At 36.5% G+C, this 72,089-nt stretch overlaps 1 protein-coding gene and 1 pseudogene across 1 annotated transcript; both read right to left on the bottom strand.

Annotated features, from left to right (window-relative positions):
* Nucleotides 1–13,499: 13,499 nt before the first annotated feature.
* LOC124993583 (ras-related protein Rab-2B-like) lies at nt 13,500–59,242 on the bottom strand. Its single transcript, XM_047565454.1, is given in 5 exon segments — nt 13,500–13,946; nt 13,948–14,088; nt 22,143–22,172; nt 58,481–58,569; nt 59,069–59,242. Coding segments are annotated over 5 exon segments (819 nt in total). The 3' UTR covers nt 13,500–13,561.
* Nucleotides 59,243–62,305: 3,063 nt separating this feature from the next.
* Nucleotides 62,306–65,598, bottom strand: LOC124993582 (palmitoyltransferase ZDHHC19-like; annotated as a pseudogene).
* Between the last annotated feature and the right edge of the window lie 6,491 nt (nt 65,599–72,089).

The raw sequence follows: 72,089 nt of genomic DNA, 5'->3' as shown, positions 1-72,089 counted from the left end.
ATTATATATGTGTGGGCATGTACCACTTGTAACCCAGTAGGGCTACCCTCAAATGTCCATGTGGCATAGCATCTGGTCAGAGGATGGAAGTGTGGGTGTAGTCTCACCACCACATAATTTTCTGGTTGTGTCACATATAGCACCATCCAGGAGCAGCTGATCTCAGAGAGGCTGGAATAGTTTCAAGAGACACATCTAAAGCACTAGCTTGAGAGCAACACTCCAAAAGGGACAGGACAGGTGCTTTTCTTCAGTTTGTAGTACACAGATTTAGTAAGAAGCGTTTTGATTTTGAGCTGAATCCCAAAAGAACAAAATGTATGAGTTCAGGACTAAAATTCAGAAATGCAATGGACTCAACTTTAGTCATTCCAATGACCCGCAGACATATCCCCATACTTTTGGTTCTACAGAGTTGGATGTTCTGTTATTCAACGTGGATGCTCTCTTGCCGGGGTTACTGTAAGTGGTAGATAACCTACTTGGAACTCCTTGTAGTCAAGGACCTGCAAGAGAAAAGAAGAGTTAACATACACACAAGAGTAATTTTTCTTACTTTTATTGGTACCAGGGATTGAATTCAGGGGTACTTGGCCATAGAGCCAATTTTGTATTTTGTTTAGAAAGAGGGGTCTCACTGAGTTGCTTAGTACCTCGCTTTACTGAGGCTGGCTTTGAACTCAGGATCCTCCTGCTTCAGTTTCCAGAGCAGCTGGGATTACAGGCCTATGCCACCATATTCAGCAAGAGTAAATTTTTCTTGATTGACAGGAGACCATTGCATTCTGTAAAGTGGGGCAGGGAGGATGATATTGGAACAAAAGTGGTCTGCTTAGGTGCTTCCTCACAGTAAGTGTGAACTGACAATGGTAACCATCTGGGTCTAAGAAACAAATGATTATTGTGTTCAGAACCCTCAGGAATAGAAGTTTTATTCACATCATCTCACAAATTCCCGGGATTTGTCCAGATTATAGTTGAGGGTGTGTGAAAGTTAAAAACCACAATTTCTAATCCTTCTAGGTATAATCTGAGATTGTGTCAGTGGAGACTATAGTTCACCTCAATGACATGTCCTTTCAAAGGATTGCCTCAGCCTCAGGATCTGAAGCCCCTTATAAGAGTCGTTCCTTAACACAGAATGGGCAAAGAGGGTTGTTTATGGTAAATGTGAAATGTATGTCTCAGATGTTATGCTGCAACTTCCATGGTTAATGGACTGCTTTATGTCCTGCACTAGAATCCACCATATTAGTCAGTAGCCCTGCTTCCCATGGGCCACTTCAGGACTATGACCTGGAGGGTCAGGTAGGAAGGCAGGGATTGTGGAATTCTTTTAATGGGTTAGATTGTCTTGAGAATGTCTTTTCAAGGTCACTAAAACTTTCTTTCAACTTCCTTGCAGTTCCTACTCAATTTTCCTTCCCAACGTGTCCCCTTCAAAGGATTCAGTACTGATCGTCCCTCCTTCTCTGATTCCCTTCAGCATTTTTTCCTCTCAATAAGTCTCTTGAAACTCCAACAGTATCTTTTTGTTTGCTTTTTGGAGACCTTATACTAAGACAACATTTTTACAACTTCAGCAACATTTAACTTCTCAGAGGTAGTGGAATGATTTCTGCAAAGTTTTGATTACTAAATCATAAATGGTTAGTTACTCTCACTTCCAAAGTCATAGTCACACATATGCAAGAAAGATATATATAATTTCTCCAAAATAAATATATGAATTTCTTTTAATTTTTTATATCTATTTGTTCTAGTTAGTTATACATGAGAGTAGAATGACTTTTGACTCATTGTACACAAATGGAGTACAACTTTTCATTCCTATGGTTGTATAGGATGTAGAGTCACACCATTCCTGCAATCATACATATACCTAGGGTAATGATGTCTTTCTTATTCCACCATATTACCCCCCAATGTCCCCTTCCCTCTCCTCACTCCCCTCTGCCCAATCCAAAGTTCCTCCATTATTCCCTTGCCCAGCCCCCATTATGAATCAGCATCCACATATCAGAGAAAACATTTGACCTTTGCCTTTTGGGGTTTGGTTTATTTCACTTAGCATGATATTCTCCGACTCCATCCATTTAATTGCAAATGCCATAATTTTATTCTCCTTTAATGCGGAGTAATATTCCATTGTGTATATATACTATAGTTTCTTTATCCATTCATCAATTGAAGGGCATCTAGGTTGGTTCCACAGTTGAGCTATTGTGAATTGAGCTGCTATAAACATTGATGTGACTGCATCACCATAATATGCTGATTTTAAGTCCTTTAGGTATAGACTGAGGAGTGGTATAGCTGGGTCAAATAGTGGTTCCATTGAAAGTTTTCTAAGGAATCTCCATACTGCTTTCTATGGTGATTGTACCAATTTACAGTCCCACCAGCAAGGTATGAGTGTACCTTTTCCCCCACATCCTTGCCAATACTTATTGCTTGTATTCTTGATAATCGCCATTTTAACTGGAGTGAGATGAAATCTTAGTTTTGACTTGTGTTTTTCTAATTGCTAGAGATGATGAACAATTTTTCATATATTTGTTGATGGATTGCATTTCTTCTTCTGTGAAGTGTCTGTTCAGTTCCTTAGCTCATTTATTGTTTGGATTATTTGTTTTTTTTTATGTTAAGTTTCTTGAGTTTTTTATATGTCCTGGAGATTAGTGCTCTATTTGATATGTGTGTGTGGTAAAGATTTTCTCCCATTCTGTAGACTTTCTTTTCACATCATTGTTTCCTTTGCTGAGAAGAAACTTTTTAGTTTGAATCCATCCCATTTATTGATTCTTGATTTTATTTCTTGTGCTTTAGAAATCTTGCTAAGGAAGTCAGGTCCTAAAGTGACATGATGAAGTTTTTGCCTACTTTTTCTTCTTTAGGTTAAGGGTCTCTGGTCTAATTACTAAGTGCTTGATCCACTTTGAATTGAGTTTTGTGCAGAGTGAGAGAAGGGGGTTAATTTCATTTTGCTCCATATGGATTTCCAATTTTCTCAGCACCATTTGTTGAAAAGGCTGTCTTTTCTCCAATGTATGAATTTCATTGGGGGAAAAAATGACTATCATGCACTCAGGTAATTAATCCAAATAAAATGACAGAATTTAAAATTTTAATAAATTTTGAATGAATATAAATATAGAACTCAATTTAAAAACACCACAATTAACTATCATTAATATGTGTATAATATAAATCTTTTGCTGGGCTTGGTGGCACACACCTGTAATCCCAGCTGAGACTGGGGCAGGAGGATCACAATTTCAAAGCCAGACTCAGCAAAAGTGGGGAGCTAAGCAACTCAGTGAGACCCCATCTCTAAATAAATTACAAAATAGAGCTGGGATATGGCTCAGTGGTCAAGCACCCCTGAGTTCAAGCCCCAGGTACACCCCAGCAAAATATATATATATATATATATATATATATATATATATATATCTTATATATGTTAATATATATTGTGAACTTATTATAAAAATAATGTAATAAAAATAGGCCTAGAGAAAACATTTTTAAAAGAACCACCAAATGTATAAAATTACTGCAGAAATTTTGAAAGATATAGATTAATAACTTCAGAGAATTATCTTGAAAATATTGTTTGATTAAACAAAGACTATATATCATTTGTATGCTAAATATATGATGACACTGAAGATAATAAAATAATGATCATAATTAATGTGATTATACGTTCTTGAATGTGAGGCTAATTATTAATATTTTATATATCTTTTTAAAAAGTACTGGTATATGGTATATTCTAAGATCAATGTTTATATGAGAAATAAACTCACAAAACAATTTCCAAAATTTACTAAGTTCCAGGAAACGAAAAGCACCCATTTTATTAATCTAATAACTAATATCTGAAGATTTTGTCCATTGTATATCTACTTTATTAATCTGATTATAAACTAAGAGAAAAGTAGATGTTGCAGTGTTTATGATCATTACTTTGTATACAAAAAGACATTATTGATTTTATTATTGATTTTGAGTAAAAATTGATCCTAATACAACCCAAAGTAAATTTTTGAGCAGTTTTATGAACAAGACAAAATGTTTCACATTTATTTATGACAGAAGACAAAACATTTAGACTTGGGGAACCCTGTGGACACTCAATACTTGCTTTTAAAACAAAGGGCAGAACATAGATTATACTACACTTTAATTCTACTCACCCTTTAAATTAAGATATGAATATATACCTGAACAAGATGTGCACCTCTAAAACATATTATTGTAGTAAAAAGAAATGGAATGGATCCAGAATAGTAAGGAAAGTAACCACTTCATCCGATATGAAAGAATATATTATGGTTTGGATATGAGGCAGCCCCCCAAATCAGAGGTGAGATGATTAGATACCAATATATGAGCCATCTAACTTAATTTCTCTTTCATTTCTACTATTTTGGTATTTGTGTAATAAACTTTATTTTTCCATCATTTTAAAGAGCAATTTGCTTATGACGCTTGTCATGTAACATTGGTCATCACAGCTTTTATCTTTTTGCTAAAACCTCATTTTCCTAAAGGGATCTGGGAAGGATTGGGATTTGGGATAGAAGCAAAGAGGAAGTGAATGAAGGGATTCTATGACTGAAAATGACTATCTGATTTCATTGCTTAAATTCTAAATCATATTTTTCTTAGACATATTTAGCATATATATATCTATATATATCTAATGTATATATATATTATTTTTGTCATATATATATAACTGATGAGTAAACCAAGGCACAAAATTCTATAAAATCCTCTTAGAATTTTTCCAGTTTAAATAACTATCCAACATAAAATAAAAATTCACGTTTTCCTTTTTGATTTATTCATTTATTTCAAACGTTTTCCTTTTTTGGGTAACAAATTACTTGGAGATTTCTGAGAAAGCACATCAAGTAACAACAAAAACCATCATGAAACATACATTCTAACAAACAAAAAAATATATAAGGTAATCTCAAGTAACTGAAAGTTCCAATGAAGGAATAGAGTGATATTATGAAACAGTTTAACTTTATTAGGGTGTTTCTTAACAGAGAGTGACCATGGCAAATCACTTTGCACTTTAAAAAGTTTTTACATTTCAGCTAAGATCTAAATAATTACGAGTAACCATGAAGAATCTCATGCACTGGCTTATGAAATACTGTGTTTTCAATGAATTGTAGTTCTATAGGCCCATTCATGGTTCATAAAATGAATAGATTTTAAAACTTATTTATTTACTCATTTATTTATTATAATTTAAATATCGAATGACATCTACAAATGAGAAACTTTAAAATAATAGGATAAGGCTGAAGATATAGCTCAGCTCAAAAAGGAGGATAAAACATGGATTATTAAGAACTTTTTAATTTATTTATTTTTTTGTCATGCTGGAATTGAACCTAGGGTCTTGTGCATCCAGGGCAAGCACTCTACCAACTGAGCTGCATCTTAGTCCATGAAATGCTTGTCTAAAAAATGGCTTATAAATATTAGAGCTTTAAATATCACTTATTGCAAGGTGCAACATGAATATAAGGTGAAATTTATTGTTAACACTGGTGGTTATAAATCTTTACTCAAGAGAATTTCCATGGGGATTTCAGTACCTAGACTAAATGACCAGATTTAAATGCATCATTATTTTTTAACCTCATTTGTGTGCCTGAAGCAGTTGCTCTACACTCATAGCTAGTGTCTAGTCGCCATTTTCTTTTTGTTCACATATGATTGTATTTTTGATGTGTGAAATCTGTGATTTCTTTGAAGGAAACTCTTCTTACCTATATGCCTATTTCATGAGAGTTAGTGTAGTGAAAACTTAATGGTTTATTTTCCAAATCCACGTAAGTAGGCCAAGGTAACCTTCTGCAAATTACAATACAGGTGGAGAAGCTGCTGAGAGCACTGCTATCCAAGCACCCCTCCCTGAGAAGTTTGTCCTTCCTTGTTGGAACTGCATGCAAGTCACATGACCTACAAGGTCAGATATGGGCCAAGTGTCAGCCACAGGCAGAAAAACCTGTCTTAAATGTAAACAACGATATTTTTTAAAGTCTAGATAATAAAGTAGAAATATAATTTCTGTTATTTATTTACCTCCATGAATCATTTTGAACACTTCCTGAAGTGTGTATATATATACCTTAGAAAGCTCCAGTCTCTTGGTATTTCTACTGGACGTAGTTCAGGCAGCTCCAAGACAATTGATGTTTTACTTAAGAAAATATTTTGCCTCAAAATAGTTACATTTGTTATTGCATCTTTTATACAGATGAAACCCCCCAACTAGAAATGCTGTGACAATCCCTTGGTTGACCAGAATGTGTATAATAATGATAGATAAAGGAGCTGCTGAAAGAGAAAAAGATAATCGAAGTGTCTGTAGGTAGATAACATTCATTTTGATAAATATCAGTCGCACTGTAGCTTCTATCCACATAACTAAACGGTTAATTAGTACAACCCATATGGCAATTCTTTTTTCCAGAAGTAGACTTTTAGACGTGAGATTGAAATGAGAAAATTATTTCATATTAGCCTGCAGTAAAGCAAAAAATGATTTTAAAAAATCAGTAGGGTTTAAATGATCAAAGTTATATATATATATATATATTATATATATATATATGTGTGTGTATATATATTTATATACATATATATATGTATTTCCTTAGGAGAAACCTCTTCCTTTAGATGATGTTACTGTTACAACAGTGAAAGGACATTATATCCATATTGTGTTTATGCCACTTGTAACTGACAAAGGGGAAAGAAAGATACAAGAATCCCTTGGATGTAGTGCTAGTTCTGAATTAATAACATTACAGTAAATGAAGGAATCATTTAGGTTGCTGAACAGTATGCAGCAAATAATCATTTTTTAATGATCAGATACTAATTCCAAAGTAAATACACTCCATCTTGTAGTTGTTTCTCTCTTTTCTCAGAACAATTGAGTTTTCAACATTTTACCAAATTTAGTATTAGATTTTATCACGTCTTTTTATTTTATTTTAATTTTGTTTTGTGGGAGGAAAGATGAGGTAGAGGCTGCCAAACCAGTTATTGACAAGTTTTGCAACACAAAATACACAGTCAAATGGCCTATAAATCATGGCAGGAACAATTTGTCCATATTAATAAAATAAATAAGATCAAGATAAGTAAAAGGCAGAGAAATATAAAATAGAAATTAGAAAACACAGACATAAGCAAAATATATGTATATATAAGAAATTTAAGTTTTTCACATAGTTTTTCAAAATTTTGCATGTAATGCTATAAAATATAAATAATGTACTGGTCTCAGAGTTGAGTAATTACTAAGTTTCATGTCATTGTTTCATTGAGTTCAGTGAAAATGATTAATTTTAACCCCTTCTTTCTCTTGTACATAACACATCATTCTTGTTTATGTTGATCACTGTGCAAGTCCAAGCTATAAATCATGATAAGTAATACATAGCTCTACATTTTCATTCCAGGACTATTAATGCATGCTGTTCTCCTTCCATTGCATGGAGACCTCCAGGCATTTCACTGGTAACATATAATTTTGACTTTATATATATATATATATACATATATTCAAATATTTTGGCTTTTATTTTCTTATAAGACAAGTAAACAATCCAAAAAGACTAGTTTAATATTCCTATCCAGTTTTGCTTTATAAAGTGAGAGTATCATTTTTAAAACATTATTGTTTACCTAGTGATTTTTTCTCATCAATTTTAGCATTTAAGAAAAGTTTATTAAAGATTGAATAATTATCCCAACAATACTCTTACATGTACTCAAATAATCTTAAAGTTGATGGTTTGTTTTCTTTATTTCCATCCATGGTTCCATCTAGGTTGCCTTGAAGGATGCTGGGCAAAAGGAAATTGAGAAAGTCTTTGTCCTTAATATGTTTGAGTTGAGTAGTATAGTAGTATAGTAGTATAGTAGTATAGTAGTATAGTAGTATAGTAGTATAGTAGTGGTCACACTTTTATTAGGAAAGTTTTAAAAATATCATTATACAAGTCTCAATCATAGTTTATGTGTGTGTGAGAAAAAGTGTGTATGTGTGTGTATGCATGTGTATATGTTCATTAGGAAATAGTTTAGAATTAATATGGTTTCCAGATATTTAAAATTAAACCTCTTTGGAAGATACTTATTAATATAATCATTTTAATTGTAACAAATGTTTGAATAGTATTCTATTAAAAAGTGAAAGACTAGAGCAAGATGAAACATAAGAACAATCAGAGTAGTTAAGCTATGTTCTTTAAAAGGATTTTCCTGTTGGGAAAGATCTCTTCCCTTCTCTGCATATGGAAGTTGGACTTTCCTCAAACTGAGCTGGAGTTCTTTTTAAATATCATTGTGTTTGCCTCACAGTGCAAACTTTTCTGAGGAAAAGTATTGACTGGTATTTACGGTAAATTATGAATAATTTCCAATACCTATTTTGTTGTCCCAGGTGTTGATGCAGTTTCATAAAGAAATAAATGTAGAAAATGAAAATGCTCTTTAAAAAAAGACTTTGAGTGAAAAGTTGTATGCTGAACACATTTGCTCTAGCCCTAGTCTTGACACTGGTGCTGAGGGAAGTGAATGGACTGAAGGAAAATGAACTGTACAAAAGCCAGGCTGGGTTCATGCCAATGATAAACTCATTTCAATGAGATATTTAAATAATTTGCAAATTCAACAGGAAGAATAAATCAGATGGCTTCTCAGGGGAGGAGGAAGGGGAAATGATCAATTTTTTAAAAAATTCTCTGCTGCTTCTTTTGGTATTTTACAAGAATACTCTACTTTTGGACTCATTTTCCTATTGTTTCACAGATTTTTAGCACTCATTACTTGGGAGGTAAAATTCATTTTTTCATAATGATTGACAAGAGTAATGTGATATTTATTTCTGTTTTATTCATTTAATTTTATGTAATTGACAAGTTTTGTGGATAATGCTGGCTTATATTCTCCAGGCTCTCTGTATGTTTCTGTATATTTATGTGCAATACATCTGTTGCAGTGTGCAGCTCCTCTCAGAATCATTTTCTGGTTTCAGCTCAGCAAAAGGGTGAAAGGAAAACAACTTAGAAACCAGAAATGAAATCACTGGCAGGCTGCAACTCTGAATGAGACTTGGAGGCTCCTTCAGTTCTTTGAAGCAGCATGTGTCAAACTTGTGATGAATCAAAATTTTATATTCAGAATTTGAAACCTCTCAGCTGACACAGCTGAAGTCAAAGCCTAGAGGATACAGTGTAAGATTCCTATTTTGCATCGAATCACTGAATACTTCCATTGGAAATTCTTTTTCTCAAAATAATTGCTTCATTTTCAATTGAATGTTGGGGTACAGAAATTCATGAAACAGCATTCCTTTTTAGAATAGACAAGGAAAAATATGTGACATGACCTTTTTTCCTTCCACGAATTGCCTCTGAGAGCATATCTACCTGTCAGTTTGCCTACCCACCTTCCTGTGTCACCAGCCCTCACTGCTCAATCATTGAAGAAGGTGTAAAATCAAGAGCCATATATATCCATTTTGTTAAATAAAATAATCTCTTTGTCAAACTCTGTTTTGCCTTAGGAGATTAAATGGGAGATGTTCTTTCTGAAGGCTTACATCGAGAGGTATCTTCCCTATTTAGCAAAACATCATCTATCACATTTAGTGGCTTCTATGGTCAAACTTACCCTATGGTGTGGCAAGTGCGGCTGTGCTATGACCTGTCCATCTTCCTCTCAGATCCTTTTCCTTGGAATATTTTTTTCAAGTACATAATGAAATTGAAACTTCCATGTAAATTATAAAAAGACATATTTTTAAATATAGATTTATTAATCATGATTCTAATGTGCCCTAAAGTTCATAGTGATTTATATTTGTTGATTGTGATTGACAGATAAAATTCTGTTTTAAAACTACTATGGTCCTTGGCTATAGATTTAAAGAAATGACTGTACCTGGAAGTAAAATTTTATTTTGGATTAAAATTATACTTAACTCCAATATAAGTATATATAATAAATTATCTTGTTCAATGATAAATAGTAATATGTAAATAAATAATAATAAGGTGGTTAATCTCTCTCTCTCTCTCTCTCTCTCTTTCTCTCTCTCTCTCTCACACACACACACACACACACAGACACACAGACACACAGGAATGCATGAATCTTAATCTTAGTTGTTAGTTCCAAACAAATTAATAATTTACACTTAGAATTTTTATGGGATTTGCCTTTAAGAATGATTTGATCTATTTGCTAATCCAAATAATTAAAGGGAAAGAAGAGAGCATTTTATACTCTTAATGACAGTGAAACTGAACTCTACAGTGGTTACTGAACCTGCATTAAAAAATGTTAGTTTGTGGTAGATCAAGTGCTTCAAAACCTGGTATCTCTGTTTATAAAGTCAATAAACTACCTAAGGGATGAAATGAGCTCTCCTTGCTCTGAGTATTTATGAAAAAAACAAATAGTTTTAATAAATATGTTTACCTTAATTTCTTCCAACCGAATAATTTATCTTGGTATGTAACCAAAAAATTTGGTTGTAACCATGATATGAATATTGTTTCCCCCTAAAATTTACATGCTGGACCCATAACCTTTAATTTGATGGTGTTTGGATGCAGGTTTTTGGGCATAAGGTTTATAGGAATTCCTGAGAATGGAGCTCCAATGATAGAATTAGTGTCATAAGAAAAGGAAAAGACACTAGAACTCTCTCCCTCTCCAAGGTGTGGAGCTACAGAGAGAAAGTCTCCGCAAGCAAGACAGACACCTTCCCCAAGAATCAAACCTGCTGGCATTTCGATTGTGGATTTCCAGGCTTCACAGCAGTAAATATCTACTGTTTTAGCCCCTCACTCTGACCCTAGTCTAAGGCATTTTGTTAGAGGAGCCCAGTCTAACATATCTACCGATTTTACCACATCTACCTATTTTAAAGAATGTAACCTGTCTAGCGTGTGGCTTAATTTTTTTTTCAGTTTTAAATCTTATTTCTTAGTTAAAATCTTTTCTTTCTTTCCTTTTCTTCTTCTTCTTCTTCTTTCTTTTTTTCCCCTGTTCCTTTCCTCCATTTGACATCAGTGAAAGTCTTAAACATCATGAAAACTGATTTGGCTGTAAATGGAGAAACAGTAAAAAAACAAAGTGAAAAGAAAAACCCCAAGGATAAACAGAATACCCTAAACAAACCCTCAAGTTTGGCCTCTGGGGGTTCACATATCACAAGAACCTCAATGCTACCCCCTTGCAATGACTCTTCGGAGAAGTGCTGAACACACACCAACAGCACAGGAGACCACCAACAACACCTTTTGTTAACACAACAAATGCGACACTAGATAACTTTTTTTTTTTTTTAATTATAGTACATGGTACACAGGGTCTCCAAGATGGCCCTGTATAAACCCCCGTAAAGACTTGAGCCAAGTACTCTTTATAAAAATATTGTGTTGCTACAAAAGTATGAATTAATGCCATAGATATTAAGAAATATTGAACACATAAAACTTATAAAGATTAAGAAAAATATTCATTAATACCTATAGAAAACTCTGACCTAAAAAAGATATTTTTTGTGGTTTTTTTTTTGGTGTGTGTGTGTGTGTGTGTGTGTGTTTGTGCGTTTCTTTTCTTTTCTTTTCTTTTTTTTTTTTTCTTTCTTTCTTTAAGATGACTTGAGTTTCTTGCACTGAGAGAGACTCAGATGTTTCTATGGTGTTGCCTAGAACGCTGTCACTTTGAGAAGGGATGAAAGCACACGCACACAGTTACTGAGCAGGGCAAGAGGGCACCATGTCTTTCTCAAGATTACCAAGTTGGGGGGTTAAAAAAAAGGCAGGATCAGTAAACAACCGAAAATAATTTACAAAATATCTCTGCTCCAGGTGGTTGTACGAAATGTCTCCTGATGCTTGGGTTCTGAACCGCCTGGCTGCAGTGTTCCTGCTCTCTCCAGGTGCCCAGGCCTCAGAAAATATCTTTTTTTTTTTTTTTTTTTGGATGCATGTATATATTTAATAATGAAACAATTCATTAACAACAAAAAAATTATAAAAATTTATGAGACCTCAGTGCTGTGGAAGAAAGTGAGATATCAAGGAAAAAAGCAACTGAACCAGAAGGTAATATGATGAGCAAAAGCAAAGGCAAATATGACTAGGATAATATTATATGATCTGAAAAGGAGAAGGACTGGAGAAGCAACCAGTTATCTGGATGCTTGGTAGCAAGCAGCCTCACTGAATGCTGCACAGAATGGAGGCTATGAGCCAGAGAAAATCAGGAAAGGAAAAGAATATATAACCCAGGGTAAATAGATGGAAGAGAGTAGGAATTACAGAGGGATGACTCTAAGGCCTTTTGTTTCCTCTAAAGTCTAAAATAAGCCTTAAGTTTTTAAGTATGTCAGTCAAATTCTACAATCACATCATGAGTAGCACTAGGCACCTGTGAAGAAGTGGTGAGGGAAGTGGTTTATAAGAGTAAAGGAGTGACATGGATCCTGCTCTACAGAGCTTACAATCTACATGAGGAGACAAATTCTACACATAAAACTACTATAAAATATATTTACAAAATAACATACATACATATAAATATACATATGAATATCCAACATAGGAAGACTAAGGGGTACTATGTCAATAATTGCTTAGAAGTCCCTAGGAGAGTCATTGAAGGCTTCCTAAACGAAAAAATGTTGGACTTGTTTAAAGTATAGTGTTAGTAGAAAGTAGGGCATGTGCAAAGGTACAGAAATAGGAATAACTATACCATGTTCAGTAAGCAAATAAACTTGATTAGAGTCCAAATACATCTAGTTAAGAAGTGAGTGTGATGAAACAGTAGAGGTCCATTCAGTGAAAGACCCTGCAATGTTAGATCTGGTCTGTAAACAAAATGAATAGGGAATGAATGTTTTCTTTAGGTAAGGATAAGTGGCCACGGGTCCAAGACCAAATCCACTTCTCTCAAGTTTGGTAAGAGACAGAAACCAGCAATGGAATAGTAGAGAAGCACTCAGCTTCCTTGGAGAAGTACAAGGAATTGCCTTCTGCAAGGCAAAGTGGCAAGTGAACCCCCCAAAGCAAAGAAGTTAAAAAACAATGAAATTTCTATGTAGCAGATCTAATATCCTAAAGCCAGCTAGATACTGGTCATCTCAAGTGTTCAAGCAGAATATTCTTGGTGGGAAGCATATTATATATGCTTATAAAATGGTTTTATTTTTGAACTACAATGACAATCAACTTTGATCCTAACATTTTATACATTACAACAAGGATGAAAAGATTCCCAATCTATAGGGAATGTTCATGTCCCTAAAGAAGGACAGGTCAGTAAGGGCCAAATTCTCCCCTGTTCTTTAAGTGGAAAAGCAAAATATCACACCTTGAAAAGAGGCTGCTCTCAGCCAAAGCAAGTAAGACCTCTTTCTTTAAGCCTATTGATCTGAAGCTGTTCCACGAAGAAAAGGAAAAAAAAAACCCAAAGAGTTCAGGTCAGATGTTCAGCAGCAGCCAGAGTCCGACCCTATGTCACGACAGTTCTGCTGGGAAGTGCTGGGTCCCAGTGATGTTGAAATTGACTGTTGGGGCCCAATCTTGATGCCATTTGCCTCATTGTGGACATCAAATAAACCCTGCTGGATCTTCCTATATGTTTCTTTGGCTGTGTTAATGAAGGCCTCTTCAACATTGCAGACTGTTTTGACTGAAATGTCCATGAATATAAGTCCATGCTCCCGAGCAAAGTCCTCTCCTTCCTCTCTCTTCACATCCCCGTGGGACTCTAGGTCACTTTTATTCCCAATCAGCATGATAACCATGTTGGAGCTAGAGTGCTGGTGGGCATCCTCTAACCATGAGGTCAGGTGGTTGAAGGTTTCACGCCGTATCCCAGATTTGCAGTTTGATTTGTTTTCCATCAATGTTGACCATGCGGGCCCCAAACTCCACACCTATTGTGAGGTCGTGGACAGGCTGGAACCGCTTGTCTGTAAACTGCAGGAGGAGACATGACTTCCCCATACCTGAAAGAACAAGATGTACATTCCAGCAAGCAACTGCAGGAGGAGACATGACTTCCCCATACCTGAAAGAACAAGATGTACATTCCAGCAAGCACGTGGCTGGAGAACTTTACAGCCGCTAGACTCTGGGCATATGGGCTCAGAAAATATCTTAATGAAGAACTTCAACAAAACTTATTAAATACCTAGATGTTTGGGATTATTAAAGACAAATTTATTTGGGCCACTTAAAAATAGTGTGTAATAGGCATAGTTTTACAACTGTTAAGAAATTAAGTACACAGATTTGATTTTTCATTTGTTACTTCTTATTAGATTACAAAGCACAACTGACAAAACAATACTTTTTGACATTTATAAAACTTTGATCCCTACTATTATGTAAATATTATTCTAATTTAGATGTCAGAGAGAAACAGATGTATAAGACAGGCAAAATATATTATGACATAGAAAATTCTTGGGAAAAAATGTACAATGGAATGCAGCACATAGAGAAATATTTATCAATTACTACATGCAATAGAAATATGTAATGTTGATTTGTAATTATACTTTTTATCTGAACTTGAAAATATTTTGTAGCATTTTTGAGAAAGAATCTTTCTAAATTGAAAATGTTTTTAGAAGTCTGCCTATTCGTATATCTAATTGTGCAACTATTTTTCTTTATTAAAAAGGACTTTTTCAATCATATATAAGAAAATGTCTCTTCATAAAAAAGTCATATCTCATTTTTATTATCTTATAATCTAAACAAATAAACAAATGGATAATATATATTTAATTTAGTTTATATTTTCTCTAGTAATTCTTATATTACATAAAGGATTTATTCCTGTGAAAATAATTATATTAGAGGAAATCTAGCTAACATTTATGAAAGCAATAAACCAGTGGAGACCATCTCATTTATTTTATAAGAAAAATATTTTAATAAATCAATTTTCCTTTGAACTTTAAATAAGTCCATAGTGAGTAGTAATCTGTTAAAGAAATAATGGGCAAATAATTAAATGTCAAAATTTGGGACTTGATAATTAAATGCTATTTCTCCCCAAATGTTAAGAAGGCTCTTTACATGGAATTTTCACAAAAACAATTAATCTGGGGTTTTGTTTTTGTTTTGTTTTTAACATAAAAGAGTAAATGAAGTCCATTTCAATTTTGTGTTTTGTTAAAACACAAATTCTATATTGATTCAGATATTAATTTATGGAAATAATCAGAAAGATCTTTTTTCCATCTGGGAGCACTATTACCACATTATCAAAACACTGAAGAAACTAGTAATGAACTCTTAGCTTTTGTTCTTATTATAGTTCTATTGTGTGATTCCAGACACTGTTATAGACTTTGATTTCTTTATGAAAAATTTTAAAGATGAAAGCAGTGACCACCAACATTACTTTCCATGTCTTGAAATTTACTTCACTCATATATATTAAGATTACTCCCGTTGGCTACATTGAAGGATTCTTTTTATTTACTATACAGTAATGACAGGATTATAGCAAACTCATGAGAGGAAGGAAAAGTTATATGGAGCATAATAAAAATGACTTGGGAGTGGTCATTACAAAATAACACAGCAAAAATGGTAAATATGGTCATGCAAAGAAGAATAAAACAATTTCATGTATTTCAAAATTGCTTCTATCTTCTTTTTGTTAGCAATTTTCAGTTTTGTAATCCTTTAATAACAATATTTAGATACTATTAATAGTGAAAGTAGAAAACAAATTAATTTTGGAATTGAATTTTAGAAATATGGCAATAATGTAATTGCCTATATTAGATATTTATATCCTACAAAAAGAACAATAGAGCTGCTGATTTAAATTAGAATATTCTGAGACCTAGGAACTAATGTAAATCATATGCCATGTGTTACTACTACCTTAACAACTGTGGTCAGAACCCATGGAAATGGGAATTATCACAAGAGATCATAAATGGAATGAAGGAATTCCCAAACTGGATGCTTGACCGCCAATAACTTTTAATCCATTAAAATTTTTAACATTGATTGATTATAACCTAATATTAAATAATTTTACTTAAAATATATTACTAATTTAGAGCTTGTAATTCACCCATAGATATTTAAAATACTTATATCAAATTATTCATCATAATCTGAAATGATTTTATTTTTGTTTTTCAGACTTTTTGTTTACTGTTAACTCCATCTGAAAAAAATAAATTATATCATGCAGATTTCTTTTCATCACTATCCTTTTGAATCTCTAGCAACTTGTACAAATCCAGGCACATAATAGGTAGTCATATATTTTAATTGAATAATTAATAACTAAAATGATTCTGTAAAGTTTCCTTAGTATATTCTGGCTGAAAATAGAGAAAAATGGTTCAGCTCTGTATTTGTGTAAGAGAATAATTTTATCAGAATTTCAATATTCTACCTTCAATATAATCTGAACTTGAAATTTAGATATGGCAGATGACTTTGCAGATATCAGTTTATACATCTTGCCTTTATTTCTTCTTTTCAAGCAAGGCTTTGTTGTTTGTTTCTCATGTTAGGCAATTAACGTGTGATTCCTTATTTTGAGGTGGTTCATGGAAAGGTTTTCTGACTTTTTGTTTCTACAAAGCAAAGGCCAATGGAGGAAACTCATCCTGGGGTAGAGAGGAGAGAGTGAGGTGGAGAAAGAAGTTTATACCAAGATACTGAAGCAAGAGCTATCTACATAGTAGTGTAGATAGGTGATCCATTGGATAGGGGAGATCAAAACTGATATGGGTGCAGGAAGATGGAGGATGCCTCTGGGGGATTGAAATGCTAATACCTCCAGAGTCCTTCCTGGCCCCTCCTCCACACGTTACCAAGGTTACTTTCCTATAAGAAACTGTTCCTCCCAAAAGGCACTTATTGAAGCACCTCCTCGGTGGCCCTGACCCTGCGTGTTTGCTTCTCACCTTCTGGCTCATTCCCAGGGCCACTGGTCTTGTACACAGGACGGAGAGAGGAAAGAGACAAGATAAGGGGGAAAGAGGACAGAGAACAAAGAAAATCTAAAATGTATAAAAGGGACAGGATACTCCCACTTCTTTGGAAACCAACTCTGCGCCCCCTTCCTCCCAGAAGTCTGTTTCTATTCTTCAAATAAAACTTGCTTTCTATGCTCTCAAAGGTGTTTCTCCGTTGTTCAGTCTTCACCAATAACATTATCATGGATGCTGTGATGCTCACAGGTCCACTTCAGGAATGGGGGATTTATAATTTTTTTCTCCACTCTCAGAAACCTCCAGAAATTTTTTCAGCTAAAGTGAACAACCTGGCCCCAAGTTGCCATTCTTCTATACCATTTTCAAAGCTTCTTAAAGGATTTTATGGAGCTTTGGTTGAGATTGCTTAATTTGTGTCCATACCCATTTTTTCTTCCCTTCCCCTTCAGGGGAATTAATCCAAGCATATTTTTTACTAGACCTTTTGTATACTAAACTCCATTTTAGACTCTGTTTCCTGGAGAATGTGGAAATGTTAGTGTGAGACTCTTAAAAGACACATATCTTGAATTTTGAACTGGATGTGGAACATAACCGTCTCTTGACCACAGTAGCAGTGAAATGGTTAAAGCTTCTGTGTGTGATGAGCTGGGATGGTATAACTGGTGGGAATGCACAAACTGTAATATATCAGGCCTTGGAGGACTACAGTGGAAATAATAACATTAAGCACAGTAGAACTGCTAAACTTTATTGCTTTGAGAAAAGATAACGAAAAACTGAGAGGGATTATTGGCAACTAATGGTAACTGTAAGATTGAAAACTCAAAGGCCTCCTTGGTGTTATACAAAGGGATCTCATCTGCTATAATGAGAGGACAGAGAAGAATGAAGACCAGACCCAGTTCTGAATTTGAAAGAACAGCTGACCTTTAAACAAGGTTACAAGAGTCAATACCCAATAGGAGCACTGGAAATTGCAGAAATGTTGGTAGGAAGGATTCTGGAAGTGTGTAGAAGTAATGATCCACAGTGACTGTTATGCAGAATAATAGCTACCCCAAATCTCCTAATCCCCCCAAAATTCATGTCAGGTTGGGTGGAAAAGGGTAACAAAGGTAGCAGACATTATTACAATTGCTAACTTATTTACTTAAATTTAAGTTGGGAGGTTATTCTTAATTGTCCCAGAAGGAAAAATGTAAGTAGAAGATACCTTAAATTGGAGGAGGAAAGAACTAAATAGAGGGCAACGTGAGAACTTGGGCAAAGTCATTTCTGCCTTTGAGCATGAAGGAAATGGCCACAAGGAATGCAGGCAGACTCTCAAAGACAAAATAGACAAGAAAACAGATTTTCCTCTAGAGCTCTCAGGAGGAACACAACCTTACCAACTCTTAGACGATAGTTCATTCAGACTCCTTTCAGACTCCTGACTTCCAGAACTGTAAGATCATAAATTTACATTATTTTAAGTCACTAAATTTGTGGTCATTTTTTATAGAAGCAGGAGGAAACTAATATATTTACTGAGGTAGAAATGTCAAAGATGCTGTGGCAGATGGTAGAAGAAGGAATTAGAAGATTGAGAGCAATAATTTACTCACAGGGATATACTATGTAGGGTAAAAAGAAAAAAAACATGAAAATAGGCTTGATAGAGGGTTTAAAGGAAACACATTAGCCAAGTCAAAAAGGAATATGCTGATGAGGAACTGGCAATCTCAGTTAGAGTTAATTGCTTTTGTTAGGATTTCCTTTCCATCAACAAAAACAATGCCAAGAAAATACCAAGCTCCACAAGACCAAAGGTTAAGTGTCATTGCTCAGGAAAAAATTGAGGTTGCATGATTAGAAATCAAGTCGACTCAAATTTTGCAATGAGAAACAGCATCACAGTGGCAGCCATAGGACTCTAATTTGCAAAGTTACAGAGTTTGTTAAGGGAATAGAATCTTCCAAACGAAGATTTGGTGCGAGATAGGTGAGCAGGCAGTGATGTCCAGTTGCTCCTGATTATTGCCATACCCACCAAGTTGTAGGTCATTCAGGTCTAGCAACATTTTAACAATCCAATATAAAAATCAGTATATACCACTGTTAGGGCAGGTCTCAAAATGGCTGTAGTTAGGCTCCCTTGCCAATGCTTCCTGCTGACTCTCTTATATTTCTAGTTCGTAGCCATGCCTGGGAACCAACTATGTTATTAGTCAAGGCCAGAAACACTCTGATTCTGTGTATATACTCAAGGAAATACACATTAACTTGTGAGCATGCCCCAAGTCCTACCCTTTCACTTATGTAACCTGTTGGCAATGTGCCTTCTTTGTTTGACCTGCATATAAAAAGAGCCTATGGAAGAGACTCAGGGTGAAACGGGCTAATGGAGACCAAAATGGGGCCAAAATGAGGACTAATATCAAACTGGATAGGAGCTGAAGCTGAAGCTGGAGACTGGTTGTGGAAGCTGGAGAGGTTATGGCCACTGCTAAATAAAGCATGTTTACTATCCTAACTACATCTGACATCTTCTTCCACCTGCAGAACCTTTGCATCTATTTTCTGGATCAGAGCTCCTACATGACACCTGCATATTACCCAAACAGCACCAAAGATCATAAGAAAGATGCATGTGCAGGCGGCTCAGAATATACAAATCAATCACCAGGGTTGCACCTGCAAGTCAATAGTCGATTACTGTGGTCTGACATTTATGCCACATGGAGGTTCCCTGATAGGAACCTCCTATGTAGGGGAAAGAATTCAGAGCATAGCTTATGAAGGTGTTGGTTTGGTATAAGGGATTAGCTTGAGACACTGTGGTAAGAGAAAAATCTTCCCTGTGGAAAGAAACTTGAGTGTTGACTGGTCATCCACTACAAGGAAGAAGAATCTGAACTTACAGTATATGTGCAACCATAGTTGGTAGCGAATGTCTTGCCGACTGGTCAAGGCATAGAAGGAGAGTTTGTAAGATTGGAGACCAGGAAATATGGAGTAGAGACATATGGCCAGGTTTTTTTTTTTTTTTTTTTTTGTTTTTTTTTTTTTTTTTTTTTTTTTTATATGGCTAGGTTTTTATTTCTTGTTTAACAATAGCTCAGAATTTAATGAGGATGGACATCAGATGATATTTGAATTAAAATAAATTATGAATTATATTTGAGTTAATATAATAAAAGGAGGAAAATTTTAACTCTAATTTGGAGAAAGAGCAGTTGTTTGGAGGACAGAAGGCGTGCAAGATGGAAAACTCTTCATCTGTTTTTAGTTACTGTATCATGAGTATCTAGGTGGTCTAGCGTAGAATAGATTCTAGCACACACTTGCTAAAATCCTTGTTGACAAGTGTAAACACAGGAAATACATTTCCAAGGATAAGTAAGATTTTAAAGTTACTAAATAGCAGCAAAATTCAATTTCTTAATTTCTTTTAGAAAATTTGTTAGTGATGACATTTACCTCACAGATTGTTTGATGCAATTAAATTTTGATCTCATCTAAATGCATCTAAGCTTACTGGTGACTGTTTAGTAAGTGATCAATAAAAGCTATCTGTTTAGTTAACTTAGTGATTAAATTGTTGCAAACAATTTGTGATTCCTATAGGAAAAAAAAGGATTTGTGTCTCATTGTTTATTTTCTATATTTGCCAATACATAGCAATATACTTCCTCTCAGCAGGGAAAAAATGTAGCAAGTACCTGTCATTATTTAAAGATTCAGAGAAAAAGTTTTCCATGGATGAGCTATTCCCACAAAGTCAACATTGATTATTTTTTTCACTTTAAAAAATATTTATTGCTTATTGCCTCTGGCATACTTGGGTGTTAGATCTATTAATAATATGCACTGATTCAAGAGATGAAAGACAGATGAGAGTGACCTAAACAGAAGGGGAAAATCCAAACACTGACTCCTTTTGCTAATATATGCTTTTTCTTATGTAAATTCCTAGATGTGTTGGCTGGAATGAGGGTGGGATGATCTTCATTAATAACTGCCTCTGTCCTGGCAAAGCTAGATTTGAAATATCTTTTTTTTTTAATTTAGAAAAATAATGATGAATGTCATAATCGAAAGACTTTCATTTTGAAAGCCTCATTTGCATTTTTTGCCATTTTTTATCTTCCCTATTAAATACACATATTTATATTTAAGTACAGATGTTCTTCAACTTATGATGGTTTGGCTTAATGATTTTTCTACTTCATGATGGTAAGAAAATCGTCCTTCAAATTTAGAATTTTGGTCTTTTCCCAGGTACAGATATGTGATAGATACTCATCTTATGCTGGACAGCAACAGCAGGAAGCTGTAGCTCCCACTGGAGAGGATGGTCACAAAGTCAAACTATGGACACTGTTCAGTTTACTGTTGATGCCTGGTATATTGAGTATACTAGGCTTATGATAATTTCAATTTCGGATTGGTTTTTCAGGTACAGATCTGATCATAAATTGAAGATCATTTATATAAATATATGTACATGCCAATTTTTAAAAACAAATTTACAAAATTAAAATGAGAAAAAACGTGATAAAGTATATGTTAAAAACATCAAAGAATCAATTCATATTAAACTAAGAGGCAAAGGTTTTTGAAGAAGAATTTTTCTATTCTACTAAGATAAAAACATTGTTTTCTCAAATATTTACTTTTTCACTGAAAAGTCTCACAGAATTACAAAAACAAAAGTTTAGGAAAGTCCTAAGCTGATTCATTTGGGACTGAATGAATCAGCTTTGGGCAGTGTGTTAAGATTTTATAATTATAATCCTGTAATGAGAATAAAAGAGAATTGTAATTGACTTCACTGAGGCCAACTGATTTAAAATTATTATTAGGCTTTAGAATAAGATCTCTCTAAGAGTTCTAAAATTATTATAGTCTGTGTTTTAGGTCAACTTTTTGGTTCTGTGACTAAATGATCCAACCAGAACTGCAGAGGAGGAAGAGTTATTAGAGGGCTCACAGTTTCAGAAGTCTCAATTCATATACAGCAAGCTCCATTCCTCCAGGTTCCAGGTGAAGCAGAACATCATCGCAGAAGAGTGTGGCAGAGGAAACAGAGAGCTCCATTCATTCACCAGACACAATATATACCCAAAGCCATGCCCAATTCCCACCTCCTCCAGTCACACCCTACCACTTCCGTTACCACTCAGTTGATCCCGATCCAGGAATTAAATCATTGACTGGGTTAAGACTCTTGCAACCTGATCATTGTTCCTCTGAACCTTCTTGCAGTCTCACATGTGAGCTTTTAGGGAAAACCTCAAATCTAAATAATAACAGGCTGGTACAAACTCAAAATATCAGAAATGTTAGCAGTTATTGGCTTCCTAAAGCATATTCTGCTATAGTAATTCTTAAGTTGAAAATCAATTCTTTAATATATAATATATTTTAGTTGGACATTCAAATGCATCCTATGACAGATGGAAAAGGAGAAATGATTTTGATTCCTGATGACTCGGCAATTCCTCTTAAAGGAGCTAGCACGTCTGAGACTTGGTTTCTACTGCAGCCTTCTTCACCAACAATCTTTTATCTGGCAACATTTCTAATAAGTCAGCTCCTTTCAATGCATGCAGTTATTCAAAAGCTAGCCATTCTCAGCAACCAGGACTATATGAAAGATGAGTCATTAGCATTTCTTTATCTATAATGAGAACATATTTGTTTTATTTTTAAATCAGTTTAAAATTTATTTTTATTTGAGAAAATGTTACTTAAAATGTTTGAGAATTACATGACATCGAAACTTAGATTTGAAAAGATAGTAACCATATTGTAAGTGTTTAAGAGGCCAAATGACTTTCCTTTGAAGGCACAACACAAAGAGAAACTTCAGCCTTTTCTAGATCTTGAAGAAGTTAGGGGTAAATGTCAAATATCTAGCAATTGTCAGTATGGAAGAGGCCTGAAATGAGGTGATGGGCTGGTGACACAGGATTTAACTGTACTTGGAAAGTAATCCTTGTTTGAAGTGGTACATACTCCAAGCACTACAACTCTCCAACTTGACAGAGGATAAGGAAGGACTTCAGAAATCAGTCAGAGGAGTATGAAGCAAAAAGCCTGCTCCCAAAGGAGGGAAACTGTGTTCACTCCTGGTAGCAAACTCGGAAAAATACTCTCTGAAAAGCAATCTTACTAAGGGAATCATCATTTTCTACCTGAAACCAATTTAAGTTAGTTGCTTAGAAAGGTGAATCTTACTTATAAAATAGAAATTTCTGTGGAGGAAGGAAAAACAAAACTATGTTTAAGAAAGCAAGCCAGACAGGTAGCAGCTCCATCTTGAATTATCTTAGTCTCATCTATCTCAATAAATAACTTCATTCTTAACATCATCAGTATATAACCTCAGTCAAAAATACCATTTTTATGTAGAGGTTGCCATAGTGATTGCTATGGACCTGATGGAGAATAAAACATAAGTCCTTTCTTTTGACAGCTTATCTTCTAATGAGGGGAAAAATTAAAAGACTACATAAACAAGATAGTTTCAGAATATGCCAAGTTCTGTGAAAAGACTAAATAGAAGTTAATAGTGATCTTTGAGGGAAAAAAAAAAAAAAAAAAAACAGAAAACAAAACAACTAATCAATGACAAGACTGAGAGGAGAACATCTTAAGATAAAAAAAAATAATGTCAAAATCATAAGATATGAAAGTATTTAGCTACAGATAGAACCTGGAGAGGTCAATGTGACTGGAGATCTGTTGGTCAATGGTCACTGGTCTTAAGTACAGGAAGAAAGATTAGCAGAGACCAGAAGTAAGAAGACCTTATAGGACCCTGTAATAAGTTTATATTCAACTTGAAGAGCAGTGGAGAAAGGACTGAAGTTTTGTTTTTCCTGTAAGGGACTTGACAATTTTGTATTTTTAGAATAATTTAGCTCCTTTAAGAAGAAAGGATTTTTAAGTAATGGAGCTTGGAAATTAAACTAATGAGGACAAATTAGGAGGCAAGTACAATGATCCACATGATACCTCACTGAGATTAGTGCCCATGGAAGTATAAGTGGAAGGAATTTGCAATGTTTAGAGAAAAAAACTGGTGTACCTGATGAATGACATAGGCTACAGAAAAGGAAGAATAATGCAGGATTTGACTTCAAATGAGCAGGTTTTCTCTGGAATTAAGATTCCTATTTTGAAAGTTTGTGGTTTAATATTAAGATTTAGTCAATTAAGTGGAATTTTTAAGTAACATGTATCAATAAGAATATCCACAGAAGCATATATTTGTGTTTATGTTAATTCTATTTTATTCTTCCTTAGTTTCTTAGTAAATTTTATTTTGAAAATTATATTCTATCAATCCATAAGGAAAAATAAAGTTAATAAAAAGGATGATATTTTCCATACTTAGAACTTCAGAATAAGAATGTTAAAGCACCTCTAGAGAGTAGCATTACACGTGTAGCCACATTGTCCTTTGAAAGCACCCAGAAACCACTGTGGACTTGGGAACTCATACAAGAGATTTTATTAAGCAGACAGGCAGAGTGTCTGCCCACAGGGTGAGAAAGAGAGCAAAAAAATGGGAGAGAGAGAGAGCGAAAGAGAGAGAGAGAGAAAGAGCAAGAGTGAAGGAGAGAGAGAATGATGGTGGAGTTATTCTTAAATAATCAGATTTCAGAGGCTAATAATAACGAACCAATGACTGATGAGAATGTTCGCAGACTGACAAGTGGACCAATGGCTGGCTAGGATGTTTGCAGGCTGACAATCTGGGTTGTAAAATGGTGTGTGTGCAGGGGTGGTGCAGAATACTGGTAGCAGCTGATGACAATATTCCTCCCTTTTTGTTTTTATAGATACCGGGAGTGAGATGATGGTCTTTCTTCTGTAGCTTCTTCCTGCTGGTTAGGGGCAAAGACTCTCATTCCTGTATAAAAGAGGATTAGGAAGGGGTTTAGGTGGGAGTAGAGTTTTTGGAGATGGAGGTGTCAGTAGTGAATCACAGGTCTTGGCTTTGGGTATCAGGGATGGCTGGTAGTCTTAAAGGAGAAGTGAATGATTGACCGATTGGTTGGTGAATTTGTGTGTGTCCGCCAGCTACAGAACTTGTGTATCTGACCTTGTAGGAACTTCTGTAGGCAATTTAGCAGGCATGGTCCTGTATAGGAAGATCTGTAGACCTTAAAATGACTAAAAATTTCTGAGTTTAGCAGTTTCTCTTGATAGTTTTAAGGCACTCCTGCCTAATAATCTCTTTTGTAGCCTCCAATCTTACTTATTCTTGGGCCTAACACAAGTGTAGGTCTTAAGTTCCAAAAAAGGAGCTATTGACCTTCCTTTTAAACCCAGTTATGGCTATATTTTGTTAATAACTATTTTTGCTAGTTGTTCAAGACCAAGCTGGTCAAATTGACCTTGTTCCTATCTGCTGTTAAGGGTCAGCTGAGTTCCCACAGGGGTTACTTGTGGAGAACTTGAGAACAACTTCTTAGCTCCTTTAGTGCCATTTGCTAGGTTGGGTCTCCTTGATGAGGTGGCTTCCTTTGGAAGTATCAGGGATGGCTCCCTTTTTTAATGACCCTCATCTGCAGCATGTGCACTGATCGGCTTTTCATCTTCTAGTGGTCTCATGAATCTCCCTGATTAGGAGTTCGTGTGGCCCAAAGTTGCAAAACTCCTTAGAGAAGCTCTCCCATTCCCTAGGTTCGGTCTGACTCAGAGAGCAAGAGCCAAATACTGGTTTTCTTGGCCCCTATATTTTAATCTCAATCTCTAAGTTTGATCTTAAACATCCAGCAAGCCAGTCTTACCAGTCATAAAGTAAGAATACTGGGCTTTAACTTTAATGTGTATGACATTACAGTTATTTACCCCCTTTTATTTAATTGTAGTCTATATTTTCTTATCTGTCTTATAGGTGATGGCTTATTATCTCAAATTAATTTATATCATTTGTTCTTGAAGTAGTACTTCTGAAAAACATTAATCAGGCAACAGTTATAGAGTTTACAAGGAAAATACAAAATTGAATTAACAACAGTAAAATATTTAGTTTGTGTAATAGCTATCTTGAATTTTGGCTGAGCTATACATTATATCCCCTGCTTGAGATCACAGTAATTTTACAACACACACAAAAAAATCTTTTGAATATAACTTTAAATAAACTGAAGTCTGGCTTATTTTGGAGGCATTCTGACATGCAGCAGGGTGGGAGGCAGAGCCTTATCTCAGGTAAGGTGGGACTCTTTATAAATCTTAGGTAAAGTGTTCTGAAGTTGATCTTTGCCTCTTTCTTAAATGTCATTTTAAGATGTTTACATATATTGTTTCCTGAGTCTATGTGAATGTTAGTTAACACAATGACATTACATTCAAGACATAAATCAAGGAATGGCTGAGAGAGTTTTTAACTTTCTTTTTGTGTGACAAAGTGGCAAAATGCTTTCATTTTTCAGGATATTAATCTCTAAATAAATCAGACTAACAGGTCCTGTTATAGAACATTAAATGATATAAATAAATCCCCAATACTATTCATATAGACACAAGGGGTGAGATCAAAGAGAATAGAAGATTTGAACTCAGGGAATCTCTACCTCCTTGTTGTTGTGGTGACAGAAGTTGTATCCAAGAGGAGTCTAACTTATATTGTGGTCAAACTGCGCTGCAATGGAAAACGAGCCTGCAAGGTTTGAGATCTGGAGTCAAATGGAAGTCAAATGTTTTTGAGGAGACAGCCAAGGGGATTAGGGTTGCAGAGAATTTCAGGTTGGGTAGAGTCCAAGGGTAAGAGTTCTCAGGAGCCTGGAGAAGGGAAACAGGAGAGGAAGGGGCATTTCTACAAACTTTTTGATTTCCCACATAGGAACAGATCATCAGTGAGGGTCATCACCATCCCTAACAGGTCTGTGGCTGAAGCTGAGGGAGATCCTGACCCAGTACTGGGGTTTTTGGAGAGAGAGAGAGGGAGAGAGAGTTTAGGGCCACCTTAGAAGAGTTCTGAGGACTCACTGCCAGCAGAAGGAAGGCTGTCCAGTAGAGGGAAGGTTGAGGAGGTCAGCAATGGCAAAAAGCAGAAACATTCTATCGTGGATATTGGCCAGGGAAGAGGGGGCACAGTCAAGGTGGCTCAGATCCCTGTAAGGGGAAAGCCAGCAGGCAATGACCGTGGATCCCATCCCAGGTTTCATCACAGAAAGACTTTCCTACCCAGAAACATTTTCTTCTCCCTTCTGCCTAATCCAAAGTAACTGTCTTTGAGTGAATGTGTAATAATTTCACAGAAGAGCTACATTCTGAAAAAAATATTTTTTTCCATAATTAGAGAAAGGGGCAACTTCTACATGGTTTACATTTTAAAAAAAGAATTAAGTTTGACCTCATATTTGAAGCAACATACTAAAGTTAGCTTAGGTTTAAATTCTTGATGAACTTGTACACACAAGTCTGTTTGGATTCTCAGGGGAGAGCCAGGAAATCCTTAAGGCTTTACAGGAATATGCTCTTTTCTTGCTAGGCTTGATACTAAAGAAAAGCATCTTTTTCCCCTTCTACTAAATATATATTTGCTACCTAGAACCTTTTATTTTTTTGTTCACATCTGAAACAACTCTTATAAAATGTCTGAATTTAGATAAATTAAGATGAAATATTTTGTTATGTACTGTACTCTGATTGAAATACAGTTGAAATTTTTGGATCCCTTTGTATATAGGATTATACCTGTTAGGACTTAAGTCTTAGTGACCTTGTTTTTAGTGATGACACAAAGCAATTTTTAATGGAGTTAGTAATTTAACTTTGTAAATTAATCATATGTCTCTAACAAACATATTTGAGTAATCCCACACATATCAAATCTAATTTAAAAATGAAGATATCAGACAGGTGAATTGAACAGTAGCTACCATTTCTTTCCTGTTGAAGAGAAGTCCTAGAAACAATTGATATTAGACATTTTACAGGCATCAACATTTTATTAATTGACCACTGGAGACTTGTGAGGTAAGTCATTTCAAAAGCATTTCACCTTCATTTGTTTACCCAATTTTAAATGACCCTTTTTAAATCATGTGAATTAAAAATATATGGATTCATTTTTTAATTTTAATTCATGAGCACTGTATTTGGACACACATATATAGACAGACAACACATAACACAAAAGCAAAGGCCTTATAGCTTTTTATAGGTGAAGCTCCATTGCAATGTAACAGATGTTCAAAAATAACTCTGGAGTTGAATAGAAGTAGAACTGATCAAAAAAACCATTAACCTAGGTATGTAGGATCAAAATTGTGAGCTTGAAAAATATAGCATTTAAGAAAAACAAAACAAGAGTCCTAGAAGAAAAAATGATAATGGCCATTAATTATAGCATGAGAGAATGAGAAATAGAAAGGCAGGGAGAGGGGGTGAGAGAAAGAAAGAGAGAGAGTTCTGTGTTGCAACCCAGGAGAAACTTAAAACAGACACTTTTTCATTCTCATCTTGGCCCTCAGTGAGTCTGCTGCAGTCTACATCCCAATGTAGGCTTCACCAAGACTAGGCAGGGGAAATTACCAGGGCTTTTTCACCCTTTTTTCTGGTTGGTAATCAGGTCAGGTTTGGATGCATAAAATTATGAAACATTATCTCTCACTACTTCGGAGGAATGGGGCTGTTATATCATAATCCTTACTGCAACATGCCACTGGTTGTTGGGCTAGTTAGGGTTACTCCCTCCACACCAGCCACCTCCCGTAGTGGGGCTAGAATATGTGCACAGGACCTCATGGCAGCAGGACTGAGTGGACTGGGTAGGGATACAGAAGGAGAAACAGAATGGGGCAAACAAGATGGAGGAGCAGGAGCTGGAGGGGCCTTTGCTGCAGTGGACCAGTATCGAGGTGGTTTGTTAGCTGAGTTGAAGTTGGAGGAGGAAGAGGGATTAAGAGGGGGAGAAGAAGCCAAAACAAGGTGTTCAGGTTTGCAGGAAAAGCAAAGATCATGTTTAGTGTGCAAGAAAGAGAAAGTTTGAAGCTAGGTAATCCCTTTCCATCTGCCTGCTTACTCTCAGAAGTTGTATGCCATTATATGGCCATTTTGAATTGATTATCTAAAAGATAAGTTTTGGTGGTTTTAGGCTGGGGATCAGGTAAAGGGGTTTAAGATTGTCTAGGAGACACCCCAGGGGTGAATCTGCCAGAATGGAGGACCCAGATCCCATGGTAGAGACTGATACAGCCTAGTCAGTGTCCAAGGAATCCTGAGGTCACAGATTAGTTGGTTGGAGCCAAGAAGGCAGCACAGTAATGGGGTCATCACCCAACCATCAGTGTGTGCTAGGTAAAAGCAAGAGAGTTGAGGACCTGACATCAGGATTTTTGAGGGTGAGCATGAAAAGGAGCCTAAACCCTGAGAAAGAATCTCCACCGTAAAGACCAGCGACCCACCCATCAGAAAGGTCAACTAAGGGGGCCATCCATAACCATAAGAGTCGTGGCTAGGGGAACCACCCACTCCTCAACTGCCTCGAGGGTGCTGGATGATCAACAGTCGAATCTCAGGTCAGCAGAGGAGTGTTGACCCAGGGGAAAACTCACCAATCTGAAGCAGGTGGTGGATGTGGAGAACATCTGGAAAAATGGAGGTGAGACCAACATCTTGGGGTCTGGGGAGACAGATGGGATTCCACCTGTGTAAGTGGAGGTAGAAGAGCCCATCTGAGTCACGGCACCAGTGAACAAACCCAGAAACCACTCTGGATGTGGGAGCTCACACAAGAGATTTTATTAAGTGGACAGGCATAGTGTCTACCTCAGGGTGAGAGAGAAAAAAAAAAAACAAGAAAGAGAGAGAGAGAGAGAGAGAGAGAGAGAGAGCATGCAAGAGTGAGAGCAAGGGAGGGAGAGAGAGAGAGAGAGAGAGAGAGAGAATGGTGGTGGAACTATTCTTAAGTAGTTGAATTTCACAGTCAAATAATAATAGACCAATGACTGCTAAGAATGTTTGGAGGCTGACAAGTGGACCAATGACTGGGTAGGATATTCAAAGACTGACAATCCGGGTTGTAAATGGTGTGTGGAGGTGGGCAGAATACTGGTAGCAGCTGATGCCAATAGTCTTGACATGTGTTGGGAAAGACATGATGTATTTTACAGCGCATTCCTAAGTTCTGCAGTTTCAGAAGCATAATTACGGAGCTACTGAGTTTGTTCACTTACCTCTTTTCTAAGCAACAAGCATGATGCTATTAACATTTATTTGTTTTTATTATACCCTCAACAAAAAGAAACCATTGCACCCCCAGTTTCCCCACTGTACTAGACTTGTCCCCTTAACATGTCATCCAACATATTTGATTTCCTTATTCTACTAAATTGTAACCTCCTTGAGGTATTGATGATCTCTATTTGTCTTGGTACATTTTCCAGTAGCTTAGACACATCCCAGTAAAGATTAGTGGATAGGTAAATGATTGAATAAATGAATGAATGAGGCAACAAGGCCCTTTATTCTCTGCGTACTGCTCTCTTGGCAACCTGGCATTTGTATTGAGTAAGAACAAGGATAGAGAAAGTATGAGAGAATTAAACATGCCTAAAGAGTGGAGCATTGAATCTTTCTTAATTTCAGTTCTGTTACTCTTTTACTGCAGCACTTATAAACAACTGTCACAGCATAAGAGAGGAAATGCATGTTTCTAGTACACATGCATCATGTGCATGTGAGTTTCATTTCAATAAAACAGGACTAAGATAGGTTAGTTTATTATAAAACCCCTAAATGTTCATGGGATTGAATCCAGTTTGTCAATCTAATATATATTTTTCATTTTAGATTTTTAAAAAAAGGCAGGAAAAGTCAAATTGGAATCAATAAGAAGCATTGTAAGCATGAAATAAGAACAAGGAAAATAAGTACTTTGGTTTAACAATAAAAAAACATAAAACAAAGATTGAGTGATATAATAAAGATACATATATACACATGACTGGTATTTAAAAACCAAGATCACTGAGGTAGAAAAAATTCTAATCTAAAGAGGAATTGACTGTTTCTTATAATATCTAACTTTTAATCTTTGTGTTTTGTACTTCTTACTCCAAACCCCACCACAACAACTCCCTTCATAAATGCAAAGCTTCTTGTTTCAGTCCCCTACATCACTGAAAGAAGTGAGCACTTTGCAGAACACAGATGGAAAACAAGGTGATGAGGTCTTGAATATTGAGTGGAATAATTGTTAGAGCATATTTATTTCTCTTCATATTATTACAAAGGTTAGATGTATCTGTGAACATATTTTAGATTAAGACATACCAAAATTGGGTGAGTTAATAGGAATAATAGCACAAATAAATTAGATGGAGTACATGTGTGAACCAATTAAAGTACAAAGTGTAAGAAGAGAGAAATGTGAAATATAAACAGGATTCAAGATTCAAAGCAGCATCATGGAGGTAGTGATTAACAATGAAAAGAATTGAAAGTCAAGTGGTTGGTTTTCCAAATGAAGTTATACTCAATTGAATAATGAAACACAGATGCAGTTGATGAATTATGGTGGGAACTTTCCAAAATATGAAAAAGTCTATCCAATGATATTAAGAATGAAAAAATCAGCATGAGGTGTTCAGGAGCAATATGCAATTTTTATAATGCTATGAATTTTCCTCAAATATATTGTTTTCTAATATCAGCATTTTAAAATGAACATTGTGTTTATGTTCTGTTGTTCTAATTTTTTTTAACTTTCTGTTCTCAATTTTTTTTAATGTAATACTTTTATAAAAATAATGTATTGGTTCTTTTTAGTTATGCATGACAATAAAATCCATTCTGATATACTTTTATAAGCATGGAATATATTTCATTCTAGTTAGAATCCCATTCTTGTTGATGTACATGATTGGGGGATTCTCTGTGATGTTTTCATATATGTACACAGGGAAATTATGTCAGATTCATTCCATTAGGGAAAGGAAAGTTCATCCAAATTTTATGGCAAAATGTACTTTTATTTTATAAAAAAAATGGAATATAATCCTATATCACGTAATGAAAGGTTTACATTTTTAGTATTGCCTTCTTGGACATTTTCTTCTTTGTTCCATATCACAGAGTGTACTTACCCATGAGAGCTATGATGTCACTCGGAAATAAAATCTTATGTGCCCATAGTAGAATATGTGGTCTGTTAATGACATTATGTGGTTCATGAAGGTATGCTACTAGAATAAAAATGTTTCTAAAATGTTCATATGTATTTTTAAAGATCATGTGACATCAAAATTTCATCATCACATAATAAAATATGTACTAAACAATGAAAGTCACTTGAAATGAGATTACTATGATGACCATGCTGATGATTCAGAAAATTAAACTTGGAGTTGAAATTGAACAGAGTCAGGCATACTGTTTCGAAGTGCTGAAGGGGCAGAATTGACATTTTGAAATGTGGAATATAAAAATGGAATTTTTATTTTACAGAGTTAAGAGGGAAAATTGTATTTTTCCATGACTGGATTTATAAATATTGGTTCTTATATTCCTGCATCCTGTTTTATTATCTGTAGCTGTTATTTTGAAATGTAATCTATTATCTCTTCTGAATGTGAACCTTGTCTACCAAAATAAGTAATATTATGGTAAGTTTCCATTCTGCACAATATTTGAAGTGAAGCAACAGACTGTAAATAAGATGTAACATTTTTCAAGGCCTAGGTTCATTGTGACTTCTTCTTGATGACTATTTCTAAGAAAAGTGGTATTGAGTTTCCAAGTTCAGTTATTCTATATGGACTTATCTATATTAGACTCAGAGATTTTAATTATTTATTTACATGTACATGTAATTTTCCAAGCCTAGAGGACCTCACAAGCAGCCACAGATTGAATTATTTCTGATATCCTGGCACCTAGAGAAAAGCATGACAATATTCAGAGTGAATTTATTGCATATCTGATGGACTGAATTAAACTGAAATGTATGGAGAGAAGGACAGTTATTTCAAAACACAAAATGTATGTTGGTGACTTGAAGAATGTAAAATTCACATTTGAAGTTTCTTAAATGTTATATAACAATACATATTTGAATAAATACTTAAATCAAAGTCACTTTTTCATTAGTCTTTCATAATACACACCTGAAATTGAATGTGGGCTCCAGCTTGACCATCCAGATTCTGCAAAGGTATAACATAAGAATGAAAAGACAGGGTTGAAAATGGAAATTATGGAAAACAATCACTCCCCTCCTCAAAAAGCTGTCACTGCCATTGTCCAAAATTTGCAGTTAGTTTAAAAGAGTGGCTACCTTAAAAATGAACATATTAACTAGAATTAAATTTGAAATGCTAAATGCTAATGCTTGGTCTTTCTTTCCTACCTTCAATGCAGCTCAGAATTTGATCAGGTGAAAAAAAATCTGCAAGGAAAATGAAGGTGTTAGTTTCAAAGCAGAGTTTATAAAACAGAAAGCCCTTGTGGGTTGGAGGTGAAATGGTGGCTTGAGTTCATTATGATGGATTTTTCCACAAAGAGACATAACTAACAGGCATCACCAGAGAGGGTGACCCTGTGATGTGGATTTTTAAGATGACATAACAAGGATAAAATTCAAAGGCCTCAGATCAACTACTTAGAAGCTCAATAAAAGTAACTTTACTATTTGAGATTAGAAAGTTTATAAAGCTTTTAAATTATTATATTAAAAATGGGTAACCCACATGTTCTTTGGTCTTGGACATTTTTATTTCTATTCACACACATTACATTTTTCAGGGTAATTTGATTAATAAAATATCATTTTTATTTGTTAGCAATCTGATGGTATTGAACAAATACATAGATAGAATCAAGTTCTTATTTTTTGCTTATTAGAGAAAGATGAGACAGAGAGAGGAGCAAATGGGCAAATGTTAACAACAGGCGAATCTAGGTAAAATGCGTAGATGTTCTTAGTATTATTATTTGTTATTGTAACTTTTATTGTAAGTTTCCAAATAAAAAGTTTTTTTTAAAGGCAAAATAAGGTATGAAACAATACCGCATTTTAGGATCAGTTATGACATTGTCTGATTTGCTTAACGATAATTAAGAATCTGAAGTAAACTCAGTGCTTTGCACTAATAAACAAAGCAAACAAAAAAAAAGTCTTTTAAATTTCTATTTTGTTCAAATAACTCTAATATGCACTTGAGGAAGCAAAAGTAGTTTCAGGAGACCCATTTCTTTGTCAGTTGGTTTTGGTTTTTCTGATCATTTTGACATCTACTGGTCAGTCACAGGGCAAGATCAAGAAGGAAATGGGAAGGATAAAAGCATTAGACAGGTGTGAATTATTTTTTAGCTGTTTATCTTTCTCCTGTAAGGTCTTAATTATTCCATTATGTATTCTAAGTTTTTATTTCCCCTAAATTGAGCCTTTAAAGTTACTATTAGAAAGGAGTATTCCTTAGAATTTGTCCTAGAGAAGCTGAGTTTTATGAGATATTAATCAGAAAAGATTCTCAGGTGAGATAAATTTGAGAAATTCAGTGTTAAAATTAAGCGAATTTCTCTAATAAGTAACAAATTTATCTAAATAAGGTTTCTTTTGAAGATATATGATGTTAATGAACATTGTAAAATTCCAAAAGGGGAACATTAAGCACATCTTTGGTGACTCACAGATTTGTCTGAATACGTAAGTGCTTCAGACTAGGGATTTGACAAAGTGAGAACTCCAGAGTTGAGACTCAGTCTTCTGAATGGTCACCAAAGGACAGGTGAAGATATACTGATGTGTGCTCAAAATGTAAAGAACAGTTTTGAGAGTATGGGAAGAGGGTCCCTAGCTTCAGTGGATGTATCATCTAGAGTAAAAGTGAGCAGAAACTGATTTAAGGGCCATACTTGACTTCTAGCAGAAGTAATTGAAAACACTACTTTACTCTGTGCCATAATCATAATCGTGTAGTTACATGGCTGGGAAAAGAGAGAGCAAGAAGAAATAGCTGGTCTTTTCCACGAATGATGGAAACATAATGAGGAAAGGATAATATCCCTGCCCTCTAGGGCAAATGAAGTCATAGCAAGATGTCTAATCCCCTGATATTATTTATAGGCTTCTAAGATGTTTGGTAACTATGTGCTTCCTGAGGCCCCTGCTAAAAGGCAGCTACTGAGGCAAGAGTAAAGCAATATTCCACCTTAATCTGCCATTGACCTGATGAGGTTGAGCACCCATAGAAAATAGGTGAACAGGGAGAAAGAGTTGTGACTCATAATGAAAATGGGAGGGTCATTGCTCAACTGGGAATGGTGGAAACACTCATAAGATTCAAATGAGGCAAAGCCAAGCCACTATCCCTTCTCATTAGGTTGGCTACTTATAAGAGGTATTTCTAGTAGATATTACCTAAGGAAAGATGCTATAGTATCTATTCAATATCCTAGATTTGCAAATTGTATTTTAGGAAGAGCTCAGAGAGCTGAGAAACTCCAGCGGTGCACCTGATTATACTTATCTGCACCTACTTTCCCTTGCTACAAACAAATGGAAGTAAGAAAAGGGTGAGAGAGAGTATTAAAAAGTAACAGTGTAATGATTGCCCCAAATAAGTAGGGACAAATAAGTCCCTGTTGGGAGAACTATTATATTTGCCATCTAATAGGGAGAATTGTCAAACTTTAATCTAACACCATGGATTCATTTGTACAGAATTCAAATAGATCTTTAATAGATTAATAGATAATCAGAGGTCCTCATATCAATTCAAAACAACACTGATGAGCTTGACAGACGTGATCAGATGACATAGGGAGGGACTCTAGAGTAGCATTGCACATTAGAAGAAGCAAAGGCAACATGATAATACACATGCACCAAGGACTAACCCACTTTTTCCCTGAACAAGTTAATTCAGGATTCTTATCAATCTCAAATCAAGGAACTCCACATTTTAAGGGAATAGAAAATAAGATATTTGTTAAAAAAATGAAGACAAATTTTCCTTTATAGTAGTTTTAAAATGAAGGAAAGAAAAAGACAGCTAGCAATAGGAAGGGCATTACATTTTTAGAAAAAAAATAAACTATTATTTGTTGCTTTGAATCCATTTTAGTTGAGGGAAGGCTAATATCATGAAGAAGTGTTCAAAAGTGAAACAAATATAAATAATAATCTCTCACAATTTGTAAGAAAATAGAGGTGAAATGCTTTGTATATCTCTAATATTCTAAGGTAGATTTTGTGGACCTCTCTTCTATACAATGCAATTTGGAGTTAAATCACTGTATTATGATACATCAATCCTTCTTGTTTTAAATTAAGGTAAAATTTGAAGCTATTATAAGCATTCATGGCCACATCTTTCAAAAAATCTATTTGCATACATCAAACAATGATATTTAAAGATGATATTGAATTTCTTCAGAATTGCAACATCCAAAATTAATTCTCTTCTGCATTTGTATTATAATCCTTGCACAGCTTTATTGACTTACCATTTTAATATAATTATATATATACAACAAATATATATGTGCATTTATGTATGAAACAAGTATGTGTGTGTATATACACACACATGTATATATATATATATATATATATATATATTTCAAAAAATTGTAACATCTGTTACCCCATTGATCACCAATATTACTTAAGAAGTCTGACTCTCTAGGCATATGTTCTCCTTCTCCCTCACAACTCCATGTGAGTCTTCTCTGAGTTCTAAGGGGCGATTTGTATGTATTTCAATTAAATTTTATAACTAGATCCACTGCATTTGTTTTAGCTTTATATTATATCATTAAACATTTGTGAAATATTTATTAGTCCCAGCATTGCATGATGTTTTGAGAGAAAGAGTGGGATAAAGCTATCTGAATTTGTGATCTAGTCGGAGGGAATCATAATAATTAATGTCACATAGATGTTGGAACAAAAGATAAAAATGAGTTAAAATGCCAGTATGCCTTTTGACTATGTAAAAATTAACAACTAAACCTATCTGGGTATTTTATGAAAGCAGAGCAATTCCCTGAATGATTTCTGGAGGCCAATTTGTATTGTGATACCCAGATAAAAGGAAAGGCTAACAGGTAATCATAAAAAAAAAAAAAAAAAAAAAAAAAAAAAAAAACCATGAAAAAGCAAATGGAAGCTATAAACAAGGTGGGTGAAATGACTGGAAAATGGAGTGATTTTCAAGCAACCAGTGCATATGATGCCTGGATGAAATTTTGCACATGAAACTGGCAAAATCAAACCACAGAAGTTGTCTGAGTCCATTTTTGTGATACTGCAACAGGATGTCACAGACTGAGTATCCTGCAAACAATAGAAAATTATTTGACTGACAGCTTGTTAGACTTCTGGAGTTTGAGAAGATCAATATGGAAAGTCTGGGAGTATTGTGAGGACCCTCTTGTTGTGCTCTCCATGGTGTAAGGCAGAGGGCAAGAAAACAGGTGAGACAGTAAGAGAGGGAGGGCTGCACCCACCCTGTAACAGGAATCCTCTCCAGTGAAACTAAGCCACTCCTGAGATCACAACACTAATGAATTCATGATCTAGTCGCCACTTTAAATCTTATCTCTCAATACTGTTTCATTGGGAATTAGGATATGGATACATGAATTTTAGGGGACACATCCAGACTGTGACAAAAGGCATGTGACATCTAACTAAATAGTTTTCCTTGGAAAACTCCAAAGTCTTTTGAGCAGAATAGCTCCTTCTTTCTGTGTGTGGAGTGTCATAGAGAATCCATACCAAAGCTAAGAAATGGCAAGAATTTATGATGTTCCTGAAGACAGGAAAATGTTGTGGAAATTATTGAATATTTATATTTAAGTAAATCCAAAATATTACAAAGCAATTAAGTACAAAGAAATCAAGTGAGGAGCTAACAAATTTCAATTTCATATGTATTGAATATATGATATTGTCTGAACACACAAGGTTGCATGTTCATCCCAGTCTGACATGTGGGTTTAAAATTCAGTAAGTCAGAGCCACTGTTCAGGACTGATGCATAAACAATATATGAAATTATAAGAGCAAATTAATCCTCAGAGATGGCACAGAAAGAAAATAAGAAAAGATTTGGTGGATAATGTCCAGTAATGAGAAGCTTAAGGTTGGCAAGATGAAGAGTATGGTGTGGGGACTGAGAATCCATCAATCAGATCCCTCAGGATAAAAAAGTAGAATACAGACTTCAAGGGACAAACTGCCCAAAGGTGGTAAGGAGGCAGACCAGTCTTGTGAGAATTTAGTAGTTAAAGGAATAAATGAAACAGGATAACTCGTAAGGAGATCACAGGCTAAGAAAAATATTTCAGTGAAAAAGGCATGAAAATCCAGGCTTAGAAATCAAACCCAAAGAAAAAAATATTGTTGAGAGGAAATATAATTCAAGTAGTTCCCATTGCTTAGCCTTGTCTCCCACTTTCCAGAAAATTGTAGATAGTTTACACATGTAAATCCATCTTCCCAATATTATATAGTGTGAATGTCATCCTTATAGTATAATACAGGAAATGTTATACTATTATATATATATATATATATATATATAATAGTATATTATATAGTGTAATGTCATCCTTATAGTATAACACAGGAAATGGAGGCTCAGAAATTTTATAAAGATTCCATGTGATGTGACAGAAAAAAGGATCATTTTGGTGTTATTTGAACCCAGAGCCAATATTTGTTTCTTTCTTCCATATTTATTTATCAAGACTAATGCTGAAAAGTGAGGGGTAAAGAATACATAAAGATACAAGTTCCCCAGGTAAAAAAATAATGTTCTTTCCTTCAGTAAATGGTTTAAATCTTTTCTAACTACAAGTCTTCCATATTTTTTTCAACCCTTCTCTAGCTCTATCCTTATTTTGCAGGTTCAAATGTAATTACCGGTCAATTTATTCTGGAATATATAATTAGACGGTAAGGATGCTCCTAAAAAGTTTCTTTAGTAGCTGACTGTGCGTCTGAGACGACTCTTGTGGGGAAAACTTATCCTCTTTAAGTCTGTAACCATAGTACTCCTTATTTTTCTCCACCTGATCACTTTGACATCATCTCCCAGCACACCATCAGATAAAGTAGGTCTTCTAATTTATAATACAATAGAGTGTTCCTCTTACAGAATTATGTGAAATGGTAATCTTATTACATAAATTGTCATACTATCTATTGTGTAGAACATATTTCACTTTTTACACAGTGTATCAATTGTACCAAGGCATTCACCTTGAAGCAGTAGCAAAAAGATAATCCACTTGTGTTAGTCAGCTTTCTGATCCTGTGAAAAATACCTGACAAGAATAAATTAGAGGAGGAAAGACATCTTGAATTATAATTTCTGAGGGTTGACACCATGATAAGCAGGATCCAAGGCAGAAATGACATGGTGGAAAAACATAGTGGAGGAAAGTCACTCAGCTCCTGAGTTAGGAAGACATACCCTTCCAGGGCACACCCACACTGACCCAATTTCTTTCAACTCTGTTCGACCTCCCAGTAGTCTATTCAGCTGTAAGTGTATTAATCAAATGTGATCAGAACCCTAATGATCTAATCACTTTCTGAAAACTCCACCTCTGAACCTGGCTCCATTAGGGACCAGGCTTTGCACACATGAGCTTTTGGAGGGAGTATTGAAGATCCAAACCATAAGACCACTTAATATAAAGTGAATGAAATATAAACCAGCTATTAAATGGTAGTGAGTTTTACAATGAAATACTAGGAAGTAAGAACCCTTCCATTACTGAAGCCATTCCTTCAAAGTAGAACAGGAGGAGGATTAAAATTCTGTGTTTAGGATATTTATTCATAGTTATTATTCAGCAACTGACATTTTCTGGCCTCATAAAAATGCTAACACACATTTTCCCATTCATTTGTAACCCCAGAAAAAATTAAACTGGCCCCAATCATAATTTTTATGAGCATACAATATCCTACTTATACTTTGACACAATTGCATGGAAAAAATTCTCATATTTGTCACTAAATGACATAATGAAATTCACAAGCCTATATTGAAATTTAACTTTTTATATTCAGTATTGCAGTTATTTCATATAACTGACCCACAAAGCACATATAGAATAGACAAATAGAATTCCCAAAATAATGTTACATTAATTTTTACCAAGAATAATGTGTTACCTGGAATTTTCTCATAATAAGTGAAATTTGAACCAAAGTGGTATTTTTATTTATCTTTTTCTTTCTTTTTCAAAGAAAACAAAACAAAAATCAACTAATGCAGAGCCAAGTTCTAATAAGATGAATTAAACAAACAGCAATTTTCAGAGTTCTACGTTGTCTAATGAATAATTACATAGTTCAAAATTGACTTTTGTAGGGAGAGCAATGACCTCCCCCAACAGACGAGCATAGTTTCATTTGCAGAACTTATATGTGTCCTTCTTGGCAAAAGTAACTTCACAGATATAATCAAGGATATAGACATAGGGAGATTATCCTGAATTATCCAATTTGCCCAATCTAATTCCAAGTGACCTTAGCTGTAGAAGAGGGCAGTAAAAGAGAGTCAAATTAAAGGAAATGTGACAGTGGAAACAGAAGTAGGGATGATGCAGCCACTAGAAGGGATCGGGTGCGCTCTAGAACTTGAAAAAGGACCCCTCAAAGGAATGCAAATCTATTGACACCCTTATTTTCGCTCAGTAAGACAAATTTGGACATTTGGACTTTAGACCTTCAGAAATGTAAGTGTGTGTGTGTGTGTGTGTGTGTTTGTGTAATTTTTAAAATTTATTTTTTAACTGAACCATAAACATTATACATATCAGTAGGATACCATGTAATGTTTTGAAACAAGTTTATATTGCATGATGTTTAAATTAGGTTAAATGTATTTATGTCCTCCAACATTGTCAGATCTTTATAGTGAGACCTTTAAAATTTCTTTCTCCCAGTTTTTGGAAATGTGCACTATATTATTGTTATCTATATGTCACCCTTTCCTTCCCATTCTCTTCCTACCAAGCTGCCCAGCTTCAGGTAAGCATCATTATACTCCCAACTTCTACAAAATCAACTCTTTTAGATAAAATATATGAGTGAAATCCTGTGGTACATTCTGTATTTGACTTATTTCATTTAATGTGATGATCTCCACTTCATTTTAGGTTGCCACAAAAGACAAGATACCATTCTTTTATATGGTTGAATAGTATTTCAATGTATATATGTACCACATTCTCTTCATTCATTTATCAGTTGATGGACACTTTGGGTTGTTTTCATTTCTTGTCTATAGTAACTGTGGTTGCAATGAACATGGGAGTATAGATTTCACTTGATTTCATTTCCATTGGTTATATATTTGGCATGTGACTGCTGAATCATATGGAGGTTCTATTTTTAATTTTTGAGGGACCTCCATGTTATTTTCCATAGTACACTCCCACCAACAGTGTGCAAGATTCCTCTTTCTCTGCCTTCTTACCAATATTTATTATAGTCTTTTGATAATACAGGTTTTTACTGGAGTGAGGTGATATTGTGGTTTTTATTTGCAATTCTTTGATGACAAATGGTGTTGAACATTTTTTTCAAGTACCTTGTGGTCATTGTGTAATGGATAAAGAAAACTGGGCCATTTACACAGTTGAGTACTCTTCAGTCACCAAAAGATGAAAGCCTGTCATTTGTAACAGCAAGAATGGAAAGATATATCATTATATCAAGTGAAATAAGCTGAACACAGAAAGACAAGTACCACATGATCTCACTCATAAATTTAATCTAAAGGAGTAGATATGATAGTTCATAGTAGAATGATCACCAGAACCTAGGCTGGGGTTGGAGGTGAGGGAGGGAAAGGAAAAAGTGAATCAGTGGGACTAAGATACAGTTGGATAGAACAAAGCAAGAAGTTGTGGTGTGCTATTATGCAGTAGGGTGACTGCAGATAACAATGATGTACAGTTCAAAAAGCTGGGAAAAAGCATTTTTAAAGGTTTAGTCACAAAGAAAGGATGAGTGACCAGATAAATATGGTTAACCTGATTTAAACTTTATGCATTTTATGTGTGTTGACTATTACACAACACCCCATTAATGTGTACAACTTTTACATTTTTATATATCAGTTGAAAAACAAAACAAATACAGATAAATATTTTCTTTAGCTAAAGAATTATAATGAAAACAGAGAAGACAACAAATAGCCATTGTGTGAAGTTGCAAGTCTATCAGAACTACTTTTTTATTTTCTAAGAAATAAATACATCTGAAACATTTAAAAATGACTTTTTTTAATGATTTATTAAGGTTTCTTCCATCCACATAACTGATTGAAGCCCTTTTCATGATGGTATTGTGTGTCTCTTTCAAAATGTTACAATACTACCTTTGTTATTTTTTATGTTTATTTATTTTTTTACTCCGTAACAATGTAAACCCTTGAGGTCAGGAACTGTGTCACATTAAACTTCATAGTCTCTTTATCACCCCAAACAACGTTTTGAACACTGTGAAACCATATGTCATTTAGGATGCTAATTGAAATCAATAAATCAATATAAGAAAAACAAAAAATAGCATGTTTCCCTGTCTTCAAATATTTCTAAGATTTGACCTTAACCTTCAGCAAAAATGTTGAGTTTGAAAGCAGTAAGGAAAGATTTTTTTGCTGTCATTAGCTCTTTGTTAATTAAAATTAAAATATAAATTTGATATTATTTGGCTTTCTTTATATTCTTTAAGATCTGTTTGGTGTTTCATCTATAAGCAAATGATGACAAAAATTTATTTATTTTATTTTTGGCTCTCAATACTATAGCAAAATTCTGTTTGATTCTTTGACCACTGAGGATCAACTCATCCCAATCAAAGCAATGTGTTAATGCAAGTCACATAAAGAAACATATAAAGTGACATTTCCCAGGAAAGATTAGTTATATTAGTTATAAATAATTTATAATATTATTTTATGATAAATGAACATCAGTAGACACGTGTCCAATGGGTACAACTTAAATATATGCTTAAAGGATATTCTTTGATTACTACTCACCTCGCAGGTTTTCGAAGTTTTTTCACCTATATAATGTACTTATTTATTACATCTTTTATTTACACATTCTTTACAAGGTACTGATATCAAATTTACACCCATATGATCCACTAAAAATAGATTAGTTCATTTTATTACATAGGATTTTAAAAAATCAATACCAAACACGTATCTTATTTAAATCTTTTTTAAAGAGAATTTTAAATTTATGATAGATAAAGCTTAACCTATAAAATGCACCCCAAATTAAATGCGTAATGGCATAAATGTGTTTTTAGCCAACATACAAATGAAATCCTTAGAGTTTAATAAGGAGAAAAAGAATTTGTCTAGACTGTTTCTGTGTGTACTGAAACATAAACCCTGGTACCTGTTTACTTTGAATGAATTCATAATTCTCTTTTTTGATTGCTTTAGCATCTTCATTTCTTATGAAAGGTTTTTTCCTAAATTAGTTTTTATACTTGATTTTCCTTTATTCTCCAGAAGGAGATTAATGATTTCATACACATATTTCATTTTTAAAATATAATAGATGTCTTATTAAATAATCTCTAGAATTTCTCCTTCTTAGTTACATAATTACACTGCTTTTTTTTAAATGTATTTGTTTTGTTTTGTTTTTTATATACCAGGAATAGGACCCAGTAGAGTTTAACCACTGAGCTATAACCCCATTTTTGTTATGAGATAGGACCTACCTAAGTTGCTTAGGGCCTCACTAAGTTGCTGAGGTTGGCTTTGAAGCTGAAATCCTCCTGCCTCAGCCTCCTGAATTGCTAGAATTACAGATGAGCACCACCGCACTCAGGAATTACAAAGCTTTGCTATTTCTCAAAGGTCTATTGATTTTCAACATTTTAATCATTTGGTAAATTTTCACTTGGCTCTTCATTTCTCTATGATTTTGCAAAATTTGCCTATGAAAAACACTTTCTTTTGGTTTCCCAAGCCCCAAAGCCTTGAAAGATTAGGGAGAAATTGCACAATTTATAAATTCATAGCTGGTCATGAATTAATACAGTGGTAAATATCTTCTGCCTTTTATTAGTTCTACAATGGACCAGGAGTAGGGGTGCACACAAATAAGCACATTCCTGCATAGCCTACAGAGTAGTTTCAACACAGCTGGGTGACCCTAAGCAACTCATTTTTATTTATTTATTTATTTATTCTTTTGGAAACAGGATTGTATGTGTTTGCAAATGTCAGTAATATAAGGGAATTATAAAGGATTTATCAGGAATAAAGTATTATTGACCTAAAATTTCTATAAACCAATGTTTATAAACAAATAGAAGCACATGAAAAAAGTATTAAAAAGACAAGAGGGAAAATATCATGGATGCAAAATAGTAGAATCAACAGAAAATAATTATAAAATCATATTAGGGTTCAGATATTGCCATTATCAGACACAGATGTTAAAAGTAACTTTGTTATGTTCAAGGTAATAAAAAAATGAAAATGTTATGACTTATATAAGTGTTAAATAGGACTGAAAGCAACTAATTAAATATAATTATATAATTAAATATATTTTTGGTATTATCCAAAAATCATGAATAAGCTAAATACATGAGAAATAAAAAAAAAATTGAGTTTAAAAATCATTGGACATGTTTACCTGCAAATTACACACAAAGAAAGATTGGTGAACTGATAATTTGGTAATTTTTTTTTTAATTGAGAGATAAGTTAGAGAAGCAAAATAATGAGAAATATTTGTGCAAGGCCTAACGTACTCTGAGAAAACACTCAGAATCTCTGAAATATTTTGAATTAGTTCTCTAGAAAAAATGGAGAAGGGAAATAGGAAGTGAAGGCTAAGAATATTCTACAGCACTTCATTTTACATATGTAAGAGGAACAATATACCTCAATTACGATGAATAATAAGAAATTTACATTAAAGTGTAGAATAAACAAAGGTAAAATTATAGAGGAAAAATTATTTTCAAAAAAACACTGTGCTTACCGATAAAATCTTCTTAAACTGTTAACTAGAACAGAAATACATGCATTTTTCAAAAGCAGTTACCCCAAAGAGAAATCCACCTGTACTAAAAATCTTTATTTTTGAGAAGTAATAAATGAAAGAGTGACTGACTCAACAAATTTACATCAAAAATTATTAAATGATGATTTCAAACAGAAAGGAAATGATTCAAAGATATATTGTCAAGAAAGAATAAACAGCATTAACCCTGGTGAATGAAAATTTTATAAGTAATATAAAAGGTTTTCTCCGGATTAAAATAAAATAATAATTGCATACAACATGAGAGAGGAATAAAGAAACTTTTCTAAGTTGGTATTATCCAAAAATCATGAAAAATATTCATTCACTTTAGATTTTTGTTTGTTTGTTTTTGTTTTGTGGAGCTGGGATTGAACCCAGGCCCTTGGGCATGGCAGGTAAGCATCTAACAATTTAGCTATGTCCCTAGCCCGTCACACTGTATTTTGATAAATTAATGAGTCATATCATAAATTTACTAGGAAGAGATTATAACTTTTAAACTTTCAAAGATACGTGAAATGGTGAAAAGCATTCTACTGTCCCTTCCTCTTTCCTTTCTCTCTTCCTCATTTTGCCGCGCCCTCCTTCTTTCCATCCATCCATCAATCTATCCATCTATTATCCACCCACCCTTTGGGGAACACCAATCCTTTTTCATTCCTTTCCCTTCTCTTTTCAGAAAATTCTGTCCAAAAGTCACTTTTTATGTCAAATGAGGTAGTTTTAATTTTCATTTGTTGGGTGGACTGGGCAGGTAGCCACTGGAATAAGGTATTAAAATGATCAGGATGAAGAAAGGCTAAATATAATGTGGTGCAGGTTGTTGATATCCTTATGGAGCGAAGAGGGCATCCACTCTGGGGTATTGGTGGTGGTAACAGTATAGATTAATGTAGGCTACTTAAATCTGAGATAGGTGGGAAAGGGAGGCAGCAGTGGCAATGGGAGATGGTTTATTAAAGGATAGTTGATGAAATAAATGTTGTCACTTTATTAGAGAATGGAGTTGTAAATATGGAAATAGAAAACTACAGTAAAACTTATGTGTTGATTGGATTTGGAAATACAACATTGATACCATGACTTTTTAAAATATATATGTATATTTATATTTATAAATAAATAAATGTTGTGGGTATGTGTCTGTGTGTGCATGTTCACTAATTTTGCCCACCAAGAGGGACTGGGAGCATCAAGAGTACAATAGCATTCAACAGTTCAAAAGACCAGAGTTTTATTTTTCTTTTTAATCTAAAACCAAGCATTTTTAGAGAAGTGGAAAATTTTAAGACTAGGGCAGAGAAATTAAGACATAAGTGAGATTGGACTATCTCTTGTTCCAGAAGGTACAGAAGTGTTCAAGGAATAATTAGGACATGTACCAAGGACAGAGAAAACACTGGTTTAAAGGCTTTCTCAGTGGCCAATCATGGAACAATTTAAACATCAACTTAGTTATATGGAAATATTCTATCCCATTAAAAAAAAAAACAGAAAAATATGAGTCCACATTGGAATAAATAAAGGAAACTTTTGTTGTACTACACTATATATTAATAGGTATAGAAGGAATGACTGAATTAAAAATATATCATGAGAGCTGCGGTTGTGGCTCAGTGGTAGAGCACTCGTCTAGCATGTGTGAGGCACTGGGTCCGATTCTCAGCACCACATAAATATAAAATAAAGGTCCTTTGACAATTAAAAAAATTTAAAGAAAAATAAAAAATGAACTAAAATAAAAACTAAATCATGGTACCGATGACTGTTCAGGTAAGTGATAGAAATAGATTCCACAACCGTTAGGTGCAAGTTTGATGATGAATCCATTTATCTTCCTATATAATTCTTATTAATTACAAAGAAAAATTTAGTGACTACAGTAGAGAAACCTGGATAACACCACTTTAATCAGGTGAACAAAGTTAACATTTGAAGTAAAGAGACAACAAATAGTGGAATAATTGAAAATTGTGGGCCACCTTTTAAAAAGATGTAATTCTTGCCAAATATGCTTCTCCAGAATTTAATAACAAGGAAACATTAGCTAAACACAAATTGAGAAAACTTTTTCAAAATAATTGGCCTGTAATCTTTAAAGTTTCATAGTCATCAAAGGCAAAGAAAGTCTCTGAAACTCCTCCCAGTAGATGTAGATCAAAGAAACATGACACAAAATGCAAGACATGATCTTTGAATCATTTTCTTTAAAGATGAAACATGAATGGGGTCTGTGCCTTTGAGGGTAGTATTTTGCCAGTATTAATTTTAAATTTGCTTACTTTTATTGTAGTTATGTGAGAGAATATCCTTGGTTTTAAAAAGTATATGTTAAAATTTAGGAGCTGATGAGGTAGTCTGCAGTCAAGTTCACTTCCTATAATATGGGAAAATAATATTTGGCGTTTTTTTTCACTCTTTTTGCAATTTTTATTTAAGTGTGATATTATTTCAAATAACTTTGAAAGATGAAGTAAGTGGAAAGATGATAGCAAATAGAAAGAACAGAAAATTTTGCATGCACAATATATGTCTTAAAGAAAAAATTCTTTAGAAAAATAAAGCTGGGCACAGTGCCTGTTTACTCTAGATAATCACCTAAGTCTAGGAGTTTTGAGGCCAGTCTGAGCAACATAATGAATGAATCACTGTCTCAAACAGTAAAATAAAATATAATAAGATAAAATGAAATAAATCAGGGGACTGGGAACCAGGGGTATAGCTCAGTGTTAGACAGTGTTAAGAGTCATATGATCCTGGGTGTAATCCCTAGCTCCAAAAAAGTAAAAATAAAAGGGTAGAAATACAATAATCAGGAAGGAAGAAGAAGGACCTTGATGACAGCTCCTATACCTGAGATAGGTGGAAAGTGATAAAAGGAACGATCTTTACAGAAGAAAGCCCCAGGGAAACTGTAATAAACTTTGGCAAGCCGGATTTCAGTGAAAGTAAGGCAGTATGGGAGACTTCAGTGAAGGGGTGAAATATGGAGTGTGTGTTAATTCTAAAATAGGTTTTCAATGGTAAACTAGAAATATCGTGGCAGATGAAGCATGGGAGGCTATGAGAATGAGAGGGAAGAAAAGAAAATCAAAATAAAATACATGTAACAAATATAAAGATTATCAGGGACACTTAGTGGTTGAATTTAGTTAATCCTAAGAGAATAAGATTGTCACATTAATCTTAACAGATTCTCAATGGGTGTATGAGCATTTCACATGTCTCAGAATTCATCTTGTTTAGGAAAGTTTATTTTTTATTGGTTCTTTTTAGCTTTACAGCACATTAATATTAATTTTAACATGAATATAAAAGCATGGAATATAATTTGTTCTAATTTGGTCCCTAATACTTCCCCTTTCCCTTCCCTTCTCCTTCCCCTTTTTATTTCCTTCTACTCCACTGATCTTTCTGCTATTATAGTTTTTTTTTTAAATTAATGTCTTGTGGATATAGTGATGGTGAGATTCACGATAATATTCATATATGTACATATGAGAGTTAAGTCAGATTCATTCCACTATTCTCCCTTATCCTGTCCCTCTCCCTACTCCTTCCATCCACTTCATGTAGTCCACTGATCTTTCTTCTAGTTTGATGAAATGCCCCTCATTTTCAATTCTCTCCTGAACTCTCTCTTTCTCTCTACTTCCCTTTTATTTTGAAAAAGTTTTTCATATCAGAGAAAACATTTAACCTTTGATTTTTTGAGTCTGACTTCTTTCATATAGTACGATAATTTCCAGTTCTATACATTGACCAGTAAATGCCATAATTTCATTCTTCTTTAAGGCTGAGTAATACTTCATTGTGTATATACACCACAATTTCTTTTTCCATTCATCTGTTGATGGGCACCTAGGTTGGTTTCATAGCTTGGCTGTTGTGAATTGTGTTGCTATAAACATTGATGTGGCTGTACCTCAATAGCATTGCTGATTTTAGGTTATTTGCATACATATCAAAGAATGGGATAGCTGAGTCAAATGGTGATTCCATTCCTAATTTGTTCAGGAATCTCTCTCTACACAGCTTTCCAGAGTAGTAACACTGATTTGCAGTACCACCAACAATGCATGAGTGACTGTAATTTTTCTCCATATCCTCACCAATGATTTTTTATTTGTATTTCTGATAATTGCCATTCTTATTAGAGAGATAAAAATCTCAATGTACTTTTGATTTGCATTTCCCTAATTGCTAGAGATGTTAATTGAACATTTTTTCACTTATTTCTTCACCATACATATTTCCCCTTTTGAGAAATGTCTGCTTGGTTTATTAGCTTGTTTATAAACTTTAGTTTATAAAATGCCCATTTATAAATTGGGTTATTTGTGTGGGTCTTTCTTAGTGTTAAGTTTTTGAGTTCTTCATATTATGGATATTAATGCCCTATTTGAGGATTGTTGGTGAAGATCTTTTCACATTCTCTAATCTCTCTCTTGACACTCTTGTTTCCTTTGTTGTGCAGAAGCTTCTTAATTTGATGCCATTTCACTTAATGAGTTTTGTTTTTATTTTATGTACTTTAGAAGTTTTGTTAAGAAAGTCAGTTCCTGTGCCAACCTGCTGGAGTATTGGGTTATATTTTTTTCTGACAGTTTCAGAGTTTCTGGTCTAATTAATGTATTGTCAAGTCACTTTGAGTTGATTTTTGTACATGGTGAGAGAGAGTGTTCAAGTTTCATTCTTCTACATATGGATTTCCAGTTTCCCCAGCATGGTTTATTTAAAAGACTGCCTTTTCTTCACCCTTTGTCTTTGGCACCATTGTCTAGTATTAGATAAGTGTGCTTATGGGAGATTGTCTCAGGGTCTTCTCTTCTATTGGTCTTCATGTGAATTTTATGCTATTTTTGTTACTATACCTTTGTAATGTAATTCAAGGTCTGGTTTTGTGATTCTTGGACTATCAATTTTTTTGCTCAGGATTGCTTTGACTCTTCTGGGTCTCTTATTTTTCCAAATGAATTTTAGAACTGCTTTTTTAGTATAGTGAAGAATGTCTTTGGTATTTTGATGGGAATTGCACTAACTCTGTGTTTTGCTTTTGGTGGTATGGCCATTTTGATAATATTACTTTTGCCTATCCAAGAGCATGAGAGGTCTTTCTATCTTCTAAGGTATTCTTCAACTTTTTCTTCAGTGTTTTGCAATTTTCATTGTAGAGGCTCTTCTATATTCTTTGTTATATTAATTTCCAAGTATTTTCTTGAGGTAGTGAATGGGATAGTTATTCTAATTCTTCTTTAGCAGATTCATTATTGGAGTATAGGAAAGTAAAAATATATGAGTATTAATCTTATTTCCCCTCATTTTTATATTAGTTTTCTGTTGCTTCAATCTTAGAGACTTAAAATACGCAAATTTAGTAAATTAGAGTCTTCAAGTCAGATGTACAGTAAAATACTACAAAGATAAACCCAAGATGATTGAAGGACTATGTTCTCTTGGCAGCTATGAGAAAGAGCCATGTTTTTTAAGGGATGTTTATACTACTTGGTTCCTGGTCAGATTCCTTCATATTTAAAGTCAGCAAGAGAAAGGTCACATATCTCATTGTCAGTCTTCTTTTCTGACTCCCTCTTGTACTTCTAAACACTCTTGTAATTATGTTGTGCTCCCATGGACAATCCAGGGTTAGCTACCCATTCTACAGTAGGCTAGTTAGAAATCTTAGCTTCATATGTGAACTTAATTTCCTTTTAAACTTTATTTTAGGGTGTCCATAAATCTGACAACTAATACACATGGACATCTAGGAGGGGGTCATTATTGTGCAATCACATGTATTTTTCAATCTTTTCCTCAATTTTTTCCAAATAATAGACAGGACACCAAAAAATCCATCACTTACTTCACTATGAATCTTAGAATATTATAAATATCTAATTTTAATACCCTTCACTAAATATTAACTCAGGTCCCCTTGAATATGGAGATATGCATATAAGAAATTCTTAGGGAAATCAAATCCCAGAAGCATAATGGAAATCAATCAATTTGAGATAATCAACCAAATTTTTGAACTTTTAGTTCAAATGTACTCCAAGCTATTGAACTTCTTTACCCTCATTTATTGCAACTATTTTCTGACCCATTGATTGTTATTGCTGCTGTTTGATAAATTTATTCCCAATTATATTCTTTTTTTAAAGTTTTAAAGAAGAGAAAATTTTTAACACTGTGAAATATGTAGACTACTATATGATTCAATATATTTCAATGGAAAACTCAAATTTCACAGAATAGTCATTGAAGGACTATGCCTTTTGATTAGAAATTTTTTCAAGTCCTAGTTCTGATTTTCAAAGTTCTATAACTTCTAAAAATTATTAAACTCCTTTAAGCTTCAGACCACTTTCTTTTCTGGGATGTAAGAATACTAATCTACCTTTATTGAGGTATTTATAACGATTACATGATATCTTGTTTACAAAATGTTTGGGTATTCCCTGGTGTTGAGTAAGGATGGAATAAATGCATTTATTGGAATGACATTTATTTATGTAATACAACATTGACAATCTGGGCCATTGATTATTGATAATGATTACAATACAGTGCACAACCTATATACTCTTTTGAATGAATGATTGCCTTATATTTTACAATGTGGAATTATTTGAGTTTATACATTATAATTATATACAACATGCACCTAAGAAATGGCAGTGTACCAAGGGTAACAAAACACTGTTAAGGAATACTTGAAGCATCCTGAAGAAGAATTTGTAATTTACATGGAGTACTACATACATGAAAAGAATAATGAGGAATGAAATTGAAAATAAAGACTCAGATATAACAGAAAATCGAGTGTATTTATAGCATTTACTAAGGAGCTCCATGTGGAGAAAATTGGAAGTTGACATATTCTTTCTTGTAAGTATTAAAAAAAGAATGCACAAAAAACTCATATGAAAAAGTGTCCAAAGTCCATGTAGTTTAAAAAATCGTGTTGGAACATGATTTGAAATTGTTGTAGTTGGTATGGATAGGAAACTATTAATTTTCTTAAAAGTTAAAAGATACTATAAATACATTTATGTGACAAATTATACCTCTGCATTTTCTTATAAATTATACTTTTCTAAAATAATGTATATTTCTTCTATAATGAAATTAAAATGCTTTTAGATATTGAACAAATTTAAGTAATTCATGTACTATTCAGTTTTTAAATTTAATTTTAAATTAATGATGGGATGGGGATATGAATAAAGCATTTGAAACTATGTAAGCTTATCATTTATTTGTTGAGCAAATATTTATACAATGTTTAATGTATATAACATACAACTGTAGCATGTGAAAAATATGCTTAAAACTTTGCTAAAATTTAAAAGGGAGTAATATTTAATTATAGTACAAATTATCAACTCCATATGCTAAAAGTTTAAAATAATTTATCAAATGTTATCCAGCTATACATAAAATTGTAGAAATTTTTTTAGGTCATTAATAAAGATGTTAAGACAGTATAATATAGAGTGTGAGACACTGTAATGTAGAGTCTCATTTTCACTTAAAAAAATCCTTAGTTGACTGTTAAGAGTGAGGAACATAAAATTTGGAACATGATTTGAAATTGTTGTAGTTGGTATGGATAGGAAACTATTAATTTTCTTAAATTTTCAAAGTGATTATTTTTCAAATGAGAACTTTTTAACATTTTTTTAAGATGGAATGCAATATCTTGACAGATTTTGAGTTTTTATTACTCTGTATTCAATGGCACAATCACTTGGCAAAAACAATGTATGAGAGATCTAATCATTTCATATATGAATTGTGTCTTTAAATGTGATTCATAAGGGTAGTCTAAGTATAAACTGTTGTTTATTAAATATTATTTTGTTTTATATTTCAGAAATCTTAAATTCTGTTGTTTCTTGTTCTCCTATTGTAATTTTTTCTCTTTGTAAAATTGGAAATTCCTGTGTTTCAAGTTTGAGAGTATTATGTTTCTGTACAATATCCTGCAGTGCTTTTTCAAAAGGCAACCAGTGGTTGCACTAAAAATTGTCAAAAATTCAATTTTAAATGATAGTTTATTTTCATCTCTGATAAGAGGTTCTCCATGAAACATCATAAGATATTAAATGTTGACACTGATGGGAAGCTTTTATGTGTCTCATGATGAAATGAAATAGTGTGACACACAGTTGTTTCTTCCAGCTCGCCCTCTGAATAGATTCTACAATTTTATTATAATCTATAAAATAAATCTTTTAGGAAATCCATGTGCTGCAGTGAATTGTGGAATATATCATCATTTACTTTTAGTAGAATTGTTTTTTAAGAAATCATTTTTTGGTTTTTCTTCTTTTAAATTATATATATTTAAATTGGGGACAGTTGAAACAATGTTACAAAATCATAAATAAGATTCATTCAAAATAGCACCTCAGTAAAATCCAAACACTGTAATATTGATTAATAAATAAGAGGTTTTTTTGTTGCTATAATATAGTTCACACTAAATTGGCAAGAGTTTTAGTGCTTATGATGAAGAACAGTTACAAATTTCAATAAAATATAGTTGGATCTTGGAAACCTGACTATATAGTACTAAAAAAATAAGATAGTGCCTTGAAAAATTTCAACGACATGGATTAGGTTTATTTCATTCTTTTTTCATTTGTTGGTTTTAGACATCCATGACAGTAGGATGTAGTTTGACATATTATACATACATGGGGTGGAACTCATTACAGTTTTGATCCCAATCTTGTGATTGAACATGATGTGGAGTGACACTGGTCGTGTATTCATCTATGAGATAAGGAAAGCTAGGTCTGATTCATTCTACTGTCTTTCCTATCCCAGTTCATCCTCCCTTCCTATCATTCCCCTTTGTTTAACCCAATGAAATTCTATACTTCCTTTTCCTAACCTCCTTATTAGTTTGCATCCACCTATTAGAGAGAACATTCAACCTTTGATTTTGGGGGACTGGCTTATTTCACTTAGCATGATATTCTCCAATTTCATTCATTTATTGGCAAATGCCATGATTTCATTTTCATTTATGACTGAGTAAATACACCATTGTGTATATGACCATATTTCTTTACTTATTCAGCACCTAGATTGGTTCCATACCTTGGATTTTGTGAATTGAGGTTCTATAAATATTGATGTGGCTGCATCACTATAGTACGCTGATTTTGAATCCTTTGTGTATAGACCACGGAGTGGGATACCTGGGTCAAACTGAGGTTCCATTCCAAGTTTTCTAAGGAATCTCCATACAGCTTTCCATAGTGGTTGCACCAATTTAAAGTCCCACAAGCAATGTATGAATCTGTGTTTTCCCCTACCTCCTCACCAGTATTTATTGTTACTTGTATTTTGATAATTTCTATTCTCACTGGAGTGAGAAGGAATAGCAGTGTAGTTTTAATTTGCATTTCTTTAATTGCTAGAAATTTTGAACAGGTTTTCATAATTTTTTAACCATGTATTTCTTCTTCCATGAACCACAAGTCTTTCATTAGGCATACTATACTCTATTTTTCTCTGATGCTGAAAGAGGCCTATGTCAGTTATGAAATAGAACTTAAAGTGTAAAGTAGATAGATAAAAATATAAAAGTTTTTGATTCAACCATGTGAGTGGGTGAAACTAATGAAAGACATTCATCTTGTAAATTTGTTTTTCTAGTAAAAGAATACATTAAATAATAATGTTACACCTCTATGCCATACTAATAATCTGGGTTTTCCAAAGAGAGAGTGATATAAAATGTTAAAATATTCAAATATTTTAACCTTTCCTCTGAATATTACAGTATTATCTAGCATCAATTTATAGACAAAACTTGGTTTATATTTGATTTCCTGCTTTACCCAAAAATTAAATAAAATTTATATAAAAGAAATCTGTCTTCCCTGTCTCCTTTTCAAGATACTTGGCAGTCTTTTATTGCGTTTCATGCATTATGGTTTTTTTTTTTTTTTTTTTCTTGAGATTTTTCTACAAAGCTCTTAAGTTCAGAATTGTTGAATCTTTTTTGGTCTCACCTACATGTTTTGTTGGAATGGATAAGAGAAATCTTTATTCTTCTGCTTGTTAATTGACATTACTGAAGCAAAGCCAATGTGGAGAATTATGCAGTTTTCCAATTTGGCTAAAAAGTACACACTGCTCCCAATCTGTGTAAGCATTGAGCAATGTTTCTTTGGAATATTTTGTGTTTCTTTCATTCTTGGAAAGTTTCTTCACCATAAGCTTCAATCAGTATTCTAGTGAGGACTCAAAGTGCCCTGCAGACCACTAGAGGACCCTGAAGACCACTGGAGTTCTATTCCTGAGCAAGTGTCTTCTCTCACTGTCCTGCAATCGCTAACAAACCTGGTCTTGCCCGACTCTCGTCTCCTCCTCCTTAACTCAAGGAAGTTGCTAGGCTCTATTTGGTTATGTCCCCTAACCTGTACCATAGCCTAGAAAGGTGGCAGTAAGTTGAGTACTTATCCAAAAGGACACATGTTTCCTGTCTCTCAAAGTTTGCTGTTTGTGATGGGATCAGTGGTACACACCAGTAATCCCAACAGTTTGGGAGGCTGAGGCAGGGGAATCACAAGTTCAAAGCAAGAGGAAATCAAAATTAGTAAGACCCTGCCTGCCCCCAAAAAAAGAACAAAAAAAAAGGGAAAAAATGAGCAGAGACAATTTGCAACTGGGATTTATCCCAGGAATGCAAGAATGATTCAACATGTAAAAATGGAGTGTAGCTGGGCATGGTGGTGCTCTCCTATGATTCCAAAACTCTTGAGGCTGAGACAGGAGGACCAAAGTTCCAGGCAAGCCTCAGCAACATAGTCAGGTCCTCAGCAACTTAAAAAGAATTTGACTCAATACAAAATAGAAAGGACTGGGGATGAAACTCGGTGGTAAAGCATCCCTGGGTTAAATCCCCAGGGCACACCTTTCTATGGAGGCTCCAGGAGGACCTAACCAAGACTGGCAAGAGTTGGAACATTTCCAAGGGGAGTCAGGCAGTTCCCCGCACTGAACCAAACTGGGAGGCTGAGAGAGATAAAGATGAATGGGACAGACATCACTTTATATACTGTGCATTAGAAGGATTGAGGAAAGTCCAAGTTAAGCCTTTCAATTATACCCAGCTGGCCACTGTGATTCAAGGGGAAAAGGAGTCACCAGTTACCTTTCTACGGAGGCTCCAGGAGGACCTAACCAACACACTGATATTGAGCCAGGGTCACAGATGAGAAAATCATTCTTAAAGACAAATTCTTAATTCAATATGCTCCAGACATGAGGAAGCTCCAAAACCTGGTTGTGGAACTAGACAAAACCTTGGACCAATTAGTCCAGGCTGCCTCAGTGGTCTTCTATAACTGGGACCTAGGGAAGTAGAAAAAGAATTACAAATGACATGGGGAACTGATGGCAGTCATGTGAGCAGGTGTCCAGGGGTACTCCTTGACCTCCTGTTTCTCTTGAGGGAAAGAAGGCCATTTCAAAAAGGACTGTCCCCTGATGCATTGACCAAATATTGGATGGCCTCCCAGGCCTTCTCCATGAGTTGGGGAACCATTGGAAGTATAGATATCATCAAAATCTGCGTGGATCAGGACCATCACCTACCAGTTCCCAATGATGGGTCCCAGGGGCTTCCTTTATAGCTACTGTGACTGAAGTCCTACTTGAGGAGACCCTAGAAAACTTTCTCACAGACTGTCCCCAGATAAGCTTCCTTCTCAGCATGGAAGCTCAATTCTCAGTCCTGTCCTCCTCTCCTGGACTTAGATCCAAAGATAAAGTAACCTTTCAGAGGGCACATAGGGTCAGTCGCTAGAGCAATATTTTACTAGACCTCTGTCTTGTTCCTGGGGTGATTTCCACCTCTGCAACTCCTCTCAAATGCAGAAACTAGAGTAAAATAAAGTGGGGATAGAAGAATAAGATAATATAAAGAACCAAATAAATATAGATTAAAAACTAATCATTTCAATGTGTTTATTGCAAGCATGTTTTCAGTTTTGGTTACCTTTTAATTCTGTGTGAAATTTTTAATGTAAAATTTTTCTTGTATGTAATCAAATCTATTAATGACTTTATTAGCATCATATAAGTTTACTTTTATTTCCCTCTCCTTCAAGCTGATAAGTATTGGCATATTGTTTCCTATTTCTTTTTCTTCTTTATTGACCTGAAATTAATATAGGGTAAGATGAAAGTCTAATCCGTGTGTGTTCCCCATAGTTATAATCCACATTCCCAACATCACCAAACAGGTAAGATTTCATTTCCCTGATTAGTGACCACCACTGCCAGCAGACACTGAGTTCCTTCATTTATGCTAAGATCTGAGAAATTCACCCTCTGAGGTACCCCCCAGATTCCTCTCTACGAATGAAGAACTTACCTGCTCGCTGCTAGAGCATCGGTGGAAGATACCCCAAATTTGCAGGCCAAATTTGGTAGTACACTAATTAAGAGTCAAGTAAAACCTCGACAACGCCATTTGATACAGAAAAACCATTTGACAAAATCTAATACCTTTCTATGATTAAAAAAGAAAGACACACACACAAATGCACGAGCACACATACAACAAAGATAAAACTTCCTCAAACAGATAAAGGGCATTTATGAAAAATCTTAACATCACATTTATTAAAAGTTACAGTCATAGAAATTACACATGAAAAAAAAAATTAAAGTATCCACTTGATAAAGAAAGAAGCCTGCTCAGTACAGTGAGATCATGTTTCAAAATTTAAAAAAGGGCTGGTACTGTAGGTTCAGTGGTAGAGTTTGCCAACCATACTTAAGGCCCTAGGTTTGATATGATGCCCAGTACCACACACAATATCTCTTTCTCTCTCTCTCTTTCACACAGACACACACACATAAAAAAAAAAATACACATGTACACACACACACTACTAGAATTAAGAAAATGAAAGTTCCCTTTCTATATTATGGAATAGTTTGAGGTACACTATGTTTATCCTGGTTGGTGGGTTTTCTCTCCTCTCATCTTCAGGCCTTGCCAGGAAGGCCACAAAGTCACTTGCTGTGATTATTACTGATGCCATATTTTAAGGATGAGAGAAATGCTGAGTGTCTTGCCCAAGGGCAAAAATCCAGAAAGGGTTGACTCATGAGCTTGGGTGTCCATGGAGACTTGTTCTTTCTCTCCAGGTGATACCTGTCCCAGCCCCTCAAGGACTCCCCCAGGAAACACATTTATCTGAATATAGAAAAGACAGGCAGAGTAGCCATAGAATCAGCAAAAATCAAATTTATGGGGGTGGGATAGTCTTGGGGTCAGGGTGCTCCCAACAGGGGAGTCGGGGCTCAGGCCTAAGGGCCTGATGTAGGGCTCACATCCTGGCAGTGTGTCCATATCCAGGCATCACGGGAGGGGGTGAATTGGAGACCAAGTCTCCCTGTGGGCCTTCCACTGCAGCACTGGGCTAATGGACAGAGAAACAAGAGTCAGTACATGGGGTTTTCCCTGAACTCCACTCCACAGTTCATGATCAAGATCCTGAGCCCCTGAGGCAGGACAAATGAGAGGGCTGGCACCATAAATGACTAAAAGAGCACTAGGGAGCATTGTGGGTTACCCATTCCTCTTTACTACTAATAACCCACTGCGTTGTGTTTCACATGGGAACCCAAGTAAAAGTTTACAATAAAAAAGAATCTCCTTTAAAACATTATGAACTCCTGGACTAGTGTCAGTCCTTAATAATAGCTGAGGAAACTGAGGCCCAGAAAGGTAAGAACCTGGTCCAGGGCCACCCAGGTAGTTAGCCAAGCAGTCTTTTCTCTCTGTCTATTCAGGGACACCTGGGTGTGCTCTGAAGCCCTGTGACCTGGACCTGCACCCCCACATCCATACTCCCACTCTTCAGCTCCAGGTGCTTCAGCTGCAGGGCCAGCTCCACCTCAGGGGCTCCAACAACACACGTGCAGCCCACAGACACCCCTGTCCACTGCACACCCACTACTCCTCACATAGATGACTGCACTCCCTGGTGCTCCTTCATAAGATGTGTCAAAAGACACAGGTTGAGAGTTGGGCCCAGGGAGGTGTGGGCGATGGAGTGCTGGGGAGAATGTTGGCAGCTGCAGGGCCGCCATCGGCTCCCACTTGGATCCCGAGTCTTGCTGGAGCAACACAACTTCTGACATGTACCTGGGCAATGACAGGTCCAAAGAAAGGGGTCACCACCCACCTTTCCTGTTCTCCCTGACCACCCTCACCCTCAGCTTGGACAGCACAGAGCCCAGGGCTCTCATCCAGGGCTCCCATCCAGGCTGGGGTTCCACTCTACCCTATTTCTTGGGGCTAAAACCTACAGAGGCAATGAAGAGGGGGATTCCCAGAGACTCCCAGAGTGCCCTGGAGAAAACCCCAAAGGAAGAGAACAGTGAGGATTAGGGGCCAGGGAACTGAGGTAAGGAACCATGAAAGAAGACCCAGCCTTACCCAACCCACCAGGTCAGGGTCCACCACTTTAGCTTCTCAATTACCGACTTACTTGGGCCCCAGTGGTGCGCAGAGGGTGACATGCCAGTTTCTGATACAACCCTGGTAGAATGGGTTGTTGTCCTGAAGGGAGACAGGGATGGGAAGAGCAGCTCAGAAACAGCAGGACTCGGCACAGCCATCTCCCAGTGACCCTCCCTAAGGTGGTCAGCTGAGCCAGGGCTCAACTCAGGCCTGGAGCGGGAATCCAAGGGCAGGGAAGCCCAGAGTGACCCAGGGATCCTGCCTCCCAGGGCTCCTGGGAAGAGCCACCTGCCTCCTCCCACTTGTGAGCAGCTCTCCCTGACAGTGCTGACCCTGCACCACCTCTCCTGCCTCCTCAGGGCTCCCTGCTCACCTTGTTCCTCCCCTGGCAGCATCCTTGCTCTGTCTCCATGGGGCCCACTCGTCCTCACACTATGTCTTTCCAGATCTCTTATAAGATCTTCCCTCTGCTGCTCAACTGCTCCACAGTCAGTGTCACCCCTGCTCCCACTTCCCTCTCCCACCCCTCACTGTTCCTAACCATGTGCCTTCAGTGAATTTCACAATCTGGGAGGACAGTGGCAGCAGGGATGCCCAGTTGTATTTTCCTAGTCAAAAACTACATGGCCCAGGAGAGTCTGGGCTGAAGGCCTTCAGTACACAAAGGAGTAAAGGTCAAGCTCAAAGGTCAGGTCCTCACTGCCGGCTTCTACCCTCAATTCTTCCTCTCCCCCCCATTCCATCCATCTGCCTGGCCCTGTCCTCCTCCCACAGTGGGATGAGTCTCACACCAACTTCAAGGATTTAAATTAAAAGTGTTCAGTCACAATGGAAAGGAATCCAACAGCACCACTCTCCCCCGCAACTCTCCCATGGCTCACACATGAAGATGCTCATTTTCAACCCTATTCTTCACTAGAAGGAACAAGGATTCCACACATCAGGACAGCTCTGGAATATTCCACCAGGTCCAAAAGAAACATGAACCATTGTTCTCTATGAGGTTCTGACTGCTTTACGGGGTTCACAGGACTTAAGAAACAAGCATGTTGCAGTGGATCACACCTGTAAGCCCAGTGACTGGGGAGGCTGAGGCAGGAGCATCACAAGCTCAAGACCAGCCTCACAAACTTAGAAAGGCCCTCAGGAACCTAGTGAGACCCTCCCACAAAAATATGTAACAAGGATTGGGGATGTAGCTTCCATAATAAAGGAGTCTTGGGTTCAAACCCAATGACCAGAAAAAAAGAGAATAATTAATTATAGAGATTAAAAACATTTATAAAATTTTTAAATTTAGAGAAATAATATTTGGTTAGATGTGTATAAAGTATAGAAAATACTGGTTGTATATAAGGTATAGGAAAATCTTTAAAGGAATGATAATTACTACATTTTTGTTAAATGTGCAGAAAACTCGAATCCCTTCCTCTCCCCACATGGAACCCTATCGACAGGAGTAGAATCCAACAGCTCTGAAGCACCCAGACCATTTACAATAACTGGCTCCCCTCCTGGGGTTCTTGTTCCCATTCTGTGTCTCAAACATTCCCCCTCTCCACAGGACCAAAACCAAAGGGCATCTTCTTCTTGCCCCATCATCTGCCCAACTTCCTGCTGCCTCTCCTTATTCCACTTATCCTGGGCAATCAGGGCATCAGGCTTGTCTCTATTCCTCTCTCTCTTTTCTTCTATCCCCTACAGTTGATTCTGTTGTTTGTTGGTTCACACATTTTTCAGCTTCCTGTTCTTTGTGTGCTGGGGATTGAAGCACCAGGGCCTTGCACATGCTAAGCACATGCTCTGCCACTCAGGTACACACCCAGCCAGGTACATTTCAGGGCTTCAAAGATGCCTCAGCAAAGCCAGGCATGGTGGCATACACCTGTAATCCCAGCACTGTGGCTAATGAGGCAGGTGAATCACAAGCCGGGAAACAACCTTAGCAACTGAGTGATGCTCTGTTTCAAAGTGGAAACAGAGGGACTAGGGATGAAGAGCAGTGCTACAGTGCCCCGGGTTCAAAACACAGTAGCCAACAAATAAAGTCCACTCACTGCACTGGGGGTTGAAAACACACTGCAAAGAGCATGGCCAGTCTACTTCATGTTGCAGTGTCCAGCAGCAACATGAGGCCCTGAGCACCATGAGGAATGCCCAGGATGGCTCACAGAGAGGGTATCATGGACGAAGCATAGCAACCCAGCCCAGGGCATGTAGCTACATACAGAGGAGAAACCCAGAGAGTTAAGCAATAAGACACACAATAGGGCTTGCTTGGCTACTTCTGATTTCAGAGGCTTTTTCCAATGCAGAAAGAGCATCCTGAAGAATGTCTGCTGCTTTGGCCATTAATAGGAGCATCTTCCTGACAGCAAGGGCAGGGGCTGGACTGACACGGGCCAGGAAGTGAAGGGTGAAGTTAGTGAGAGAGGTCAAGTCTTTCAGGGAATAAGGCACAGAGGATACACCAGGTGCATTGGAGGTGTGGGTCATTAATGGTGGAGCTTGCTTGACTTTTAAGATGAGGCACAAACATGTGTAAGTGACCACAGGAAGGAATGGTAGTCATTGTAACAACAACTCATAGGGAACTTTCTGCTACCAGCCACTGTTCTGTGTGTCTTCTGCATATTAACTCACACTTCCCTGGTTAAGATAGGGAAACTGAATGACCAGATGGCAAGTTATCATGCCCATGTTCTCTCTGATGATATGTTGCAGAGGTGTGATGTGGAATTCTGCAATGTGTCTCCAGAGTCCTTGCTAACAACCACCAAGCAATTGACTCCAGGAAGAGCTGCATGAAAGTGGCTGCATGTAATGATGCCTGCACGGGTGCTGCCAGCAATGGGGGGAGCCCTGTCTGGTGAATCCAGAGTGCAGACCACATTTCCCTTGAGATTTGGCAACTGATGATGTAAGGAGGTTCATGAAACTGGTCTAACCTTAATCATGGTGGACAGTGCAGGATGATATGTATTTGTCAAAATGCCTGACCATAGAAAAATGGGTGAATTTTACTGTGTGTAAATTATTCCTCAATAGAAGAGTTTTAGAAGAAATCCTACCATGGCTCCCAGATTTTCACTTCATCCAAAATAATCTCACACTTAATTTCTGGGCCATTTTTACTCTTGACCCCCACAGGGTCAACTTCATTGCCGGTGCCACCTGGGGCTTGAATTAGAGCCTTATCCTCATCATTCCCTCAACAGAACACCTACAGGTTCCTTGCCTTTTTCCAATCATGTGCCTCTCAGCCCAGCGGGGTATCCCGGCACAGGGACTCAGTCCTGCTTACCTGGACCTCGTAGAGGCGCCTGGCGGTGCTCACGGCTACAGCCTGGACCAGTAGCTCGAAGATGACAGGCAGCAGGGTGCCAGTGGCCAATACAGCCACGATGTTGCTGTGCACAGGTTAAGAAGCCAACCCCTGGGACAAAACCTCATTGGCCCTGCCCCTTGACCAGGCTCCGCCCCTGTCCCCGCCCCCCCAGAGTCCCGCCCACCGAATCTTCCTTCCTGGACTGGACAGTTTGTCCAGTACACCTAACGGAAAGCTAACTCAACCGGGCGTCCTCCTGCCTATCCTGCATTACCTGCATTACCTGCATTACCCCTCTGCCAGGTCCTGCGAGAGTCTTAACTCCACCGTCCATCCTACCCCGCCTGTCTCCATGACCTCACTCACCTTCAACGTGGCCTTGAGAGGTCCTCCCAAGGGGTTTTCCTTCTAGACCCGCCCACATCAGCCCTGCTCTCCGCGACCCACCTGTTGGCTGTCTGGCCCTCCCTCTCCACATCATTTGGAGTTCCCAGTGTGGGCCCTTGGGACTCTGTGAATACGCCATGACTTTGTCCAAGGAAAGTGCCATGTCAGTGGTGCGCACCACGAAGATGACGCAGGTCACTACCAGCGCAACCAGGTAGAGACACAGGGACACCAGGAGGAGCAGGAACAGCCGGAAGTTCCGATGCCCTATGCAGTTGTTGACCCACCTCGAGTGATGGTCAAATTCCTAGGGGAGAGGAGGCAGTTGTCCAGGGTCTATCTGGCCGGGCATCCATTGCCCCCAAATGCTCAGGTCCCCCAAAATTCTGGGCCACCTGCTCTTTGTCCTACACTCAAGCTCCCAACTCCAGGCAGAACCTGCATTTCCATTGCTGCAGATGTTTGTTAGGACTCCATGGTTCAAGAGGTCAGCTGTCATGAGTGAGGTGTTTAGAGAAAAGACTGCCTGGTGTCACTTGGAGCAGGATACAGAATAACTCTGGGCTTCTTTTTTCTCAGATACTGGACAAGAATGTAAAGAACTCCCTTACCCAGCCAGCCTTGTGCACTTGGATGCCCATGCAGGGAATGCATATGAGAGAAGAGCACTCAGAACTCAGGAACCTTCCAACTCGGACAACCAGAGGAAGACAGGCAAAAATCCGTGGAACAGAGAAAAACCTGGCCTCAAGTCTGGCTATCTAGTCTCAGAAGGCAGGGGATGGGACAGGGACACCTTTTCCTTTTCCCTGACTCCACCAGGCTCAGCAGAGATGTGATGCCCTTCAAATGTCACCACCAGGGCAAAGAAGGACTGCCTCTCAGGACAGGTGCAAACACAGAGGTGATAACACATATGAATGACCAAGCGTGGCAAAGATCCACCCTTTGCAGTCTGAGAAGACAGGCTCATACCCACCCCTGGCCAACTTATGCTGTGAGGTTCCGAGTCCTGGCCAGGTGCCCCAGGCTGAGTTGGTGAGTGGACAGAGAGGAGGAGTACTCACCTCCACGCAGATGTTGCAGGTCGCACAGTGGAGGGTGCGAGGTGGGCAGTGGAACTTGCATTGATGACACCAGGGCATCTGGAATGCGTGACTGTACATCCAGGCAGTGTGTCCTGCTTCTGGGTCCTGCTCCACGGAGCTGGCATGGGAAGAAGTTGGGGCAGTGTCAGGAGGCCCTTCCCTCACTGTTGCTTGGAGCAGCCCCATAGCATCACTGGGCAAGAAGACGGGTGGGGAGGAAGTATTCAGGGGAATCCCGGTCCTTGTTGAGCAAGCTGACCACTCAGATGGGCTGGCAGTCAGAGAAGGGCTTTCCAGCCAGAAGAGCTCTCTGCAGAGCTCCACCCTTGGGAAGAGAGATCAGTGCTGGATGTCGTGTGTGAAATGGGAAGGAGCAAGAGTGAACTGTGCTTTGGAAGAGCCTGCTGGCCTCTCTTGCCAGCCTGCCCAGTCCTCCCTTCTAAATTAACTGGAAAACCTCCAGGATTCTGTTTCTTCACACCTCAGTGGCTTGGGAAATGAAGTACCAGGGCCTAAGTCATGATGACGTGGAGGCAGGGATCCTGAGCCCATAGGTGGGCTTCACACTTTAGAAATCACCCCTGTAGGCATCAGCCCTTGGGGTACCACTCCTTCTCCCAGGTTTCTGAGGACTTACCTCGATGTATGATGCCAGGATCTGACATATTTAGGGATACCAGGCTCCAGAGGCTCAGAAGAAAGAGGGGGTCAGTGACCAGGGAAAAGGCCCACTCTCCACGGTCCACCAGCCATCTGCATCTGAAACCAGAGCCAGACTCACTTCTAGTCTGGGCCAACCCAGAGCTCCCCACAAGGCCTGGCTCACCTGAGGTCGGACTCACAGACCTTAAGGACAGGGGTAAATATGCAGGCTAGAGACACACCATGGAGACTCCAGCTAATGTCACCAGCATTCCCAGCAACCCGCAGTTCCCTAGATGCCTCAGGCTCTCTAGACCTCTGAGCTGCTAACTATATATCCTTCTTTCCCTCCTGACCCTCTGTCCCCACTCCCCTGCCTCTTCACTATCATTGTCTAAACCTCAGAGCTTCCATGGGAGATTCACGGGTAGGCGAAGAAAGCGCTGCTTGTGATCATGAGCATCATGATGACAAAGGAAGCAAAGAGACTTGGTCAGAACCAAGAACAGCCAACTCGAGGTCGACCACCGGGCGCCATTTCCTGAGAGTGTGGCATGGGTATGACAATTCTCTTTGGAAATGAGAGCCAAGAGTTATGTGTGTTAGGTTCCCACCCAGATTGTCATGAGGATGGTAGGGAAGGAAAGAAGTATAAAGTGTGACATCACAGAGGTGGTGGCATGGGTGCTCTGGCTGCTTCCAGTGCTTCTGAGAGCACCCTTCCCCCAGGTCCACATACACACCTGTTGCACACTGGACATCCTGCTCTGTCCATGTTGGCTCTGTTGGAGTGTGTGACGATGTAGATGTGGTTTGACTCTGAATGTTTGGCTCATAGTCTGGCGACCTGGACCTGAGTGTGGCAGTGTTGAGAGGTGTGGTCTAGTGTGAGGTGTTTTTGTCACCAGGCATGGTGCCCTTGGAAGGGAGTAATGTAATTCTCATGGCCTCCAATAGTTCCTGTAAGTGTGGTTTGTAATAAAAAGAACAGAATGTGTCCCTCCCCAGGTTTCTGGCCAGGCAATCTCTACCCCTCACTTGTCCTCCCACCATGATGCCATTCCCCATGTTGGGATGACCCTCACCAAAGGTCAGTCTCAGGGCCTGCCAAGTCTTGGACTCTAAGCTAAAGAAACCTCATCTCTTTACAAAGTACACCATCGTGGGTGTTTTCTTACAGCAACAAGAAGCAGTCTAATAGAGTCTCTGGGGAGTTGCTGGGCGGGGAGAATTTGGTTGATTCTCATCACCCTTTCAGGCCTGGTGCTACACTTCTTTTTTGTTGAAACAGAGTTCCAGTTTGGGGCAGGTGGTATCAATCTACCCAAATAAATAACTCGCCCATTTCCCTCATTTCCAGGGTGGACTTTATGACACAATTTTGTTTAAAGAGGTGTGTGCAAATATCTAGTAAGGATTTCTGGGAAAACTTTTGACTTTTCAATGAAAGGGAAGATGACGCAGTTGGCAGAGCTCTGCGCCCCTTCTTCCTGTCTTGACGCTAGACATGCTGGCTGGGGTGCCACCTGGGACCCTTGAGGCCACAAGTCATGATACCCAGACACAACTTGTGACATTACAGAGTCCCTGTCCTAACCCTCAACTGTCTCCCCCTAGCTGCATGTTTTGAGAAAATAATTGGAGTTTGGTTACACTGACGTGTGTCATTGTACTGGTCACTGAGCACCTGAGACCCCATGTTTTGGCGGACTCTTCCCATCACAATTCTTGGTGAGGGGCAGAAACAATTTCCCCATCCTAATTGAAACTAAACATGATCCAATACTCATGACTTCTCTTGCAGTGATTACAGAGGCCTGTGACCCATGTGACATCAACCTTTCCCTTTAGAACTGCCACCAACTGACAGAGGAGTCTGTGCTGAAATGTAGCAAGGGCACAGGATCCAGTGCCCATGTGTATTGATCCCTTTTTGTTGGACTGGGGATTGAATCTGGGAGCTCTGAGCTACATCCCCAGGCCTTTTGACTATGAGACAGGCTCTTACTAAGTTGCTGAGGCTGCTTTGAATTTGTGATCCTCTTGACTCAGCCTTCCAATCCACTGGGATTACAGGCATGAGCCACCATGCCTGGCTAAGGAAATTAAATTGATTAAAAATAGATCAGACCTACTGGCATTGAGACCAGGGCAAAAGGACAGTCAGTGTAGATAAAGAATGATTGGCTCAGGAAGATGGGGGCTGATTCAGAAGGAAATAAAATCCTAATGCCTATAGACCACTTCTCCCTCCTCCAATCTTTTGCCAAGTGTACCTGGCTCCAGGAACTGCTCCTCCCACCAAGGAGTTATTAATAATTACTCCTGGCTGCTCCCTTCCACCCTTTCTGAGCACATATGCAAAATAGGGAGAGGTACCTGGACAGCTCCCTTTGTGCCTTTGCCCAATAGGCAGGATAGGAGGAGAGGGACAGCAGAAGAAAGGATACCTGTAACCTATCAAAGGTACAGGACCCTTCCACTCCCACAGGCACCAATTGTGAACCCCCTCTTCTCCAGGGGACTCTCTCCTATTTTCTCTCTTCTATCCTTTAAATAAAATGTTTTGTTCTTGCCTGGGCATTTCTTGACTGTTTAATCTTCAACACCGTGGGGAACAGGACCTAATCCTGATTTTCAAGACTGGTTTCTGATGGGGACTCTGCAGTAATCATCACCAGGGTAAGCTCCTCTGCACTCGCCATCTTTCCGATGTGCGCCTTTCTGTCTGTCTTTCTGGAGTTCAATAATGGGCACCCATCAGCTAATTAGTGCAGTTTTTGCAGAGTGGGACCAGTTGACAGACTGATTGACTAATGTTCACTGCTGAAAGTTTTAGAATTTTATCCCTCCCTTTATTCTGTCCATTCAGTCAGTCAATTTAAAAAAAAAAAAAAAAAAAAAAAAAAACTTCTATTTCCTACCAAGTGTGCCCTGCTTGGAATAAGCAAATCTCTAGGAATCTCTTGGCTCAGAGAATCCATTACTGTTAAGAAATATGTGCCTAATTCACTGTCCATATTTGGAAGTGTGAAAAGAACAGAAGTGTCCTGGAGAGGCATTCCAATCATAGGTGCAGAGTTCCAAATATCATAGGTAGTGAACGAGGCAGTCAGTTTAATTCTCAGAATACACAGTGCTGGGATCTCAGCAAGGCAACAGGGAACTCTTGCCTACACTGACCTCATCTGCAGGCCTCATCAAGCACCTAACAGTTTACTTGCAAAACTGAATGTTCAGTTATATTAAATTTCATTGAATTTATAGTTTTTCAAGTGAACTGTTTTACTAAAACGTGGCATGTTTTAGACTTCAGGTAAAACTTCAGTGGCAAATTGGAAGATAGACTCACATCATTTTTATGTTTGCTTACACCTTTTGCATCTCACACCTCCCTGTTGCCCTTCTGCCTTACATCTATGCAGCTGATTAGAGAAAGCCTGTGTGATCCTTCCTTTGGCACAAGTGGGAAGTGCAAATCACCTGTGGAAACTCTCACACAGCTAGGCTAACAGACAAAACAAAATAAAAAAAAAGCCTTCCTCTCTAGTCTATTTTTAGACATGGTTTTTAGCCTTCTTGCTCTTCCCAGAAAGCCTCATGATGGGAGTAAATAACCTTTTCATTCCCACTAACTCTGTGTGTTCCATCCAAACCAGAGATGAAGTCAGAGGCACATCCTGCCTCTGAGGTGAACATGTTTCTGATTTTATGTGAACATTTTTAATATTGAGAACGAGTATTACATCTCAAATAAAAAAAGAAAATAATAAATGTGTTTCTAACACTGATAGTTCCAAACTAGAGCCATTCTATTTTTCAGTAAATATCTCATTGTACTTATTCTAATGTTCAATTAACTCTATTTTCCACTTTGCAATTATGAACAGAGTCTACTAGAACCCTGGACAAGTATACCTTAGCAAAGATGACGAAGGCTGAGGTATGAACACATGGTAACACGACTCTTCCTACTTACAAATATTATGTGTCATGTGCCAAGTATTGCATCTGAAACATGGTGAAATAAGTGATGCCAAAATTCAATAGCATAAAACAATACATATTGGTCTCCAAAGTTCATGCTGCATCAGGTTTCTGAAGTGAACTGGCACGAAGACCGGGGTCTGGGTACTGTCTGTGGCTTCACCTCTGTTGAATCAGACTTTCTAAATAAGGGTGCTCAGTCTCTGGCAGCAGGTTGCTTGGGCTTATTCACACAGTAATCTCCAGAGGAAAAGTTAACAATTTCTCTTGAGGTCTAGGTTCAGAACAAATATAGCACATCTGTGCACGTTTTATTAATTGTTCTTATTAATTTCAGTCCCACAGTTTCTTCACAGTGGGAGTAGAGAAATATAGTTGAATTTTAATGAGAATAAAATGGACTCAAAATGCAAGAGAAGTGAGAAATCAGAGCAATCTTTGTGGTAAGCCACTCTCATTTCTCTTTCTCACAAATAATTACCTGTAAATATATTTATGGACAACTAACCATTTCCTTCTCCCTAAAATCTTGTAAATAGTGGTGCATTGGGAATGTTGAAATGTAACATTGAAATCTAGGAGAGAAACACAGGGCCTTTTCTTGTCTCCTGAAGGATACAAAATATCACATAGATGAGGCTGAGACTTGACATTCACTAAGTTATGTAGTATACACATACCTGAAAATCAAAATTATCCCCTAATGCCATAGTATGGGGAAACCGGATAAGGCATAAATGAATGGAGCTGAACTAACAGGGAGAAAGTGAAAAGGAGTCCAATCATTTGGGTGCATTCAATGCTTAGAAAAGGCATATGTATTAGTTTTGAGTGCCACTGTTTATACTGTTTGCCAAAACGTTGCATGATTCTGGCATTACAACTCAGAAATATTGCCATATGGCTAAGCAAATATGGGACAACATAACTCCCAGTATGTTTCCAGGTGACCTTCCAGCCCATATCTATTTCCTCATCGCTACAATGTTACTCTGTTCAGGTGTTCTGAGTTTACTCTCTAGGAACTCATCTATTTCCCCAGTGGTTTTTAAGCTGGTAAGTGTAATAATGAGTGAAAAACAACAATTAGCATGCTATTTCCCACCTTAGTTCACGCTCTCTTGCTGTTTACTTTGCTCCGAACAGATTACCTTCTCTTTTTCCATCAGAATAATTCCTTTTTGTGTTTTAAGATTAACTCTAGCCACCTTCACAATGAGAAAAATTCTCCAGTTGTGATAACATAACTGCAGTCACCTGAGACCCCCATGCCCTACTCCCATAGTTTCCTATTTTCTTATAACCCTCTTGTATAGTTAGTGATTCACCTAATATCTCCTATCCTCAAAAAGTTTGTTTAAATGTCTTGAAGAAAATATCTTGTAGCTAAGCTAGTCTAAGCCGTATAAGTATTTGATCGGCATTTCAATATTTAGTAAAAAAAGTACTCTTTATTAAACCATGGGCCTCTTTTATTTGTTCTACTTAGAGAGTAGAGTGTAGTTTGACACATTATACATACATAGGGTGCAACCCCTTACAATTTTGCCCCCAATCTTGTGGTTGAACATGATGCTGTGATGCTGGTTGTGTATTGATATATAAGCATAGAAAAGTTACATCCCATTCATTCTATTGTCTTTCTTATCCCAGTCCCATCTCCCTTCCCTTCAATCCCTTTTGTTCAATCCAATGAACTTCTATACTTCCCCTCCCTGGACTGTCCTTTGTTGTGAGTTAGCATTTATATATATATCAGAGAAAACATTCAAACTTTGGGTTTTGGGGACTGTTTTATTTCACTGAGTATGATATTCTTCACTTCATACATTTACCAGCAAATGCCATAATTTCATTCTTTGTAGCTGAGTAATAGTCCACTGTTTAATCATATCCCATTTTCTTTATCCACTCATCCGTTGAAAGATACCTACCTTGATTCTATAGTTTTGCTATTGTGAATTGAGTTTCTATAAATAATGATGTGGCTGCATCAACTGTAATATGCTTATTTTAAGTTCTTTGAGTTAGGTTTCTGTTTATTTTAATTTTGACATGTTTTGGTCTTTCATTATCAAAACTTATGGAGTATAATGCAATTATGTCTGATTAAAAGCAAAAATTAACTATGTTGGGTATCCTTCCTAAAGTAGCACATTTTCTGTGCTTTTCTTTCTTCATGGATTTTCTTTCTATAAATCTCCAGGCTAAATGATTAGGTCATGGACTATATAGCTGCATTATATTTTGCATTTCCTCATCATCCCAATCTGAAATGTACTTATGACAACAGTTTACATATCTTTGAATTTCTGTTCATGGAGGTTATAAAAACCAAATAACTGCTGGCAAAAAAAACAAAACAAAACAAAACAAAAAAACTTTTATCTAGTATGGATTTTTTAAAAAAGTGAAATAGGAATAAATCAAGTTAGTTTTTTTTTTTTTTTTTTTTTAAGAATGAGATTGAAAGGGAATAGTATGAAAAGAAAAGAAGAGAGGGTCTCTTAGAAATTCATTGGGATGATAGCTTAGCAGAACAATACATAGAGACACATTTGGAATCTGAATAGAAAATGTATTTCATATTAATTCACATTCTACTTCTAATCAATTGTATTCCATATTACCTACTTTAACTTATCCTTGTGATACATTTTAAGTCAGAGCATCAATTTAACTTGTAGAATGTAATTACATTTAATAATGTATTCACTTTTCATTATTCTGCTTATGCTTCTGACCATGTAGACTCAATGGTGCTTGCAACGAGACAGGAGGGAAATTGCTTGAGAGAAGCACCATGCTCTACTCTTTTCCTGTGCCTGCCTGCCTGCCTGCCTGCCTTACTATTCTCACTGAATGGTAATAATTTAGTGTTTTGAGTGTCACATGCACAACATTTCTGTATGAAAAGATGTTTTTAAAGATGAAACACAAAATATCATTGCAGAAGAATATTAACAGATGAACTTTTGCAATTGATCTTCATGTAGGAAAAACTAACTTTGAACCTAATTGAGCACACCCATAATCCCCTCA

Source organism: Sciurus carolinensis, chromosome 9, assembly GCF_902686445.1.
Source record: "Sciurus carolinensis chromosome 9, mSciCar1.2, whole genome shotgun sequence".
Classification (NCBI taxonomy): Eukaryota; Metazoa; Chordata; class Mammalia; order Rodentia; family Sciuridae; genus Sciurus; species Sciurus carolinensis.
The sequence above is the reverse complement of the archived record's forward strand: the minus strand, read 5'-3'. Positions and strand labels throughout refer to the sequence as shown.